Source organism: Phaseolus vulgaris, chromosome 3, assembly GCF_000499845.2.
Source record: "Phaseolus vulgaris cultivar G19833 chromosome 3, P. vulgaris v2.0, whole genome shotgun sequence".
NCBI classification, from domain to species: domain Eukaryota; kingdom Viridiplantae; phylum Streptophyta; class Magnoliopsida; order Fabales; family Fabaceae; genus Phaseolus; species Phaseolus vulgaris.
Genome location: NC_023757.2, coordinates 48,300,929 through 48,371,856, shown reverse-complemented (window position 1 = coordinate 48,371,856; position 70,928 = coordinate 48,300,929). Strand labels below are relative to the sequence as shown.

At 29.9% G+C, this 70,928-nt stretch overlaps 8 protein-coding genes and 1 long non-coding RNA gene across 13 annotated transcripts in view; 6 read left to right on the top strand and 3 right to left on the bottom strand.

The window, feature by feature from the left end:
- The window catches only part of LOC137808325 (transcription factor HHO5-like), a 2,775-nt gene extending 245 nt beyond the window's left edge, over window positions 1-2,530 (top strand). The window contains exons 1-5 of the mRNA XM_068609379.1: window positions 1-412; window positions 536-723; window positions 973-1,333; window positions 1,551-1,627; window positions 2,009-2,530. The exon at window positions 1-412 is cut by the window's left edge and continues 245 nt beyond it. Coding sequence (XP_068465480.1) covers window positions 211-412; window positions 536-723; window positions 973-1,333; window positions 1,551-1,627; window positions 2,009-2,266 — 1,086 coding nt within the window. The 5' untranslated portion in view covers window positions 1-210 and the 3' untranslated portion in view covers window positions 2,267-2,530. The remainder of the gene's footprint in view (window positions 413-535; window positions 724-972; window positions 1,334-1,550; window positions 1,628-2,008) is intronic.
- A 3,952-nt stretch (window positions 2,531-6,482) lies between these two features.
- LOC137808324 (uncharacterized) lies at window positions 6,483-7,551 on the bottom strand. The gene is made up of 2 exons (XR_011080694.1): window positions 7,502-7,551; window positions 6,483-7,180 (listed from the first exon to the last, which is right to left on the bottom strand). It is a non-coding gene; the product is annotated as an uncharacterized lncRNA (long non-coding RNA).
- A 7,349-nt stretch (window positions 7,552-14,900) lies between these two features.
- On the bottom strand, window positions 14,901-16,433 carry LOC137808323 (protein LATERAL ORGAN BOUNDARIES-like). Its single transcript, XM_068609378.1, has 2 exons — window positions 16,310-16,433; window positions 14,901-15,913 (listed from the first exon to the last, which is right to left on the bottom strand). The coding sequence occupies exon 2, from the start codon at window positions 15,875-15,877 to the stop codon at window positions 15,056-15,058; it is 822 nt and encodes a 273-aa protein (XP_068465479.1). The 5' UTR covers window positions 15,878-15,913; window positions 16,310-16,433; the 3' UTR covers window positions 14,901-15,055.
- Window positions 16,434-22,366: 5,933 nt separating this feature from the next.
- LOC137808322 (uncharacterized) lies at window positions 22,367-26,118 on the top strand. Its single transcript, XM_068609376.1, has 3 exons — window positions 22,367-22,828; window positions 22,910-23,039; window positions 25,710-26,118. The coding sequence occupies exons 1-3, from the start codon at window positions 22,448-22,450 to the stop codon at window positions 25,934-25,936; spliced, it is 738 nt and encodes a 245-aa protein (XP_068465477.1). The 5' UTR covers window positions 22,367-22,447; the 3' UTR covers window positions 25,937-26,118.
- Window positions 26,119-36,342: 10,224 nt separating this feature from the next.
- Window positions 36,343-41,893, top strand: LOC137808320 (mitogen-activated protein kinase kinase kinase 5-like). 4 transcript variants are annotated; one of them, XM_068609374.1, is made up of 11 exons: window positions 36,518-37,126; window positions 37,651-37,814; window positions 37,923-38,307; window positions 38,387-38,474; window positions 39,108-39,170; window positions 39,269-39,432; window positions 39,613-39,688; window positions 40,119-40,178; window positions 40,246-40,371; window positions 40,742-40,951; window positions 41,028-41,893. In XM_068609374.1, the coding sequence occupies exons 1-11, from the start codon at window positions 36,810-36,812 to the stop codon at window positions 41,175-41,177; spliced, it is 1,803 nt and encodes a 600-aa protein (XP_068465475.1). In that variant the 5' UTR covers window positions 36,518-36,809; the 3' UTR covers window positions 41,178-41,893. The 4 variants fall into 4 exon arrangements, with proteins under 4 accessions (XP_068465473.1, XP_068465472.1, XP_068465475.1 ...); XM_068609373.1 differs by having other exon boundaries at window positions 41,025-41,893; XM_068609372.1 differs by having other exon boundaries at window positions 36,343-37,126; window positions 37,651-38,307.
- Window positions 41,894-47,777: 5,884 nt separating this feature from the next.
- Window positions 47,778-51,396, top strand: LOC137808321 (peptidyl-prolyl cis-trans isomerase CYP40-like). Its single transcript, XM_068609375.1, has 8 exons — window positions 47,778-48,165; window positions 48,265-48,765; window positions 49,060-49,147; window positions 49,250-49,302; window positions 49,817-49,918; window positions 50,271-50,346; window positions 50,922-50,959; window positions 51,065-51,396. Exons 1-8 carry the CDS (start codon window positions 47,995-47,997, stop codon window positions 51,116-51,118), a joined length of 1,083 nt encoding a protein of 360 aa, XP_068465476.1. The 5' UTR covers window positions 47,778-47,994; the 3' UTR covers window positions 51,119-51,396.
- Window position 51,397: 1 nt separating this feature from the next.
- LOC137805686 (protein WEAK CHLOROPLAST MOVEMENT UNDER BLUE LIGHT 1-like) lies at window positions 51,398-52,632 on the bottom strand. Its single transcript, XM_068605624.1, has 2 exons — window positions 51,744-52,632; window positions 51,398-51,459 (listed from the first exon to the last, which is right to left on the bottom strand). Exons 1-2 carry the CDS (start codon window positions 52,630-52,632, stop codon window positions 51,398-51,400), a joined length of 951 nt encoding a protein of 316 aa, XP_068461725.1.
- Window positions 52,633-54,525: 1,893 nt separating this feature from the next.
- Window positions 54,526-57,702, top strand: LOC137808319 (phosphoglycerate mutase-like protein 4). Of its 2 annotated transcripts, none has more exons than XM_068609370.1 (7): window positions 54,526-54,684; window positions 54,860-54,938; window positions 55,313-55,363; window positions 55,459-55,569; window positions 56,905-57,033; window positions 57,192-57,267; window positions 57,377-57,702. In XM_068609370.1, the coding sequence occupies exons 1-7, from the start codon at window positions 54,650-54,652 to the stop codon at window positions 57,586-57,588; spliced, it is 693 nt and encodes a 230-aa protein (XP_068465471.1). In that variant the 5' UTR covers window positions 54,526-54,649; the 3' UTR covers window positions 57,589-57,702. The 2 variants fall into 2 exon arrangements, with proteins under 2 accessions (XP_068465471.1, XP_068465470.1); XM_068609369.1 differs by having other exon boundaries at window positions 54,531-54,684; window positions 54,848-54,938.
- Window positions 57,703-59,270: 1,568 nt separating this feature from the next.
- LOC137808318 (phosphoglycerate mutase-like protein 4) lies at window positions 59,271-64,044 on the top strand. Its single transcript, XM_068609368.1, has 7 exons — window positions 59,271-59,464; window positions 59,638-59,713; window positions 60,936-60,986; window positions 61,079-61,189; window positions 62,039-62,170; window positions 63,137-63,212; window positions 63,483-64,044. The coding sequence occupies exons 1-7, from the start codon at window positions 59,427-59,429 to the stop codon at window positions 63,701-63,703; spliced, it is 705 nt and encodes a 234-aa protein (XP_068465469.1). The 5' UTR covers window positions 59,271-59,426; the 3' UTR covers window positions 63,704-64,044.
- The last annotated feature ends 6,884 nt before the right edge of the window (window positions 64,045-70,928 follow it).

Here is a 70,928-nt window from a genome sequence, read left to right as displayed (position 1 = left end):
GACGACACGAATGCGAGGACTGAATCTTTCTGTCCCGAATCACAGTTTTCATGATATTAATAAATGAATATCTATCCCCTTCTCCCTCTCTCTTTGTAATGAAACAATAATAACAATGGTTTGGCACCTGAAAACACGACGCTGAAACTCTGAGATTGGTTAACCTTTTTTCTTTATTTTTGTTCCTACTTGTGAGTCTGTTACCCGAAGATGGAACTGAGCTTGGATTTGAGCTTGGCCTTTGTCCCCGGAAGAACCGTTTGTCAGATTCTTGGCGAGGTTGCTCAGAGCGAAGATGGGTCTCAGAGAACACCCACGCTTGAGGATTTTCTCCAAAAGTTAGAAGATGAGAAGAGGAAGATCGACTCCTTCAAACGTGAACTTCCTCTCTGCATGCTCCTTGTGAACGATGGTGGGTGAAGTACTTGTCCTTTTTTATAGAATTTTCAAAGTGAACATTTTTTATGTGATTACTCCGCATGTTTTGGTCTGTTGGTGATTAATATATTCCTTGGGGTCTGCAATCTGAATGAAGCTATTACTAAATTGAAAGAGGAGATAAATGGAGGAGTGAGAATGCACGAAGAACCCGTTGTTGAAGAATACATTCCACTTATGAAAACCAATTCTGAAGGAAGTGAGACTTTAAGCATGGATACAGAACGCAGTAACATGAAGAATTGGATCAACTCTGTTCGGCTATGGAACGTTGAATCCAAACCGGTAAATTTTTATTTCAGAAATGATTATATAGTTCACACATGTTCATGGTCACAATCAATTGTCACATGACTAGTTGAAGATTGATATAACTGTGTTAACCTATAATATGATGGCTTTTAGACCATACTTATCCTATACTATGAGGGATTTTAGACCATGTAATAACTTTCAGGGAAAAGGATTGTGTTTTGTAGCGGTTTCTGCAGAATTAAGAACAAAAGTTTAATTATTTTATCTGGTAACGTACAGAGGAATGAAGAGGACGGTCGATGTGTCCCCAACAATCCAAATCAAGCACAGAATGAGACCAACAAGAGTAGAGGAGCACCACTAGCATTAAATGGAAACAATCGTGTGTCAAAGACAGTGATGAGTGAAGACAAGGGGGTGTCACAGATTCCTAGCCTTGGTTTGATGAGACCAGTGTTTGAATTGAATAATAGAAAAACAGAAAGTGGTAATGAACATGGGTCGTCCTTGATTACAAGCTCATCAGAGATAAAGTGTGAAGCACCACCTCAGCAGAATCCGAGGAAACAAAGGCGATGCTGGTCACCAGAGCTTCATAGGCGATTTGTTGATGCCCTTCAACAATTAGGGGGACCACAAGGTAGATTAAAGTTAGCATTTAAACATAATTAAGAGGGAGAAGGTTTATAAGTGCGAATGATTACTTTTGCAAATTAGGGTGGGCTCACAAATTCTTCACCTTATCTGCATAATCAATGGTGGATGATTTTTTCTCTTTTATTTTTCTTTTGAATTCAGAATCTTCCATCTGGAATTGAAAAAGTTAGTCTTATCTCTAATTGGTTTGTTTACCGCAGTGGCCACTCCAAAGCAGATTAGAGAACTGATGCAGGTGGTAGGCCTGACAAATGATGAAGTGAAAAGCCATTTGCAGGTGAATGTTTGTTTAGATTATGTTTGGATAAACTTTAGTATAAACAAAGAAAATAAGTAAGTCAAATAAATTTAACTTTTTATAGTTTAAACTCAACTTCATGAATTTTATACAAATTCCTGAATCGAATTTCTGATAGAGTGTCTTAATCAGCAGCCTTTTTACTTTTAGAATTGTAGTATGGAGTGTGAGTTTCTGTTCATTCTGTTCATCAATCAGGCATTATTGTTGGTTATTACTTTTAGTATGGTTATGTGTAAAAGTTAACATATTTTGTGATTGGAAAACATAACAGAACTTGTTTTCTCAAATTTTGAACATTTTTTTGTTCATCCTAAATTAATTTTCTGAATGACTGATGCAAATTTGTGGTTGAATCAGAAGTACAGACTTCATTTTAGAAGACCTCAAGTTTCTTCATTTGGGCATGCTAATAGTGAATTATGCCTGATGGTACAAGATAAAGGTGGAGATAATAATAAATCAAGAGGGAACTTATCACAATCTGGCTCTCCACAAGGTCCTCTGTTCTTAGGAGGGTCTGGACGAAACAGCATGGACACAGAAGAAGATGAACACTCAGATTGCCACAATTGGAAAGGTGGCCTTCACCACCAACCAGAAGCTGAACTTCTATGAGCTTCTAAAATTTTCAGACACACAAGAGTAAAGCATATAGTTATAAATGAATAATCAAAATTTGACAGCATGAAAATAAAAGATCTAACACATACAAGGATCCAATCCAATCGATGTTAGAATTATGAGACTTGTAGAGTGAGAGGTTGAGATTTTAGACTGTTTCGGAGTTCTCTATCCTCTGCTTTATTAAGTTTTTGTTATGAGAAGTATAAATTGTTATTAGGAGTAATTTTATTGAATAAATTTCCTGAGCTTACTACCTCCATGGATTTATAATCGGATTTACATAATGTGGTGTGTTGTGAACCCATTGATGTATAACTAGTAGTTTCCTGAGCAACGTGAAAAATCATTAGGTATAAAATACAAAAACGCATACACACTACTAAGATTTATCTGTAATGGATTTGTTCTTTGTATTGAATCATGTGATATTTTACTTCATCCCGTGTGAGGAATTTTAATTATGAAAAGATGAATAAATAAAATTGATTCTAATACTCACCGTGTAAGAAAGGAATAACAACAAAACAAATAATAGATGGAATTCAAATTCTAATTTAAAAATAGTAATGAATAAAAGAATTTACCTGAATTTCAAGATATTTTATTACGATCATCAAACAAAGAATTCATTCCATTTCCATCAATATCATGCAATAACTACACAAATGTCCTAATCTGGCAGTTGGGTGGTTCAGACTTTTTTGTCTGTGCCTTCAGTCGTAGGGTTTTCATTATTGATTTTTACATAAATGTAATAAAATAATGTTATTTTTATTTTATATTTTCACTGTATTTTTTATTATAACATCTATTTCTCTTCTGATTATAACAAAAAAACTAAAAAAAGTGAAGTTACAAATATAATTGAATCCCATATGAAATATTCATTTTGATTATTATTATTATTTTCCATAGAGTCTCTATTCGTGATGGTATGATAATAAAAAAATCATTGTTTATCATAAACACGTGGTAAAAGATCTTAAAATAGAAAAATCTCACGAGAAAAAAAAGTTATATTAAAAGTATAAATAATTGAATATACAAAATTTTAAGAAATATATGTAATTCTTGTATGATATATAAGAAGCCATGACAAAAGTTTTTGTTCCGTTTAATTTGTTGATGACATTGGAGGACAAGATTTTGTGTGTTTGACTCATCATAAAGATTTCACAGTCTACTTCTGTCTGTCAAGAACGCGTCTCACACAAACCTCAAAATCATATGTAGACAATGGCTTAAACTGAATTCTCAATATTAATATATATATATTCTCGTATTATGTAGATTATTCACTCTTAAAAACTTTATATATTTTCAAAGTGTATAGTAAAAATAAGTAGGTCTTAGATACATAATAAGTTTTTTTAGACTACAAAATCATTTGTTATGTAAAGTATTAAATTTTTGTATACATGATCTTTTTCTTTTTTTCAAGATTTATTAAATTAACCAAATTTTTAAAATACATTCAATAATTCAATCACAAATAATTAATTTGGACAATGATAATTCAACGATTTCATATAAAAAAAAAAAATAATGCGACCGTTTGCAAATTAATGTCTTTTCGGTTATTTTTTCTTGGACTTTTTTTCTTAACGTATTATAATGGTTTGAATGTTTTCATTTTGTAACGTGTTTACAAAATGACTTTCATCATGGATAATGTATAATGTTTACTGCATTATTCAACATGTGTTGTACATATTTAAACTATGTATCTTAGCTTATTTGTTATTAAATAATTTAAAATGGTTAACTTGTGAGTGTTAAAATAACTATGGTGTATTATTATTTAATTTTATTTTAATTATTCCTTTTATTTTAATTTAATTTTTAATTATTTTAATTCTATAGTTTTATGTTACTTTATTTCATTTTCATATAAAATAATATATAAAAAAACTTTTTATAGTGTATAAAATTGTCATTTAATTTATGTAGATCAATATTTGACTTAAATTATCATATTTGAAATATTTTCTTACAAAAAATTTAATTCAATATAATGCGTAAATTTAATCTACATACATGATATTTTTATTAAAAATTAAAAAGTATTTGTTTTTTATAAAGTTATATAGGAAATAAAACATGTGGATATATATATATATATAAGAATTTCTATTTAATTCATATAATGAACAATTGATTTAAAGTCGATATCTATTTTTATTGTAGTATTTTAATTTCTATTAATTTTTTCAATGTTATTTTTAAAATGAATTAATAAACTTTATGAAATTAGATAGTGAAATTTAAAATAGTTTATCAAACAACATATATTACTTACAACACATAAATTTCAAAATTATTTTCATAAAATAAAATAAGAACATTTAAATTTACTTTACCATGAACATTTTACTGAATAATCTCTTTGTGAAAAAGTTAATATAATTTTTATGTGACTAGTATATTTTAATTAATTATAAAAATATTTAAATTAACTTTTAATTTTTTAAAATTAGTTTCTAAAAATAATTTCAGACAATTAATTATACATTTCTTATTTTTTGTTAAGAATTCTTCAAAATTTATTTTACAAAAATAAGTTTTGGACAACATCATATTTAATATATATATATATATATATACATATAATAAAATTATTTAATAAATATATTACAGTTTTCTGAAGAAATTAAGAAAATTTATATAATGAGTGAATATTTTACTTTTAATCACACCAATATTTTAATTTATATTTTTAAATAAAATAACAAAATGCTTACACTTATTAAAAAAAAACATTTTAACATACAAATTTATAAAAAATTCAGAAGAAATACACTGAATTTGTGGATGTACTTTTTTACTAAAAAACTGAGTTCAATATTTAGTAAATAAAAACTTTCATCCCATATTTTATAATTTTAATTGTAAATATTAACATTAATATCTCATGTATAATGTTTATTAATAACTTTTGAATATATGAAACAAATAATTATTTTCATATAAATTAAAATATATAAGTTTTTTTGCAAAAATAAAATATATATAATTTTTTACAAAACAAATTAAAATAAAACATATAATTTTTTATGTAGAAAATTTTCATTTACTATATGAATTGTTGGAATTTTATTTTTACCTATTTTAAATGCATTTTGTATTAATTAAACATCATCAAAGTACTCTATATATATAATTAAATTTTGTCTTTATATGCAAATATTATCTTTTAAAATAAATATAACTATTCTATTTATGTAAATTTGGTCATGAATAACATGATATAGAAATTTTTGGTATACATATTTTTATTTGGTATGATTTATTTTAAATAAATTTTATTCTAAAATTGTTATCTACATTATTAATAATATTAGTTCATTTATAACATTATTTATGTTCTAAATTTTATGTTAAGTATGGAGGATTTGCAGGTGAAAAAAACTGATATTAAAAATATTTATATTTTTTTTAGTTAAAAACTATAAGTTTATGAATATAATAGTTAACTTAAATTTTTATCATTAATAAGTAGTGACACTTATTTAAGTTTTGACCCCACCTATCCTATCTTGCCAATCAAATGAAGACTATAAAATCAAGGTGAATAGATGATACTGAGATTTTTGAATGACATTAAATAAGATTGAAAATGAGTGCACACATGTAATGTTTTCAAGAAAAAATATAAAATAGATTATCTTTATAATGGAACAAGGTTGCATGTGAATGATTTGAACAAAAGTATTATTTTTATTAGTATTATTGGTGATAATATATATATATATATATACATATATATATATATATATACATATATATATACATATATATATACATATATATATATATATATATTCTTTCAAATTTAAAAGAAAATATTAAATAACATATTTCATTAATTGTTAATTATCACATATACTTTGAAACAATTATATTATATAATGCATTTTATTCACACAAAAAAAGCTCAAATACATTTTCACAATAAAAGAATTATTATCCAATTTTACAGAATAAAATACTCATATTAAATTTTAATTATATTTTTATAAATATAAATTTACATAATAAATTCATTCTATTTTAAAAAGTCATGTGCATTGCATTGTCCGAGTAAAAATACTAATATATATATATATATATATATAATTGTATTTAGAATTATTTATAAAAAAATATTCAAATATAATAATTTAAACATCTTTCTAATAAAAAACAGATTTAATTCATTCCTCTAAAATTAAAGAAATTAAGAAAGTATAATTCATTAAGAATAAAAACCTAAAATCCAGCAGAAATGATGCAATAAATAGTTTGGGATCCTTTTGGTGGAGAAAAGCAACAAGAAGAAGAACATGAATTTGGTTCAAGAAGGAGGAGCAATAGTCTCACCCTTAGCGTCGCCACCTTGAGGTGGCTGCAGCCGCGAAAAAGCTGGTTCCCAAGCCGGAAAAGGATCCCATGAAGAAAGATCGGCATCATCAATCGTGATTGCGAGAGGAGCCTCAAGGTCCACCATATTCGCATGCGGATAGGAGGAACACTGCTCGATCATCTTTTGCATAACCTCTGGACCCACGTATTTGGCCACTTCCCTTTTTGCCTTCTCTAGCTTCTCTTTCAAGATTCGAAGACTCTCCTCCTGCTCGCATATCACCCCAACGCACCCGTGCACCGGGTCTCTCACACGCGCCTCCGCTTGGTACGTCAGCGCCCTCGCCGTCCACTTCCGCAACTCCGGCTTCGTTGACTTCAGAATGTTACTCACGTTGCCCCCGCCGAACACATGGTGAACGTACGCGAACCGCTGAATGCTCTCTGCCGGAAAATACGGCGCCATAAGGCAATCCGCCCCGCACCTCCGTCGTTGATACTTGCACGCGCCGCATGGGGTCATGCCTTGGGTTATTTGTGTATTTCTTCTGCAACAAAGATGTTCTAAGAACAAGTAAAACAAATCTCATAAAATTGTTAATTTATATTCATTTATTTATTTTAGAAAAAAATAAGTTATAAATTAATTTTTTTTTAAATTATATTATAACTTGGGAAGTTATTCTTCTTTTTAAAAAAACTGAAGGTAGCAAATCTCATAAAATAATTGATAACATCTAGAGAACGTATGCACCTTAACATCAATTTCTACATTTATTCGTAAATTGGATAAACAGCAAAGAGTTGAGAAAAAAAAAAGCAAAATGAAATAAATGATGCAAACAGAGGATAAAAATAAGTGACACTGATAGAGAGAGAGATTACTGTGGTATGAAATGGAGGAACAGCAGGAGGAACAGGAATCTCACAACTCTTCTTCACTGTGTTCTTATGTATTCTTTCATGTGTTGTATTTATACACTCTCACTCTTGTCAGTATAAGGATACACAAATATTTAATATTGATTACACACACATGAAATTAAATAAGCATTTATTACTCTAAAGTTATAAATAAATAATTATTTAATAAGTTTAAATATTGTAATTAATTTTTTGTTAAAAAATTTATGAATTGAATTGTTAAATTTTTTATATATTTTAATTAAATTTCCAAAATTTAATTTTTTTTTATGTAACTCTTGTATTATTAATTATTTTGTTTATTTATTTGTCTTTATGTATTCATACGAGGTTTTTGTTGGATTATATTTTTTATGTTATTATCCACAATAGTCACTGGAACATATTGTCTTATGGTCATGTGAGTAACTGTTAAGATACGTTTATCGTGTTTTTTTTTTATTCTGATTGATGTCTCGAACCTATTGTCTGTATAAGGTCTATTAAAGCTAATAAATGTTAGGGTATGAGTAGGTTATTAGTGTTAAGGCCGGTAGAACACAATCTATTTAGTGGTGGCGTTGTATGTTTGTCGTGCTATAATTTGTTGGGTAGATTGGAACTTACTGTTCTTGTGTTTTGTAAGGGTGATGTTGTTCTCTAGTCTTTTGTATAAGGGTTGAGGTATCCTTTAAATAATTCTATTAATTATTCTTTTCTTGTTGATAAAAAAAATCTACAATAATCACTGGAGAGTATCATCGTCACTTGTATCAAACCAGATCATCATATTTTTGGGTGACTTTCATATCATTATCTACACACAAAGAAAGTGTTATTGTCATCACCATTGATGTAGATGAAGATGATCGTGTCTTATCATTCAACATATTTTCAGTTAATAATATAAAAATTACTTATCATTTCATATTAGTTACATTAATCACAAAATCTCACTTTTATTAACATTCAAATTTAGTAAGCAAGATAAGAAGATAACAATTACGCTATCCATTTAACAAAAAACTCAATTGAAAAGTTTAAAATTTATTAATATCTAATAATAAAAATAAAATTTAATAGAGACTCAATTGAAAATATACAACTAAAAAACTCAAACTTAATTAAGCTAATAAATATTTATTAGATTCATTCAATGTTCATTCATTTTAATTTTAAGTGTTGAAATTTTGTAAACAGTAATTCATGTTAAATATACTAAAGATAATAATCTACAATTTTGCTTACATATTTAAATAAAATTCTATACAATATTTCTCGATATGGTTTATATCTAACTTTAATTTGAAACTTATTAATAGTAATTAATTTTAAAGACAAAAAAATAATTAGTTAATATATTGACTAAGTTAAATATTATTTTATAAATGAAAAAATTATGATATATAAGTAATTTTTATTATTAATAAAAAATTATCACTTCAAGAAAATCATTAAATTGAAACCAATTTTAGATACAAAAAATAATTAGTTGTTATATTGACTAAATTATATACTAAAAAAATTATTGGTATCTAAATTAGTTTTTGTTATTGATTTTAGCTAACAAAAATAATTTAGATACCAATAATCTTTTTAGTCTCTAAACCAATATCTGATTTAGTCAATATAACAACTAATTATTTTTTGTCTTTAAAATTGATTTCTATTTAATGATTTTCTAGTAGTGAAATCAACAACTTGAAACTATGAAGGGATATGATTCAGAAAAAGATGCTTTTGTTGGACATGATCACGCACAAAATGAAGATCAAATTCAAAGTGCTTGGATATAGAGTGCATACCTAGATTTGTCGTGAGAAGAACGACACCAACGTTGTCGTAGTATAGCTTTGGTGTAGAGGAAAACATATGAAGTTATGTAAACAAAGACATGATCCAAATAATCTCAGTGAGAACAACAACCACACTGTAGTATTTAACCTTCGTCTTGTTGCGAGGGACAACCTTTTGCCTTCGAGAGGATCAAGACACAAGGTTTCATCAAACATAGATGCAGTAACCTGTGGTGGATTTTTAACTGTCCAAGTCAGAACCCCAATCAGAGTCTTTGAAACCAATGACGAAAAAATCAGAGCAAGAACAGAGATGAAGACCATGTAAGTATCGAAGGATGCATTTCACCACTTTCCAGTGATGAAGTTGAAGATGATGCATTACTGACATGCTTTACTAACACTGAAAGAAAGTTTCGGTCAAGTAACAATAACGTATTGAAGAGCACCAATTATAGAATAATAGAGAGTAGGATATTAAACAACAACATATCCATCATGAGTTAAGCAAGAAAACAATATCATGGATGTGGGTTGAGGATTTGAATTGATCATGTTGTCACGTTACAGAAGATCCCTGATATATTGTGTTTAAGGCAGATGTCGTCATTGAGCCATGCAAATTTAATACCCAAAAAATACTGTAACAAACCCAAGTTTTTTAAGACGAACATGTCGCTCGGCTATTTGATAAAACTTTGAACAAGTGAAGAACTTCTAGTAATCAAATGTCATCAACATAAATAAGAATGAAAAAAAGTATCATTATTGCAAAATTAATTAAAAAGAGAAGAATCACTCTTAGACAGTTGAAAACCCATAACAATAATAGTGTGAATGAGCTTTAGAAACCATGAACCCAGGGCTTGCTTACCCATAGATAACTTTGTGGAGTTTGTAGACAAAAGTAGGGTTAGTATAAGTGATGACTTTTTACGACAAGTGCATTGCGTTGTCATAAGTAATAATGTGTCTCTAAGGACGAATATCGAACCTACAAGAAATAGTTGAATAATCAAGTAAAGTATTCACTAAATATAAAATAGAATAATAAAACTTTGTTGGAATTTTTTGTGATGACAATGATTAACAAGATAACAAGGCAAAGAGTTGTTGCTTCAATTGGAAAAATAGGGATTGAGTTTCATCTTTCTCACTCTTTTGTATTTTGATTAGCATGGTAACATTATGTCCTTTGATTTATATTGATACCCGTATAAAAATTATTTATATATTTATAAAAACAACTTAGTATTAAGATCAAACGTTGATAACAATTAACATTTCAAGTCTATTTCTAGCACTCAAATATGTTAAGTATTATTGCTTAGGTCAAAGCCATAAAAATACTTTCGAATCAGATTTAAGATTCTAGATCAGGAATTAGAAGAAAAATAATAATACCAATAACCAAACAAAAACATAATATTATATTCAAATATCACCTTAATACATAACAGATTGAACACATTACTCCCAGATCCACTGGATAGAATTAGCCACACATCTTTTAACACATTTTATTCTCCCAATTGGGTTGCAAGTCACTCAATGGTGTTTTCTTCTCAATTTTGCACCCTAAGGTTGTGCTTCAAGTCCCATATTTAACCTAATTTGTGTGGGCTTAAGTGGCTTCTTGTGTGGCACTGATGGGCGAGTAAAATGTAAAAAGGCCCAATGTCTCTGGCACTATCTCGCTTGAGCGAGCAAAGTGTCGATCTTGTCCAATGTTGCTGGAAAATTCTCGCTCAAGCGAGAATGGGCTCGCTTGAGTGAGATGCTCTGATGCTGATTTGGGCTTTTTATGCACTTGTGCATTCTGGGACCTTTCAACTTTCTCCTTTTAGCTTATATTATTCTTCTTTAGCCTAGTCATCTTCATCCTTTCCTAAAAACCTGAAATTAACACTAAATTTGAGAATAAAATGTTCTTATTCAAATAAAGATTATAAAATATGTAAAAAGGTATAAATTCATAAATTAGGGATTGTTTTATATTTATTTTAGCAACTAATACTCATAAGTACCTATATTTTAATATGAAATATTACTGAAATTTGACATTTATCAATAAGTAAACCCATGTGGTTGTTTCATATAGACGTTGTCTTCTGATGACTTTTTACTGCAAGTGCACTGCGTTTATCAGAAGTAATAATTGTCCCTAAGGACGAATATCAAGTACAATAATCAAGGAACAATGAATTATCAAGTACAATAATCACTAAATATAGAACAAAACAATTAAAAGTGTGTTGAAAGTGATTGTGTTGGCGATGATCAATAAGAAAACACACAAATAATTGGTTGTTTCAAGTTGGAAAAACCGGGATTAGGTTTCATCTTTCTCACTCTCATGTATTTTGATTAGCATGTCAATATTAAGTTCTTTGATTGAAATTGATGCCCGTATAAAAATCATTTATATCAATTCCTCGCATATAAAATCCTTAAGAATGTCCCCTAACTATCGATCTCTCGCATAATTATAAGAACAACTTAGAACGAAGCTCAAACGTTTAATAGCAATTAACATTTCAAGTTTATTCTTAGCACTCAAATATGTTAAGTATTGTTGCTTAGGTCCAAACCCTAAAAATACCTCCCAGTCAGATTTAGAATTCTCAATTTGTCACGTAAAGTTAAAAGTAAAACAACAATACAAATAATCAATCAAAAACTGAATATTAATATATAAGATATCACCTCAATACATAAGAGTGTGAGCAGATTACTCTCAATTCCAAATGGTATAATTAGCCACGCATATTTCTAGCACCTTCAATTCTCCCAATTGCGTTACAATTCACTCTATGGTGTTTTCTCTCAATCTGACACACTAGGGTTGAACCTCTAGCCCCCTATTTATCCTAATTTTCTAGGGTTGGGTGACTTTCTGTGTCGCGCTAATGGACTAAGTGATAAAACATAAAAAAAAGGCTTAATCTTTCTCTACATTTTTTTCCATTCTGGGACCTTCAAACTTTCTCTTTTTAGCTCAAATTATTCTCCTTTATTCCAAATCTTCAATTCTCCCTAAAAATCTGCAATTAACACCAAATTTGGAAATAAAATGCTCTTATTCAAATAAAGCTCATAAAAATGTAAAAAGGTATAAATTCATAAATTAAGGATTTTTTTATATGTAAATTAGCAATAAATCCTCATAAGTGTCTATATTTTAATATAAATACTGAAATTAGACACTTATCATCTTCCAAGTCACTGTGTAGAAAGAAGTTGTTTTTTTTTTAATGAGAGTAGAAAGAAGTTGTTAACGATAATCTAATGGATGAGCTAGTGTGAAGACAAACCTTTGTGAGAATTATATGTATGGTTGTAGGTTTGATCATGGGACTAAACGTATCGATGTAATCACAACCTTTGATTTGATAAAAATCCTTGACAATCAGTCGAGTTTTGTAACGTTGTAGACTCCCGTCTGCATTGAACTTGCTTTTAAAAACCATTTAACTAAATTTGCAATGGTAGTTAACAGAGTTAGAGTCCAAGTATTATTAGCAAGAAGAGTTGCATTTTCAGATCGGATAGTTTGAAGCCACTCAAGATGCGTCATATCTTGTTTAAATGTGGTAGGCTTAGAAATAAAAGTTGAGGAAGAAGTATGAAAACTTTAGGTTTGAAGATACCAAATTTGGCATGATTAAGCATAGGATGAATATTGTTATTGGTAGCGGTATCATAATTATTTGAAGTATCTGCAGGAAAAAGGTGAGATACTAGCAGAGGAATGATCATGCAATTTTGGTGCAAGGATTTGAGTAGTGAGGGCAAACTTGTTATGTAACTAAATGGCCACATAAACTTGTTTGAAAGAAAATATTATGGCAATCAAGAGTATACTGTGTGATAAGTGTATGAGTTTTATTGAAGATAGAAAAGGAGTGTATGTTGAGAGTCCAATGTATGGATTCCACAGAAGCAGACAAAAGCTGGCTAACCGATATTAGTTTTTGCATTTTACCCAGCTTTCGGTTGGCAAGCCATTTTCTCAGACTCTCTTTCATACAACTCAAAACATACACTAATTTTATTAGGTGAAGGAGGACTATCATATCACCATTGACACTCAAATATTCATAAAAACAAAAACTGAAATTTTAGTTTAAAGGAAAATTTTAACAACACTCTTGTCAGTAAGTGTTTTAAGAATTAATACCAGTTACAACTTAATAATAAATGAAAATTTTTCATTGAAATATTCACAGTGCTTGTTAACACATTTTCCAAAAGTTGTGTAGGATATGCTCTTGTTAACGTCTTATGTTTTTCTTTATCTGTCATAATTCTTTATAAAAAAATGTTTCTTTTTATTTATCACATTTTAAATTTAAGATCATACTCAATTTTAACTATTTAATTTAAAGTCTAAAAATTTGATCCTTTTGCCATTAATAAGTATTACTATAGAGGAAAAGTTAATGAATTAGCTATTAAGGCTAACCAATTAGTCATATTTGGACAGTGATATTACAGTATTAAATGAGGTCAAATTTTCTGATTAGCTAAATATGGAGCAGCAAACTACATCCCGCAATACACTTTTACAATTAATAAGTATGATTTAAATTATTAAAAGGATTAGTGGTATTTAAAGTAACTTATAGTATAATTAGATATAGAAACTAATTTATAAATTTTAATTAATAATAAAAATTATTTTATATATCAATAATTTTTTTAATCTTTGAAATAGTATCTAATTTAGTTCATATAATAATTAATTTTATTTTATTTTTTAAAATAATTTTTATTTAATGACTTTTTTTAATAATAATAGGAAAGTTATATTCCTTAATATTGTTGTAAATTATAATTGATCTAGCTTGTACTTCATTGATCTTTCAATGAACTTCTCCTTAAGTTCTTCTAAGGACGAAAAAATTAATTTAATTTCTTCACAAACTAAAACTAATTTATACTTAAATTAAAAATAAAAAATTAAATCAAATTACATGAAAAAAACTTATGAAAAAAGCTTCAATCTTTCCTTTTCTCAAAGAAGTTCTTGTAAGCATTTACCTATATCAAACTTCATTAAGTAGAAACATCTATCAAGATCATTAAAACTAAAATCCAGGGCAAATTAAATACACGAATATTGTTGGAAATAGTAAAAGATCTATCACTTAATTCGCCTCTCAAAGAACATGCAATACCAGTGTGTTCTAAATGTATTTTAACTTATTATTGCTTATGTTATGTTTTATAAGATCTTATTTCATATTCCACAATTTCTAATAACTTTTACTTATTAACAAACAATCTGTTTACCGATTAAAAAAAACAATATTAAAAACACTAGCTTTGGTAGCATTTTTCTTGGCGTGGAAGGAAAGGGAAGCCAAAGAAAACGTGAAAATATTAAAGAAAAAGATTAAAACTTGGAAAGAGACAAGAAGATTATAAAACGATGTGATTAACATGATTAATAATGTAATAATGTACTAAGATAGAAAGAGACAAATATTGAAAAGGGTTTAGATATGAGAGTTGCCATAGTACAAGAGAAATCTAAGGATTTTGATGAAGTTAATTATTTTACCAAACTTAAAAAAGAGAGATGGAGAGAAAGAAATTTGTTAAATGAAAACCCATACTAACACATTTAAATTTGTGTTCATTCTTACGTGGGAGATATAAACCCAAAATCTAAGGAGAAAACCAAGTACTTTGTTTGAACAACGATGAATTAAGAAGTGAGAAATGGAGAACATAGCTACTTGATTGAGAAATCAAGCACATTCCTTCCATCCTCACTTTCGCACTGTTGTTGCTGATGGGGCTGTCCCTGTTGTGGCGAGAGGAGCAACTGTGCCTCAATGGGATGTTGTTCTCCTTGCTGCTGCATTTGGTAAGCTCCAACATTACCAAAATTTCCATGAGCCAAAGAAGGAGACAACAATTCTGCTTGGTTCCCAAATCCACCATTTCCAGGTTCAAAACCACCATAAACTTGGTGCTCATAGTTTCTAAACATCTGTTGCTGCTCCCTAGTTGCAAGAATTATCTGCTGCGCTTCTTGAAAATCCTGCTGCTGAGGGTCGCGAACCACCGTCTGGCCACCGCCATGGCCAACCAAAATCTGCTGCGGCACCATGTTGTTGCCTCCATGATTGAACATAGGTTGATGCGGAGGAGGCCCGACAATCTCAGCAGGCGGCACCATCCCAGGATTGGCCAAGAGAATCTGCATGGTCTGAGGACTAACATAAGTGGAGAATTCCTTCTTCGCTATGTGAAGCTCCATTTGGATTTGACGGAGCCGTTGCTGTAGTAGCGAAATTAATCCCACGCAGCCATACACGGGGTCACGCAATCGCGCCTCCGCCTCATACGCCAGCGACTTAACGGCGTCGTCGCGCTGCGCCACGCTGAGCTCGTTCAGCAGTTTCGACACGTTGCTGGCGCCGAACACGCGGTGCACGCACTCGAACCGTTGCGGGTTGTCCGGCGGAAAGTACGGCGCGAACACGCACTCCTGCGTGCACTTCCGCCGCAGAAGCTTGCACGCAGCGCACGGCGAATTCATCGACGACATCTTCCCTAACCTCCCTTCCTCTCCCTTCACTGTCGCCTGAATAAACCAGGTCAATTCATGATCAACGATCATTCATTTGATAATGGTAATAACAACAATAATTGGTGTGATTGTTATTAATTATGCCTTAAAATAGAAATTATTAATGATCATTCGTTTCTTCACAATTGATTTCTCAAACGAATAGAAGCAAGGGTTATAGAAATAGTTACGTAGCCTGTAACAGGATTAGGTTATTACAGTAATAGCGTGCAGGCAATTAAATTGATGAAGAGCAGGATAAACGATGATGAAATTGACGATTGATTGGTATTTCATGTGGATGATTAAAATAATGAATGAGGTGATGAAAATAAAATAGGAAGAGATTTGGGATTTAAAAATGTTGATGATGAATGATAAAGAGGAAGGAGAAAGGAGAATAAAACTTACGGAGAAGAGAAATTTGACGCTGGTTGAGGATGAAAAGGAGGAATAATGTGAAGAAGATGAGAGACGAAGAGATGATTGTAGTTTCTTCAATTTTCAGCGCTACTGCCACAAGCAACCCTTCTTCCTCATTTCGTTCTTTATATATAATAATAATAATAATAATATATACTTTGGTAAGTTGTTATTTTCAGAACTCTCACTATTAATTATTAATTATTAATTAATTTTATGCAGATTAGAAAGGAAAGGATTTATTAAACCTACAACATTAATATTACGTGGAAAGAAATAAAGTAAAAGAAAATTAATAAACTAGTAAAAATTCAATCGCATTGTCAGTGAAACCGTTCAACTATATGCTATTTTAGGCATTGAAGTTGTCGTTTAATCGATTTAAACTTATGCTAATTCATTCAAAAAAAATTTCTTTTAATAATTCATCACTCTACAAACCTCTTAACCAATTTTTCAAATAATCTATTATTCATTTTTTCTTTTGGATCCTATGCATAACAATATTAGAGGGCAAAGGAGTAAAATTAAAAAGGATCCAAATTTGACATGTGAATTCGCTGTTTTACATTCATAATAAGTGGAACCCATATATAGATCGAAATTAAGTAATCTACATAATTTGTAAGCAAATATTTTATATGATTTTTCTATTTTTTTAATTTAATATGTGTATAAGTTAATTTTAATTTATAAAAAATGTCTATTTTTTCTCCTGAAAAAATTATAAAGAGATTAATCCAAATATAGCTTAAATATAATTAATTTTTTAATGATAATAAAGTTAACTAACTATTTCTCGCTCTTACCAATAAACAATTTCTTTATGAAAGAAAACATATACAAAACTATCAATAAATAATTTAGAATGCTTTCAGAATAGGTTTGAATTAAAAAATAATAATTCGAAAAATTGAAGATATTAATCCTTAATGGGGTGTGTGTTTATATATATTATTTTTTCTCTCCTAAAAATTATAAAGAAATTAATCCAAACATAAATTAAATATACTTAATTTTTTAATCATAATAAACTTAAATATACTTAATCTTTTAATGATAATAAAGAGTCTTTTTTACATTAGTTATTTGAGCGAAAAAATTATGTCATTTTGAAACCGATGTAAAGGAAATTCATCTTACTTCATGTGACGTAAAAAAATTATTTTACATCAATCTAAATCATCAATAAATATATAATTTTTTTTTACTTCCGTTGAAGTAGAAATCGATATAAAAAAGTCATTTTTTATGTCAATTAATTCTCTATCTAACATAATAAATGAAAAAATCAAATAGGTTAGACTTTTTAAGTCGTTTAAATCAATAATCGACATAAAAATATATATTTTATGTTGATTCTTAAATTAGCTGACCTAAAAGGCTCGCACTTTTAATAAATTATTCGTTTTGGTACTAATCCAAAACCTATAATACACAAAATAATTTATAGTCAACAAAACGTTTTTAATAACCAAGTGAGTAATCAATTAACAAAACAATAACAAACAATTTATGTTTTAATTTTTTAAATATCAATGTTAAAAAATGTTTGTTCATATTAATGTTATTAACCTATTTCATAGAAGAAATATAAGAGGTATGTGAGAAAATGTGAAAGATAGCTTAACATCGCACACAAAGAAGAAAAATAAGGAAAAAGTGTGTGAGCATTACATTAAAAGAATATTTTATGTAAATCATAGGAGAAACTCATATACATATATAAAGGTCTAGGTTTTTAAGGCGTGTATTGCTAACGAGAAAGACGGTATAATTATTTATTATTTATGAAGTATTATTAATATAGTAATAAATAATTGTAATTTATACAGGGTATAATTTGGACTTTTTTTTTCAATAAAGATGCATGAAGTATCTTATTGTGTAAAAAAATCGGCTTTTATGTTAAAATCTTATGTTTCTGTTTCCCTCAATTTTTTTAATATAAATTCATGTTAGGGTCAGCCAAAGAATTTGAATCCCTTTTTTTATAAGAGTTGTTTTCTTAATCATGAAAATTTTTGGCATATTATTTTTTATGACATGATTGGTGCATTTATTTAAAATTCTTAATAGGGTGTAGATGAAGTTCATAAATACGATTATTAAGTTTCTAGCCATGATTTTTGTATATAAATAAGTTTGTACAAACTTAAATTGAAATATTTTAATAATAATAAATTCTACAACAAACATACTCACCTAATACAATTTGTATATAAATAAGTTTATACTTTTTCAATATACAAAATAAAATTATGAATAATTCTTTTAGTCTTAGTAGCTTATATTGTTCTCTGGATACAATATAACAAAGACATTGTTTTCTTACCTGCACACACACGAAATAACAAAATACCAAATCATTGAATGATGTTCCAAGTGGGATAAGAAAATATAAATATTATTATTTTTTGCCTGATGTGGTGTTTCAATGGAGCGTACGTAGTCGCAATGAAGAAATGGGAGGTTCTGATGAATCCAAATGTGGTGCTTCAATGGAGCATTGCACCTAATCATAATGGAGAAATTGAGGTTTTGATGAACCCTAATTGCAAATGAAAAAAAAGACTATGACTCAAGCGTAAAAGAGAGAAAAATAGAGAAAAAAAAATACAAAAGAAACTCTTATTCACTTGTGTATTAAAGAGTAAAATACATTATGTATATATAAGAAAAAGACAAAAACCTAGTTGAAATAGAAAAAGAAAATTCGGCCAAAAAAACAAACAAAACTCTATAACTTAAAACAGAAAAACTAAATATGTTTATAATAAATGTTAGAAAATAAAAATAAAATGTTATGTGTGTTTCTAATCTGAAACAGGCATTTTGTGTTGAGCATATCAAATTATACCAACCACTACAAGAAAAATGGGTTTTAACGAAGGTTATTTAGTGAAGGTTAATATAATTCTAGGGAATTAATTTAATTAACGGAGGATTTTGTAACCTTCGTTAAGTTACAAAGGTTTATTCTAAAACCTCAAATGGAGATTTTTTAACCTTCGTTAAATTCCAAATGTTTATTGTAAACCTTATCTTAAATAATAATGTGGTAAAAAATACAAAAAGATAGTGCATAGGAAAATTTTTATCGTAATGATAACAGCACAAATTAAAGAATATGAGTGGTAATAAGCACAAAATGAACAATATTTCAGTGTTAAGAATAAATATATATGAGCAGTATTGAAGTTTGATATACTAACCACTATAAGTGTTGAGCACATATAAATATAAATATGTCACACATTAAGTTGTAGTCAGATAATGCAACATGTATCAAAATTCATAATAAGAAAAAAAACTAAAACAACTGTAAGATTAAAAAAACTTTCCATGCTTTTGGGTTTTCCTACAGAATAATTAATTTCACAAAAAAAAAACATTTGTTAGAAAACAAAAACATAATAGATATAAATATTAATCATGTTTGAGCAACTTACATGATTGCCCACATAAAGTCCAACTAAAATTAAAAAAAAAATGTCTTTTTTGACGAGGGTTCTAAAAACAGTCTTGACTCTCAAACATATTACAATAAACATTAAATCAAATCATTTTCATAATGATGACCCACGTGTGTGGCCATGGATGGTGATCATCGGCCTAAAAAATAAGTTGATCTTCATCCTCAAGTGAATGTTCCCTGCAGAATTTTTTTCATCCACTTCCCAATTTGACAGACATTTTAGGAACATTTCAGATAAGAACTTTGCATTTCACTTGTTCGTTTGAACCATGCAAGATTACATTTTTGAATCTACCTCTTCGCATATAAACTGCGAAAGGAATATGCAAATTCTACACAACAATAAAAAAGTTAAATATTTGCATTTGTGGCAAAAAAAATTACATTTTCATTAAATATAAGTAAAGTAAAAGTCTTTTATAAAAGAAATACCAGATGACTTGTTGTGCACGGGTAAGCAGACAATGTTATTGTAAAATGCACAAGAGGATGATACGTTAGTGGGTTTCGACCTTCAAGTTCCATAAAGAACTCTATGACAATATTTTCATAGAACCTATGCTTAAATATTGTTATATCAAAACAGTTCTCCCCTTCACGTAACGAAAGAGGATGTGATGATATCCTTCCAAGACGTATAATTTACACAGTTCATCACAACTGTTAATGATCAACGGAGAGTGCAGGTCCATATGGTAAACTACTTTGAATATATTTCCTCTTTGATAAGCAAAAGTCCATATAGGATCCAGTTCCGTATGAAATATTATTGCAAAACCTCGGTCCACAAAAAATTCATACTTATAGAGTGAAGGATTAAAAGATTAGCAATTAGTAAAATCTTAAATGTTATGCATAATATCATAATGCAGAGAAAGAACAGCTAAGCCTAAATGGAAAGAAACAAAAAAACATATGGAGAAGTCCTTCCGAAACCATTTGGTTGACAATAAATATGAGAACGACAGACAACCATAGAAAATAACATTGGGTATTACATTCGATTAATATATGACCCATATTAACCGGTGTAATATGGGTCATATATTACACCGGTTAGATGGCTTAACCGGTGTAATATGGGTCATATATTACACTAGTTAGATGGCTTAACCGGTGTAATATAGGTCATATATTACACCCACCCTACCAGAACTGGTTACCCAACCACATGTTCCTCCACATGTACTGGCACACGCAAAGCTGATTACCCGTATGTTTGTAAATGGTTACTTCTGTGACGTTTATGGTCACCCACTCTTCATGAAAAAAAATCATTTTTTTTAATATGGGCCATATATTACACCGGTTGGATGGTTTAACCGGTGTAATATGTGTCATATATTACACCCATGACAAAACTGGATACTCACCCTATCAGAACTGGTTACCCAGCCACAAGTTCCTCCACATGTACTGACACACGCAAAACTAGTTACTCGTGTGTCTATAAGTGGATACTTATGTGACGTTTATGGTCACCCACTCTTCATGAAAAAAAATCATTTTTTTTAATATGGGTCATATATTACACCAGTTGGATGATTTAACTGATGTAATATGGGTCATATATTACACCCATGGTAGAAATGGATACCCACCGTAGCAGAACTGGTTACCCAGCCACAAGTTTCTCCACATGTACCAGCACACGCAAAACTGGTTACTCGTGTGTCTGTAAGTAGTTGTTACTTATGTGACGTTTATGGCCACCCACTTTTCATGAAAAAAAAAATTCTAAAAGATAATGAATATGAGTCATATATTACACCGGTTAGATGGTTTAACAGATGTAATATGTTCTGAGTAAAAAAAATATAGGTTGTTACAAATAACCAGTGTAATATATTTTTTTACCCTAATTTAAAGCTCGCGCATCAGTGTTCATTCACGTTACTAATTTATTTTGAATTTGTTACGTTACCAAACACAATTTCACTTTGTCATATCTGCAACGTCAAATGTGTGTTACTATATGTCAGGTTTAAAATGGCTGAAAGTTTTCATGACGAATAATTTTTTAGTATTTTTTATTATACGTTTCACTTGGAGCTTCATCCAAAAGATTTTAAAGCATAAGTATGTTTCACTTTCATTTACTATATTAATGCACGCATTTTCACAATTAAGAAACCAAAATTAGTGTCAATCATAATTCTTTTACCCATATTGAAAAATAAATATGATAAATAATTGATTTAAAAAAAAATATTTAGATCAATAAAATATACCTCCCCATTTAGAATTTTATCTCTCAAAATATACAAATTTAAAAAATTATATAAATAAACTTATCACTACTTTAATTTTCAAACTATACCACTTATACAATGAGAATTCAGTTTAGAAGGAAGTAAAATTTTTATGGTATACAGTCCCACCAAAATTTCCTTCCCCCATTTTTTTTATTTAAAAAAATTGAAAAAAGAGAATGAGGTTGTTTCACACTAAGGATTCATCCCTATTAATTCTCAATATAAATAATAAATCCAAATTAAAGTGGTAATAAATTTATTTATATAATTTTTTTTAAAAAGGTTTACTTTAAAAAAATCCCCATTTATCGTAAAAAGGCCCAAATAAACCCAAAACCCTGTAAACTAAACCCCATTACGAGTCGCAGAGAGGGAGGGACACACAAATCAATCATGGCGCAATGGTGGCGCTCCGCCGCCGGCCACCTCCAAACGGTGGCTGCGAGCCGTTGTTCCTCGTCTGTTTTCCGGCGCAACCATTACCATACGATTCAAGCCATCCCAAGGGAGTGCACTGGCAGCAAAGTCTCAGCGAGAGACCGAATGCAAGGTCGAATACCCGCCGTCCTTTTCTTCCAGAGTCTTCTAGAGAAAAACCCAGACGGTCGATCGGAATCGAAGAAGCACTTGCTTACCGTCGAGAAGAAGCAGATTAAGGCCATTCTCGACTCCGTCGACGCTCCTTCCTTCTGCTCCACGCGCTTCCCGCTCCAGATCCGTGCCGGATCCGGGTCCTCTCATTTGGTCGAATCCGGAACCGTGTTGCCTATCAAGGTTTTCTTCTTTCTGATTTTCTCTTATAATATTTATATTTGGTTGGGTTTGAGTTTTGAGTTGCGGTTTTTGGTTATGTAGATTCATAGGGACAAAGAGAGTGGGCAGATTCTGAATTTGGTGTTTGTTTGGGCTGAGGACGGAATGAAGTTGAAGGTGGATGTGCCTGTTATTTTCAAAGGGGAAGATGTTTGTCCTGGTATTCAGAAAGGTAACACTTTTTTATTTTATTGCTCTAGAACTTGTACTTTAGGCATTCATTAGATGGCTTTTTGGTTCATGAGTGATGAAATATGCAATGCATAAAGAAATGGCCCTTATTTGGAGCTCTCTAAGGTGAAATAATCAGTACTCAATACTAATAATCCTTTTTTATGCCTTATTTGGAGATTTCTTTCCAGAAGACTGTGGTTTCACTGAACTGTTTATTTTTTAGTTTAATTTTCATCTCATTACAAAACTTTTTACAATATGAACTGATTAGAAGTTATTTTATGTGTGACTTTTAAAGTAGTTATTGCAAAAACCCCAATCTTAGTATTCGTGGTGACGGATGATTGGATGATAGCGTATCCTTTTCACTGTCTCTGTATTTAAATTAAACTATTTTGCCTTTCCTGAATAAAAAATAGAAATAAGGTAGAAAATATTGCCAAACATTAAACTGAGTGTGAATGTGAATGTGAATTGATATTGATACAACAACAAATTTATCACGATTAAAATCCAAACCTTCTGGAATATTATTTAGCTTAACCCTCCCTGGACATCTTTCTCCAATGTCTGTTTTGTCTCCCTCTCCTCCTTTTTATCTGCCTAAAATCGTTTAATCTACTACTCTAATGATTGTTGCCGCTTTTGGCCTTTTTTTGTAAATGTCCAAACCACTTTAACTGATTTTTTTGTCATAGTTTCCTCACTTCGTGCAACACCAACCTGTTTTTGTATAAATCATATTGTATTCTGGTCACAGATCCATCTTAATATTCTCACTTTTGTTACTCTCACCTTGCTCTCACATCGTCCTTTAAAACCTATCAATTGCTACAATGTGGCACACTTGAATGGTTAGTTATATGATAAGACGTACTGTTGAGTTTGTTAAGTACTTTATGATTACAAATAACCCTTGATGTCTTCATTTTAGTCATTCCACCTGTTTCCTGTGTGTATCGTTCTCAATTTTTTCATAATTTTTTCACATGTTTAGTCATATTCCTCATCCCTTACTAGAAATTGCAAATTATATACTTTGTTTAATTCTTACTTAATTGAAAACCTTGTATTTCAAAGTTTGTCTCCAAAATTCAAGCTTAATAATGTTAATTGATTCCTAGATGATTATATCATCTGGACAAAACGCAGGGATAATCTTTTGTATGTCCATGATAAACACACTTAAGACTAGATTAAACAATTAAGAACTTAGGCTAAACCTTGATGTAACCCTATCTCAATTGGAAAGTTTTAGGCGCATCCTAAAGTTTGTACACTAACAGTTATGCAACACTTCTCTTGGTACTTAATAATAAGCATTTTCGAAATTAGTAAAAATCTCAAGTTTCTTTCTTTTCTTTATCTATATACTAACCTCTATAAAAGATAAACGACTTCTGTTATAGGCATTCCTGACTTAATATTAAATTGTCTCTTCTCTTCACAATCCTTGTTTCTTCTCTTACCATATGCATATTCACCTTTCCCATAAACCAAATTTATACTGATGTTTACTATTCAATTTTTTTTAGAACTATAGAAGTTTGGTGCTTATGAAATTCTCAAATAATTTGCTAATTCGAAAGTTATTTTGCAATAAGCTAAATGATAGATTTTTCTATAGCTTCAAAAGTATGTACCCTCTTTTTTTTTTTTAACTTTGCCTTAAAAGCAAATAGAAAACCAGGAATCCTTTTGGATCCAGTCCCTGTCAAGAAATTCCAAATGCTTGTCTCTAGGAATTAACCTCCCAAGTCAAGCATTTCAAAGGACTTTGTGTTTGCTTGCTTCCAAGTAAAAACAGGGGCAACATGGACATAACTGGTTTGACATTGCTTAATAATTCTAACATCTATAACCATTGTTGGGGATGGTTTGTTATAATTTTTTATATTGTATGAAATGTTTGTCTAGGACTATCCTGTTGCTAGACTCAGTGCGTGTAGTCTCTGGCAGCTGCAGGGAATATATATATTATTTCTTATTGTTTTTGTTGTTTGTGGGCATTTCTTTCTTCAAGAAAATTGTAGTTGAAGATCATTCATAATTCCCTACATTTGTGATTAAAATACAGTAATCAGCCGTCCTAAGAAGTGTGTGTATGTTTTAGTATTTTTTTCTTTTATTCTCATCCTCTTCTGTTTTGCCTGTGGTGGACTGAGAAAAGTAAAAGCCCAGAGGCTGTGTGTCTGCTATTACACTGTTTCACCTGCATTTACTGTTTATTCTTTGAATGGTCAATATTTCAAGAAAAAATATTTCAATTTAGAAAACAAGGGAAAAACTGGAGGAAGAATAGGTGACTATACTAACTTGTTATTGATTAGATTACATCTTTTTGTGAAGTATTATTTTTTACAGTATATATTGAAGATCAGTGTTCAGCCTTTCCAGCTTTCAATAGTCGATGACTTTTGCTCGTTATGCCCTGGGAAGACTGCTGTTATATTTGGTCAATTGACTTACATTCCATGTTTTGTTAAAATATGCCGCTGTCTTACTTGTGCCATCAACATTCATAATTCATGCCAAGTGCTCTGTATGTCATTATTTTTGGATGGTGGCAAGGGGCAGTTGCCAATTTTGTCCAATTTAATATCAGTACGAATTTTTGTGGTTCTATTGTCATAATGCTAACATGGTTGACACTTTCATGCTATTACAGGAGGAATTTTGAACAAGATCAGACCTAGTCTAAAATATCTTGGCCCATCTGAGCACATTCCTTCAAACGTTGTTGTGGATGTGAGCAATCTAGACATTGAAGATAGAATATTCATGCGTGACATTGAGGTTCATCCATCCTTGAAGCTTATCAGTAAGAATGAAAACATGCCCATATGTAAAGTAGTTCCAACATGTTTGGGAAACAGAGAACCAATTGTGGAGTGATGACTCAAGATGAGTACAAACACATAGGGAAAAATGGGGAAGACATGCAATTTCCAAATAAGCAGAGAGTAACACCTTAATTTGGTGATGTTTTTAGCATTAACGAGTACAATCACCTAAGATTAGAACTTTTGTGTGTTGAACGTAATTGACGTTTCAATATAGTGACTGTTTATTTCTAATGGATTGTTGGTTTCCTGCTCGTAAGAGTTAGATATTCAAGTTCTTGAACATGACCAGGGATATAGTAATTTAAACACGCATCGATAAGCACCGTTTGCAAGTGGCATGTCTCTGGATAAATATTTTGGAAGCACAACCATAGATTCACCGAATTTCCTCTTGTTAGTATTTATGTGCTAAATAATCTCAGAAGTTGTAATATTCGGTCTGCATGAGAATTGGTCTCGTTAGATTCTGACATGTCTCTTGGCTTTCTGTTGTTTGAGAGTTCTTCTCTGTTTTTCAAGACTTACTATAACCTTTGTTTAGTCTTTCCTTTTCACTTGTAGTCTGCAGTTGAAATTCTTCCGGTCAGCTGCATAACCATCGATTTCTTGAGTCCTTGAAACAATTGGCTGATGTCAAACTAGTCTTAGATAAGAATCAACTAAATAAATTTGACAATTGACAAAGTCTTTTAAGATAGGTTTAGTTTGGGAAAGAAAGAGAAGAAGAAAATATATTTTTTACTATTTTAAGTGTTTTTTGTATTTTATTTTTTCAGATGAAAATTATCATCTACGATAACTAATTATTACAATTATTCTCCTACTTTCTTTTTTATTTTTATCTTCTAACTATTATATTTAGAGAATATGATTCTTAACGGTACAAAGTCATGACAAAAAAAACTGTTTATTGAAATAATATTTTTTAAGAAAAATTAAAGAAAGCTAATATTGTTGTGTAAAAAAATATAAAATGTCATAAATCAAAGAAATGAGAGTGAAATAAATAAAAATATTACTTTTCTTGTATTAAAAAATTGGTTAATAATTACATTTTTTTTATTCACAACAAAAAATAAAGTTAATAAAAATATTTAAAGGATATATAATCCTTATACAAAAAATACTTAAAATAAGATTAATAGTAACATATAATCACTTTGAAAAGTTTTCTTGCAGTGCAGTTGTTCAAAACAAAGAAAAATGTATTATGCATGTGTTATTTCTAGCATTAATTACGTTATATATTTACATTTCATTGAACTCAACTATTGCAAATACTTAGGATTTAAGTTTTTATGTTTATTTATTTATACTATTGATTTATTATTTTGTATATGTAATAATATACGAGTTATAGAATGATATTGTTAATGTAAAGGTTAAATAGTTAGAATACCATTTTAGTAAGTATGAATTGGTTTGAGTTTGGGTTGGTTAAGACATTATTGAAATTAGAATGTGATTATTCAAAATGAGTTGTCATTCAAAATCTAAAGATTAAAAAAAATCTTTTTATTTGTCCTTTCAAAATTTTATAAAGGTAATTTTTCATCTTTAAAAACATAACCTAGTTAAGAAATCAAAGTGAAGTAACAAGCTTTTATATAAAAAAAAACCAAGTGAAGTAAGGTAAGTTGTCTTCTAAATTTCTCTTTAAATCATCATCTTGCTAATTAAAGAGAAAAACATGCAAGGGTTTGAGAAACATAAAGTGAATGAAATTTTTTTCTTGTTTAAAACTAAATAACTACGTTTTCTTATATTGATTTTAATTATCACTTCTAAGAAAATTATAGGTAAGGAGATGGAAAAAAAAAAATTATTCTTTTGTGTTGTGTGTATATTTACATTATGCATATCGCATATAATAATTACGTATAATTTGATAATTATTTCCTTAATACTTTTCTCAAATTTTAACTCGAAAATTCAAGTTTAATAATGTTAATTGATTTCTATATGACTAAGAATTCTTAAATAATTAATTTCTGTAATAAAATTTATTATAAAAATTGAAATAACTATTCTTTGCCCAAACTACACCCTCTAATCTCGTCCAAGTTTTGCTGATCCCCAAAATCATCATTTATTAAAGAAATAAAAAAAGTTGGGAACTTCTTTACATCAAAATGAAAACCAAAATCATAATTTATTAAAGAAAAAAAAATTGGAAACTTCTTTACATCAAAATGAAAAGTAGAAAAAAAATCATTTTTTATTAAAGAACGAAAAAAAAAACTCCAAAATACTTTTGCAGGTAAAGAAAAGGAGTAATTATTAAAAAAAAAAGTTAGATAAGTTAAGTTAAGTTTTTTATTCTTTCTTCAACAACTATATATACCATAGTTGCATTGTTTTGTTGAATGCAGTTAAGCTCTGGCACGTTGGTGACGACAAAGGTAGTAGCCGAACGGATGAACTGAAGGTATGATATTTGACACTCAATGTTCGTGTGAATGAATCCATTTAGAAGGAGAAAAAAAAGTAAGGGTTCAATTTTTTAAGACAAATTATATAGAGCGAGATAAAAAATTAAAAAAAACAGCTATTAGTTATATTCCTTAATAACAAAACTAACAATATATATTTTAGCACATTTTAATTTATTTTTTTGCATTTATTAATAAGTAACTAATTGTTCAATAGTATAGTTTTGTTTGTTTACTGGAAAGAAAAGATGTCTTAGGTACAATTGTTAGAAATAAAAGGTTAGAGAGAGTGTTTAGTAAAGAAAGAAAGATGGGAGAAAAGAATAGTAAAAATATTAGTTACTTCTTTATTTTAACCTTTTCCATTAGTTATTATATTTTTCTTAAATCACACATCTTTATTTATAGTAGCAGAAACACAGTCACTTGCATCCGCATTTTTTTTTACTATTATTATATTATATATTATTACGTGTATTCATATCTTTTAAATATCAAATATCACTAAGTAAAAATAAGATAGAAACATTTTCTCTCATTATTTATTAGTTTTTTTTTTTTAAATAAAAACTTTCATGTTAGGTATCACTATGCTACCTAAGATCTCAGCTAGGCTGACACCTCAAGTAACAACAATCATTTACCATCACATGAAAAAAAATATTATTAAACAAAAGAAAAAAGAAAAAAAATACAAAAATACGGGGGACTAGACCAAAACCCATATGTTAACAAAAACGATACATAGTTAGACTATACCTATTCATAAAGAATTCTAAGAACAGACAAGGTAGAAGCCTATTATACCAAAGAAAAGGTTCTCTATGAAAAAATCCTAAATTAGCCAACTTATCAGCACACGCATTTCCTTTACGAAAAATATGAGTAACTGTAAACCTAATTTTCCCACAGTAATTAAGACAAGCATTCCATCGATTACGAAGCATCCAAGGAACATTTGTCCTAGCAGTAAACGCAGCACAAACCAAAGCAGAATCACATTCCAGCCAGACATTAGTAAGCCCCATCTTTTGAGCTTCCTCCATAGCATGTATAACTCCATAAAACTCAGCAACCAGAGCAGTCTGAACTTCAAGAAACGCAGAAAAAGCTCCAATAAATTCCCCCATACTCCCACGAAAAATACCTCCGCAAGTAGCAAGATCAGGATATCCCCTAACAGCCCCATCAGTGTTAATTTTAATAATTAAGTTGAAGTAAAAAAATATATTAAACAAATTTAAATTTATAACACAATAAACATAACCAATTTTGATTTGTTGTTACTAGCATAAAACTAAAGAAGAGAAATATAATAATGAAAAGAAAAAAAAAATAAGATGAGAAACTCCTTAACAAACTTTAAGAAAATATTTATTTTCTAATTCATTTCCTCCTTCCCGCAAAAATGTTGTATTCAAACGCATTCATCTGTCGTTGACAACAATAATGTCAAAATAACTATGTACTTTAAAGTAATTAAGTCACATTCTGGTGAATCACTAATTTTGATTTCTTGTTACTAACATAAAACTAAAAAAGAAAAATATAATAATGAAAAGAAAAAAAAAAGAATAATAAGATAAGAAACTCGGTTACAAATCTTAAAAAAATATTTATTTTTCAATTCCTTTTATCTTCTCCACAAGAATGTGCATTCATCCTCCCATGCCCACATCAACAAAGATGTCAAGTTAACTTCGTACCTTAAAGAAATTACGTCATCAAGAGAAATATAATAATGAAAAAAAAAACAAGAAAAATAAGATGAGAAACTCCATAACAAAATTTGAGAAAATATTTATTTTTTAACTCCTTTCATCTCTCCGCAAGAATGTTATATTCAGAACACATTCATCCTCCCCTCGATGTCCACATCAACAGTGGTGTCAAGATAACTCTGTACGAAAATGAAAACCAGTGTAAAAAAAATAAAAATGAGAGACATTAACAATTAAACAACTAAGAAAAAAAACTCACTCACATAAACTAACATGGGATGCATGCTCTTCTTCTTTCTCTTATCTTGAAGAATGAATCTTTTTTATGGAGATTATATGAACAGAAGAGATCAAGTGAGTAAGAGGGAAGAGAGAAAGAAGATAATAAAAATTCCAAATATAAATTCAAATTGAAAAGAAACTGGAGAAATAAATAAATATTTTAAAAAACTAAATTCAAAACTATTTTACGTTCAAAAACTCTGATAACAGTTATGCAACACTTAGTACTTGATAATAAGCATTTTCGAAATTAGTAAAAATCTCAAGTTTCTTTCTTTTCATTACCTATATACTAACCTCTATAAAAGATAAACGACTTCTGTTATAGGCATTCCTGACTTAATATTAAATTGTCTCTTCTCTTCACAATATCGTACAATATTACATACAATAATTACGTATAATTTGATAATTATTATTTCTTTAATACACTCAATCAAGGTAAGGTTTATATTACCTTTCTCTTCACATCTTCATCTTGTTTGTAAATAAAAAACATGCAAGAGTGTGAAAACATCACATGCGTCTTTTAAAAAAAAAAAATTAAATTCTAAAGTTGGCTTTTCTGGAATCTATTTTAATTTTTAGTTCTTAATATCCTAAATCACAATGGAAGCTAGACTATTTCTTGAAATTCTTAAGTGGATTCACTTTTAGTTGCTTAAAATATAAATACGGAGGTTGCACATAAAAATATGTTAAATTGATTGAAGTTAGTCCAAGATAAAGTTTGAGTTTATATTAGATGTATTTTGATGTTTAAAAATTTGTTAAAACATGTGGAAGTTGATCGATAAGATTGATAAGATTTTAGTTGAATTATGTTAAATATTGTCTGAATTCTTGTGTAATATGGTAATTATTAATTAATTGTTGAATTTAAGTGTCAATTTGAAATTATATTATTTTTTTTCTAGAATATAAAGAGTTGATATATCATATTTTGATTGGACGATCAAAATATCATTTCGATGGTGTTTGTAGAAATTTAGTTATATTATATGTCATTGATAGTCAAAGTTAGCTTATTTATGAAAAAATGTATGGAAAAATGTTGAGATTCTATTTTCTTCATCATTTTTCATTTAAGTATAAATTTTGTTAAAACAGTTTTTTTAGTTGATTATTTACTCAAGTGAAAGATTGTCGTTCAAATGAAAAATGTAACTTTTTTTTTAACTTATTTTTAACTTTGAATTTTTTAGATTAAGTGGTGTATCTCCTTAAACTTATGAATTATGTGTAAATTTTTGTAATCATATTCTTTATGTCTATGTTTATAAACCTTGCTCATATTCAAACCTTAATTCTCTTTTGTTGAGTTTAAAAGTACTTTTTCATTACCAAATTTTTTTCCTACTGAGAAGTATAATATAGAGATCAACGCTATTCAGAAAATGAAATATTTAAACTTCATTGGTTTCTTAATCATGATATATTATAGGTAAGTACTAGATAAAGGTTATTGCATTGTAATTATAAGAAGTTATTTAGACAACTTGTTATAGTGGATACGTTTTGATTATAAAGTAAGTGTTAGTATTTAGTGAACATATTCAATATTTGTCTTTTAAAGTTGTCTAGTTAAGAATTAAGATTTCCACTAATTAAAATTTGTCATGTTAGTGTTTGATTATATGAGAGATAGTGGGAATATATGATAATTGTTTTATAATCGTTGTTGTGTGGGAATTAAGAGAGGAATATAAAGAAAATGAATTAGAAAGGTAAAAGTAGGAGATAAGTAAAGAAAAAATTGTGCGGATGAAAAGAAATTGAAAAAGTTATCCCACTTGGATTAGTAAAAATAAATAAAAAATGTATAAATTTTGTTTCCTAGAAAAACTAAAAGAAACTACCTTTTTCTTTCTATTTAATTTAAGTCTAATTTAGAGAATAATGATATGTTTGGATCAAGGAGAAGAAATGTAAGAATTTTAGGGAGTAAATTTAGATTGATTTGAAAAGAAAGTGTGAAGAAAGTTAAGTTATTTAGATTAAGGTACGAAGAGTGAATTTATAGAGAAAATTTATTAAAGTTTATAAATGATATGATATGAGATAATTTTTAATTTTTTAAAATATTACAATGTAAATTTATCCTAATATTTAAAAGGAAAATAATTTTATAAATTTTAGTAATTAAAATTTTTTATACTTATTTTTATATATTATAAATAATTTTTTATTAATTATTAGTATTATTTTTATTAATAATATTATTAAATATTTTTATTGCTTAAATTTATTTAATATTTAATATTTTTATTTTTATTACAGATACATATGAAAAATATTTTTATAAAATAAAAAATAAAAAATTATTGTTAATATTATTATTAGAAAAATTATTTAAATTATTATTAGATTTTTAACTTATATTTATTTTATTATTATTATTATTATTTTAAGTGTTTGTTAATGGATCTATTACGAAGTGGATTTTAAGCCTAACTCAACCCCATAAAACCGGCTCTTAAGGTTGAGGTTTGCACCCACTTATATACAATGAAAGGCTCTAATCTCTAGTCGATGTGGGATCTCCAACACACCCCTCACACCGAGAGTGATAGATAGAAGCTCGTGCGTGGGACTATATATTTTGGGTGGTCCGATAGCGGGTGGCACGATAGGCCCAACACAAACACTCGCTAGGATAGGCTCGAAATGGTTCTGATACCATATTACAGTAAATGAAGATGAATATTCCTTATCTGATGTGATGCTTTAATGTAGCGTACGTAATCGCACGTAATCGTAATGAAGAAAGAGAGGTTTTGATGAACCCTAATTAGAGAAAAATAAATATATAAAAAAACTTTTATTCACTTAGTTTTCTTCCTGTCAAATTCTATTTTCTCAATCCATTGGTGAAAATATTATATTTCTATCTTATATTCCTCTTGTATAATTCATCTAGTACATTTCTAACCAAGTTAAAATTACGAAAATCAAATAATCATCTTGCGATTAATGATTAGATAATAACATTAAAAATATACTTTTTACATCACATAAATGTTTACCATGTTCTATTTGATTCAAAATAATTGAATAGTAACATTTGAATTTGAACAAAAATATTTTAAGGAACTGATAGATTGCAATTTTATGGACTCGGTTATGTTTGCCCTTTTCAATTCATACCAAAAGAGAGAGGGAACATAGAAAATGCTGTTTTTCCTCTTTCATCTGTCTGACTGACCCTGTTCCTTTTTCAATATTGTTTATAAAATATATTTTTTTCTAACTTTATTCTATTTTTTAAATATATCTTCGTTGATTTAAGATAAAGATGTAATTTGACATCGATTAAAATAAAAATATTATATAATATATAAGTTAATGAAAATTTATTTTATAAGTTATTTTTGTAAAATAGAATGAATTGAAAGAGGCAAAAGCATGAAAAAGGTAGAGATAAGGTTCGTGAAATTGAGGATAGAAGAAGGGTATTGGTCAAGTTAGGTGACCTTTGACCAAGTCCAGTTTGGTAATTCTGATTAATTCTCTCTTTTATTTTCCACTACTTCAATTCAACCAAACCAATTATGAAAATGTGTGTGTACCTTTATGGAATGTTGTTCTAGCAATCATGTTTTCTTCACCATTTGCTACCCTACTAATACTCTAAACCAATGCATTATAACTTTTAATCAATAAATAAACAATAAAAACACACACTTAATTTCTCTTCTTATATATTCCCTGTATCTGGCTTCAATTTGATGTCAATTTAATGGAAGTACAATTCTTTAAAATAAATGATTACAAAATTTGTTTCAAAAGTCATCTATTATTTTGTTTCAATTTTGTAGAGACGAAGAATAGATTGTCGAGAAGCAATAAAAGATTATTCCACGCTATAGATGATTTTACTCATAAATAATTGTTTTTTTTCTTTCTATTCTAATAGATTATTTCTCACAACTTAGAATATGTTGGAATAAACATATTTGTAAAAAAGTTTTATACAAAAGAATAAGTAAATTCTTCAATAAAAAATAATTTTATATTTAAACTCATTTACATAAATTTCTTCATATTGGGTTTACAAAATTATTTTAATTATATAACTTCATTTTAACTTGTGAAAATGTGTATATATATTTTTATTCTTTTAGTACTATATGTTTTCGAACTAGGTTGGGGACTGGGAGAACTATTGTCTTCGGATGTCACTCGGTCGGTCGTGCTTCACTTCCTCCTTCGGTTCTTCTCGTAGGATGACTCCTCAGGCGAGTGGGGTACCTGCAGATGGCACTCCAACGCTCAAGTCAGTGGGGTATCGTATTCGGCTGGCTGGAATACTGTAGATAATGACGTACCTTCTTCCTTGGAATGCGTGATATTTATATTACCTTGATGGGCCCTCGCTGTTGGGCCGGATTAAGGGTTGTTTAGCGATTAGGGTTGGATTAGGCCGTTCCTTAACCGTGGGTTAGCCTTTGCTAATTGGGTCAACGGTTTGACTTGAGCACCTTATATCGGTCGACCACATATGACACGTGGTCGATCTCATACCTTAAAGTATGGTCTTGACGCACGGGTTGACCGGGTCAATGGTACACTATAAATATTTACTACAAGAAAATCATTAAATAGAAACTAATTTTAAAAATCAAAATACTCAATTAAATTAGATATCATTTTATATATTCAAAAAATTATTGATATCTAAAATACCTTCTATTATTAATAAAAAATTATAAAATATTTTATAAATTAATATCTAATCCTTAATTACCAAAGTTTTATTAATAATATAAATCAGTTTAGATATAAATAATTTTATAGTATCTAATTTAGTAGATAAATTTATTTTAAAATTCTTTAATAAACTTAGGAATAAAATGATAAAGTATTCAAAGGAGACAATATTATTTAAAACCAAACACTTTAACTTATAATCAAATAATCACTTAAAATTAACTCCAATACTTAATAAACAACATATAAACTCTTTTTAATGATGAAGTTAATCTTCAAAAGGTTCTAATACTTTTCATTTTCAAATCTTATATCTAGTTTGATGTATTAAATAAAACCATTTTTTTAATACGTTTTTATGTATGCAGTAATTTATTTTGCTACCAATTATTTAACACCTACTTTTTCTAAACTAAACATAAACTCAATAAAAACGTGTCTATTCAATTTTAACTTAATGAAAGAATTTTCTCAAGTTAAAAAAATAAAAAATTTGTTATATATAACAATTATAATAATCTACCATTGATGCCATATTCAAAATCTCAATCCTTATCACTATATTATTATTATTATTATTATCATTTCCAACCTTTATTTTAATAATAACTATTATTTCTTTTGTCACATTTATTATCACATTCTAACCATAAAATAAGTTTTGAAAGTATTTGAAGAATAAGAGAGTAATGTTTCGTTTAATTTAATGTTATGAAAGGTGTATTAATATTGCGTAACACCGGAAAATGTAGATTATACCCACCTACCATCTTAATTATGGTCATGGAGTTGTGTGTAGAAGGCAAATGAAAAGAGAAAACTGAATAAATTTTTTAAAAAATACAAAATCTGAATATAACTAAAAGTAATAGTAAAAGATAAAATAAAATAATAATTTTCTTAAAAATGGATGTGAAAAAATCTAACGTAGAGCAGTAGAAGCAGTTGGATAATAGATGGAATTAATGTAATTTGAATAAATTATTGAATAAACTTTATATTAATGTGAATCTATCTATAAGGGAATTAGTAGCGAATCGAGAAACGCGCAAATCATCGATCAAATAAACTCTTGAAATCAACGTCGCTTCTTCACTTCTATTCCGATCCAACAATAATGGAATCAAAATATGGTTTACTTTTTCTTTTTATAAACAAAATATCGTTTACTTCCTAACACTCTTCTCACTTCTCACCAACGTCAAACTCCATTCATTCACGTAATATCTTCAAGTCAATACACAACCACAAACAACAACAACAGCAATAATAATAATAATAATAATAATATTTACATTAAGTTTTGTAACAGTTAATAAGGTATAATAATTATGAGAAAATGAATAATTAAGGGTGGCGTTGGGTTGTTACCTGGCGCGAGAGCATAAGCACATAACTACCGTATCTAAAATAGCACAGTCTTTCTGTTGGTGAAAAAAAATAGTTTGAAGTTTATTTATATTGTTTCGTCTTCTCTGTTGTGTTGTCGCAACGGAGGGAGAGAGAGAGCTTGACTTAGTTAGAGGGAAGGAAAAAGGAAAAAGGAAAAAGGAAAAAGGAAAAAGGAAAAAGAAAAGGTGCAGCATATTGACTCTGTGTGGAAGGCCCTAAGGTTCTCGTTTCTTTCCGGAACGGCCAAGAAGGTGCCAACGCCAACGCCAACGATGTCTGTGGTTAAAGCTTTGCATTGCGCTTCCAATACCACCTCGTCCTCGTCGTCTTCGCGATCCGCATTGTGATTCTAAAGCTTTCTTTTATTCTGTGGATTCACCCAGCCATGCGGTGGTTACCCACGCTTTCCTTCGCGCCTTCCAGTTCCTCCTCGTCTTCCTCCGCAACTGCCACCGACCACCGCCGGAAGGCCAAGCTATTCGGTAATTCGGGCAAGAAGCGCGCCTGCCACGTCGTCGAGAACGATGTCAGGTCGCTTGACGAAGATTCTCCCTTCCCTTCCCCCGGCACGCCTCAGCCCTTACCCCTGCCGGAGCTCGCCGCCTCCCCGGCCCTAGTCCGTAACAAAGACGGCGAGCGCCGTCTTCCTTCGCCCAAGGATGCTGCTACAGCCACCGCCACCACCGGCTTTCAGATGCGGAGGTCATTTTTCAATTTTTCCTTTCTTTCCTTCAACTAGTTTTCTTTGTGGCTTTTCAATTTTGTTAGGTAATTTCCTTAATGAATTCAATTATCACTACTTGACATCATTCCTTGATTTTCATTTTGCACGTTTGTTGTTGTTTCAGACTGAATCATGAGATGCATATATTCGGACTTGTGAAATGAAACTTTATGACATGCCTGTATAGACTTTTCCTTAAACACTTACAAGGAAAAAAAAATATCAAATGAATCTGAGTTTATTTGACAAGTTAAAATATATTTATGCACCTCAATTTTAAAGAAGTTAGATCAGGTAGCTTCTATAAAAGTTACGTGCATAACTTGATTTTAATTATTTAAAAGCTCAATTCATTTTACATTTCTTATTTTGTTTGTGGAGGAATTATTCAAGCTGAATTGATTATGCATTTGCAGTTTTGTACTTACTTGCCATGTGTTTGATGAAGAGATCTCAATGGCGAGTTTGCTGACCTATTTGGCCGAATCTTGTATTGTAACAGTGTTTTTGCTAGCCAAGACACGAGAAGGAACATGGAACAGGCTGAAACTAGGTCATCGAGAATGGTGCATCAAGATGCGAGTGGTTGTTGTGAGAGTGCTCGAGATAACAGTAATACTAATAATAGTAACTTGGTGAGCGTCCCTCATAGGAGCACTATTTCAGGTAGTCCCTTTGCAAGTCCTTTAATGAGTCCACAGAATACAAAAAATGGTGAATTTGTGCCATATTATTATGCGAGTCCCAAAGGAAATCAGTTCTGGTCTGCACCAGAAATGTCTATCTGTGAAACAGGGTTGCTACCTCCTGCCTTCTTTGATCTATCCGTGTCGGGCACAGAAACTTCTCCCTCTCCCACCTCCCATCAAAGTCCACAGAGGAAAAGTCCCCAGCAACACGGCAGAACAATGAGTGGACCTCCATCCCCTATACATTCCAAGTTATCACTTGAACTCTCAATGGTGCGCCGTGAAAGTTGTGCTCCTCCTGTCAGTGTTCACCCCTTGCCCCTGCCTCCCGGGGCTGCCCTGCCCTCTCCACCAGCGGTTGGTACATTTTCCCATGTTAGGTCAGAATCATTGCCAATGAAAAACCAATGGAAGAAAGGGAAACTTATTGGGCGTGGGACATTTGGAAGTGTTTATGTTGCAACCAATAGGTATGTAAATGCTTCATATGTATTTTAAGATCTTTTGCCTATTTTCTTAGTCTCTGAAACAGATGTTGTTTCTTGACAGGGAAACCGGGGCATTATGTGCGATGAAGGAAGTAGAAATATTTCCTGATGATCCAAAATCTGCCGAGTGTATAAAACAGTTAGAGCAGGTTGGTTGCCATTACTTGTTTGTTACCACTGCCTATTTGTTAACTGTGTAAAATGTACCAACAGCACAGAGTGATGTATCTCTTTTGAGTGTGTGTTATGGCTCATATCTCTTATTAAAACTTTGGAATTTTACTAAAGAAGTCAGTGTGGTAATGTCAGTCAATTTCTTGGGAATAGTAATTTTCTTTCCAATCCTCAATGAGAACACATTTTTAGTCGCCTTGTATTCTCTTATTACACATTAACACTGGGAACGATGGCTGCATGATTAATGACATCTTGTAATTCTGCTTAGCAAATTTACTTCTGAAATGTATTATCTTGAAACTTTTAATAACTGATGCAACTACATCGTAATTGAAATTAATTTTTTCTCATTGAACAGTAAAGATGCAGCTCAGAGTAACTAGTCTATTATTTTACCTTTCTGCTTTGTTCTAGCCTTGGCCAATATACATTTTGCTGTGACGACTCCTAATTTCGTTAGTGTCCATTATGCTTAAATACTTTGTGAGGTTGCTTTGCTGTTTTTATGTTTGGCTATATATTTTACCCTCACCTGATTAATTATGGAGATATTTTACTCTCTATATCCTCTTTATCCTTCTTACTGGTTTATTCTCTTTCTCCAGGAAATTAAAGTTCTTAGCCAGCTGCAGCATTCAAACATCGTGCAGTATTATGGCAGTGAAATAGTAAACAAACTCCTACTGCATAATTAGCCGCTCAAGATTATTCATTATTCTGTTACACCCTTAAGACCTTGTAACATCTTTGGATTATGCGTTTGCAGGTTAATGACCGATTTTATATTTATCTGGAATATGTTCATCCTGGTTCAATTAATAAATACGTCCGTGAGCATTGTGGTGCCATAACAGAATCTGTCATTCGAAATTTCACTCGACATATTCTATCAGGGTTGGCTTATTTACATAACAAAAAAACAATTCATAGGTACATTCACAACTTTCAAGTGCTTCATACTAACTTGAATTCAAAACCTTTATATTGATACATATGCAACTACTTTGCTTTTGTTGGAAAATTACTGTTTTCTAGAATTTTTAATTTATTTTATATTGGGACCTTTTGGTCACATCTTTATTTGTTTATATTTTTCTTGTATGCATATAGGGACATCAAAGGGGCTAACTTGCTTGTTGACTCTGCTGGAGTTGTTAAGCTTGCTGATTTTGGGATGGCTAAGCATGTGAGTTCCAAGCCTTCCCCTTTCTTTAATTTACATTTTCTAGTTTCAGTTCTTTTTTTTCATGCTGAGAATGGTTCTGCAATTCTGTAGATTCTTTGTATTTCTTCTTGTTAATAAGATTATCTATTTATCGTTGGAAAATTCCCAAGAAGAAATTGGCATCAGAAACACAGGCCTTAAGTTAAAAAGCTCAAAGTTATTGCTTTTAAAATTCCTTTCTCTCAATTGAGATCAGCAATTTTATGATAAACACAGGCAGATTCAGTTGTTTCTGATAAACTTCTTGCATAATAATCCGGTGCTTGCATTATTTTTCAATTTCATTGCTTGAAGATGTATCCTCATGCTCTGGTGCTTATTTTGTGCTGTTGAATTTGTTCATGGGGTGTTTCATTAAGTTCATAACTCGGGATCCCTTTATGTTACGCAGCTAACGGGGTTCGAAGGTAATCTTTCTTTGAGGGGAAGCCCGTATTGGATGGCTCCAGAGGTATATTATTACACTACACTATCCTGTAATGGCTCGTGCACTCCTTGTTAACACTTTTCTCAAACAGCTTTTGCAGGCTGTGATGCAAAAGGATAACAGTCCTGATCTTGCTTTTGCTAGTGATATTTGGAGTCTGGGTTGTACCATCATTGAAATGTTCACAGGGAAGCCTCCTTGGAGTGAATATGAAGGAGTAAGCACCTGAAGAAAATTTTAGTTTGCCTCTTTTCAACTTTGTTGTTCTCAGGCTACTTCAATACTGTATTGATATAGTATTAGTATAAGATTTCTCATTAATAACAGAATCCCAATAGTTTCCAAAACTACTTATTCAAAAATGGTTTTATATCGCGGTTTATATGAGAATATGGGATTCTGAAATTTGGTAATGGAGGATAATGCACCAATTTTTACTTATTTTGGCAAACCTCAATATGAGCGAGCTAAGGCATCTTTGAGCCAACTTTTTCTGTTTTCAGCTTGTGGATTTGGCAGAGATGCTGTATGTATACGGGTAATTTATCTTGTCGCTTGTTAAATAAATTTATTTTCTAATTATGCAGGCCGCAGCTCTGTTTAAGGTTATGAAGGAAACCCCTCCTATTCCTGAAACATTGTCACCGGAAGGTAAAGATTTCTTGAGGTGCTGCTTTAAAAGAAATCCAGCAGAACGGCCAGCAGCTGCAGTTTTACTAGAACATCGATTTTTGAAAAACTCTCAACAGCCTGATGTTTTATCTCCCACTCAGCTCTATAATGGAACAGGCCTCATGGTGAATACAGTTGTGCCATTTTCTATTTGCCATACCATTCTATTTGTTTGTTATTAAAATATTCTTTTGTTAGCAGGACAAACCACTCAGTCCCATTCAAAAATCTGAATATAAACTTGATCGGTCGTCAATTTCCTGTGCAAACATTGCCAAGGGTAAAGCAGCTGACAGGCGTGGATTTCCCATTCCTTCCTTGGATATTCTTCCTGCATTCTTGGACCAATAACGTTATCCTGTTTTTAACCTCCCATGATCATTGCCCAATTTCTCTGCGCCATGGTTTTTCTCTGCTGAAGTGGGAATCGTCTCACAATAACCACGTAACAGTGGTGTCACGGAACTTTTTTTCTTCCCTTCACAGCACACCTGGTCCAGTACTTGATTGTCTGTGACTGTCAAAAGAAAAAAAATGATATTTTCAATTAACTGAGCTGGGGGAAGCTTTATTTATGCCAATGGCAGGACCACATTGTAGTACTATAGTTTAAGAGACGCTCATGCAGTGACTTGCAGCTGTTGCCGTCATAGGTTCTCTCTTTTGCTTAGTTTATCAATGTTAGAAGTCAAGAGCTTCTTCAGTCTGGAAGTTATGCTGCGCCAGAATATAGTAGCAGTTTTAGAATAATAATGATATTATTATACTAACTTAGAGCGACGAAGCAATGAACCTTCTTAGGTGCATATTTCTTCCTCTATCTATATTAGGATGAAGTCAATTTTATGTAGACATAGTGTTCATCCCTCTCTGTTTGATGAGGATTCTAATTTGGTTGCTTATATTAGATATCTCAATCCTCTCCTCTCCAGACGTGTTGTAACTTGTAATTGTAATAAAGACTCTGAATCTTCAGTTTTGTATTATAAAAACTTGTACTTTCACAGCAACTGCTACATGTAATGTCCATTGGATGGAAGAATAAAGATTGTTGATACCTTCCACAACTCTATCTTATGCCCTCCTCTTTCCCCCTACCTCTGGTCAAGAAAGTTATAGATAATAGAGGTTAAATCCATATTTAAAATAAAAAACTAATTTGGATTTTTATAAATCCAAATCTAAATACTCGGATTGAATTTTAACAATTATTATATTTTAGTGAAAAGTATAAATAAATATAACAATAAAATGTATGTTTCTTCAGCACAGTGTATTTTTACTTAAATTGACTAGCAACTCTTGTTAGGTTTTTATCACAAAAAAATGTTATACTTATTATTAGTTAGAAAAAGAACATAAAGAAGTATTAAATACTTTTATTTTCTTATTCTTGTATTAAATCAAACAAATACAACGCATGTCATTTGTAAAAAAAAAAACAGTACAATACTTGAATAATATGTGTATATACATAGTTATTTTTATTGAAATCTATTATTTTATCTTCCAATGGCTAATAATTATAAAATCGAATTAGATGAAATACATTTCAAATCATATTTAATATTTTTTTTTTATATTAAATACGCTTAATGAATACGTGTTGAACACGATTATCTTTATAAGAATTTGTGTTTAAGTTGAAACTGAAGTGACTTTTTTTTTATATAAAGTCATGACTTTAATAACGTTACTTATTCTCGTAATTTTGTAATTTCTTTCAAATGTAACGATGGTAATTTCCGCAAAATTGCAGTAGAATGTTAATAAACCCCCATTTAGTATGTTAAAATCAAAGTAATACTGTTAACTGCCGTTGGATTCATTCTGTGGTAAAAAATACTATATACGTGCTGTCACAAATGATGATCAAACACGTTTTAGCATCAGAAATTAATGATGTAATTTTCCACTTAAGATGTCTCAATTCGGTGTCACATTGTTCCAGAGAAAGGAAAAGACTGAATGAATGAACCAACGATGTAAAGTTCCATCAGGAGCTATCAATCTAGGGATGATGAACATGTGAGTGAGGATAATGAATAAGTGGTAATTTGGTACTTTATCTCACATGTTCACTGTTAATCTATTATATGAATGTGCAATGTCCTTGGCAAAGTACTTAATTGTCTATGCAGAATAATACTCAGATATGAAAGAAGTTATTAGAAAATAAAAAACAAATTTGTATACTACTAATTCCACCTCTTCATTCCTTAGATTTTGTCTTTCCCTCAAAATGTGATGCTTATAAATTATCTCTTTCTTTATTTGCTCTTACATGAAAGTAACAGATACTCAATCATACCATAGATCCACAATGGCCCCTCACTTGTAAATGATTGTTACTTGTTAGCTTCAAATTTGTTTCAACTTATGGAGTGCACTTCCAATAAGTTTCTAATCAATTTCAACCAATCAAACTGAGTACTTCCAAACGAGTACGTTATAATGAAGGTAAAAGAAGATAAATTCATGTAAAGGTTATATTCTGTGAATGCTATTGTGGACTATGTTGTGAAGTGGTCAAATATATATCCCATGATTTTTAGCTTTTAAATTAACTTAAGGTGCTCATTTTATTATGCATCACATTATTTTCATTTTATTTCAAAAAATACAATAAATGATTTTTTTATTATGTCACTAACAATTAAGTATTAACTATTAAACTGAAATATCTTTTTGCAATAAATAACCAAATATACTTAATTTATTAAGTCTCTCTCTTTTGTATTATGAAAAATAACTGTATTTTACAATTTTTTAAAATTATTATTTTAGACTTAATTTTAAAATATCATTTTTGAAAAATCTTAATTTGATAAATTCAGTTCTTTTAACGTAGATTAGTTTAGGGAAAATTGCACTTATGTTTTATGTTATGCTAAATGACACTTCGCATTTTTTTTTAATTTTAAAATAGATACCTCTCTCTCTTTTTTTCTCAAAACAAAATGACATTCATTTTTTTTAGTTTTTAAAAAGATATTTACTCCTTATGATTTTTTTATGATGATATTAAACTTATTTATATTCTTTATTAAAGTGAAGTACATTTTCTTTATTTTATTTTCAAATATCATATTCAGCTAGAACATAAATATATATTTTTTTTAAAATTTTAAAATAAATTTGAAAATTTGAAAATTAAAAAGTTTTATAAAAAATAAAATAAAGAGGTGAGTTTTATTTTATTACAAATATAAAAGAGATAGACTACAAGAAAATCATTAAATAGAAACTAATTTTAGAAAAAAAAATAATTAGTTATTATATTAATTGAGTTAGATACTATTTTATAAACTAAAAAATTATTGGTATCTAAAGTAGTTTCTATTATCAATAAAAATTTATAAACTAGTTTTTAAAATTGGTATCTAACATTAACTACCAAGATTTTAGTTACTAACTATTAATATGATATTAGTTCTTGTTAAGTATATAAAATCAAATGCAAATAATATAATTCTCTTGAATGGTAAGGCGCGCTAGTTGCTAAGATGTTAAAGTTCTTCATGTTGTTGGTTGTATTTGATTAATCCACTTCTAAAGACAAAAGTAACTTTAAGGGTGTGTTTGGATTAGGGAGGGGATTTGAGGGAGAGGATTTAGAATGATTTGAGAGAAAAGTGGTGTTCTTTGGATTGGAGTATATTAGAGTAGATTTGTGAAGAAAGTTTATTGAAGTTTGTAATTGATGTGATATTTGAAAATATTTTTTTAATTTTTTAAAATGTATAAAATGTAAGTTTACAAATTTGATAAATAATAAATTTTTAAAAAAATTATTAAAGAATTTATTATAAAAAAAATTAAAATATATATTAAAATTAAAATAATTTAAAATAAAATATTAATATTAAATTAAATAAAAATATGTATTATTAATTAAAATTAATATTTTATTTATTATTTATTTTATTATAATATAAAAATTAATATTAATAATTAATAAAAAAATTATAAGTGTTATATATATATTAGAATATAGTTTACATATATAATTTATTAATTTAAAAAAAAAAATTAGTGCCACATCATCTTTCTCCACAAATCTTCTCAAAAGAAAGAGAAAATTTTAAGGCATAAAAGTTGCCTCATTTTTCGGGATTTTACTCTTTTTCTTTTTCGTTTTTCCAACTTTCTGCGCCCTCCTCCTTTCTTTGCTTTTCCGCGCCCGGATACAAACAGGCCCTTAAGTGTTGAAGACTTAGTTTTGTATAATGTGTGAGAGTGTTGTGTTCTTTTATGATTATGTCTTTCCCCTTGGTGATTAAGTTGATCTTCTTAAATACTTAATAAAGTTGTCTTATTTTCTATTGTTAAAACTTTTTGTGGTTGAAGAATAATTTTAATTGCTTAAAAGATAATTTAAAAATTCATTAAAGTGTTCTTATTTGAAGTTTTAAAAGACGATAGTAGATATTTTAATTGATTACATTATCAATTTAATCAATTGATATTACTTAAAACCATAAGTAGTTTTAGAGGATATTTTAATTTGTTAAAATGAGTTTTTAATATATTAGAATTCAACTCTTTTTAGAAGGGTAATTATCAATCTATTTTTTGAAATTGAAATAGTGATTTAATCCATTATTTTCACTGGTAAGTAAAATCAACATATTAAAACACATTTTCAATCCATTAAAACTAACTAGATAAATTCTACATAACTATCTTTTATAGATTTATTAAAACACATTTTCAATCCATTAAAACTAACTAGATAAATTCTACATAACTATCTTTTATAGATTTTTGTGAGTACGTTTTTGAAGTATGAGTTTTTGAAAGCATATTACATTTTGAAAGAGTTGTTCTTTTGAATAAAAAATGTTTTATTGGAGCTTTTTTTTTGTGTTCTTAAGATCAATCTCTTCGGTTAAGAGGTTCTTCACTTAAGTTTGATCTTGTTGTAATTAGGTGATGCTATTTCTTTGTTTAGTTTTGCTTTGCGGTGTTTGATTTTGACTACATATGGTTTTTTATTATGTTTTTGTAATAAGTTGTTACGGTGGTTAAAGAACACTCTTGTAAGGTTAAAGAAATATGTTATTGATATATCTTGTTCTTGTAAACATTTGTTATAGTGTTTAGCTTGACTCATTTAGTTGAGTAATATAGTTTTTGTGTTAGGATTGAATATAAAAATTATTATGCAATCTTCTTTTCCTTTCTCTTTTTATTTATAAGTTTGAATGATTGTTCTTGCTGGAACTGAGTTTTTAATATGTTAATTTCCATATCATAGTCACTTTAATCAAATAATTCAGTAAGTGATTAATTCTAATTTTTTCACCTACTACTAAAATGGTTGCAATATGCTACTGATTAGTTTTGGCAACTGCTTGGTCTTTTCATCAACTTGATGTACATAATGTTTTTCTTCATGTGATATTTCAAAAGAAATATATATTTCTTTTGCTCCTAATTTTAAAAACAAACAAAGAATCTTGTGTGTCCCTCAACAAGTTCTTATGCATGTTAAAACAAGTCTCTTGTAAATGGTTTGTCAAATCCTCTTCAATTATTCAAGTTGTTGGATTTATTCAATCATAAGCGTGTTACTCATTGTTTACATGTACAAAAGTGAAGTCAATATCTAGTCTTAAATAATTTATACTCTATCATTTTTGGATAAAATATTTAGGTGATTAAAAGTTTTTGTGGGGTATTGAGACATCTCATTTTAGGAAACGAACTTTTATATCACAAAAGAAGTGCACTTTGAACATTGTTATAATGTGTGTGCTAAGAGAAGGCATAAAAGGGATTTATGAATATTTCATCGAAATTTTACATAGTTGAGTTTTTTGATGGTGTTAACTGGAATATTTGATACTATGAGCCATGACCAACCCTTACAAGAGATCATAACACCATTTCCAATCCAAAGCCTTAAGATAAAGAATTTGTGGGATTATTCATTATATATATGTTTTTTAACTTTATCATTCATACTCAATGTAAGACTCAAATTCACTTCAAATTCTAACATTATCCCCTTCAAATGCGAGTTCCCTCCACATTAATACATTTTCCCTCAAGCAACAATGGTAACCTAGTTATACCACTATCTACCACAATGAAACACACTTACTTGAAACCCTTATAAAAAAAAATTTAATACAAGAAATCCAAAATCCTAAATTTTTTTACTCACTCTTTAGCCCATTACCAAAATGAACAAACATAACAAGCAGAAACAATAACAAAACCTAAATCAATTATTCCTTGTATAAATATTATCATGCTAGAGAAAAATATCAAACAATAAATAATAATAATAATAAGCAAACAATGGGATACACCAAACAAAAAAGAGAAATCAACAAACAGGCCAAAGACTTTTAATATGGGAAAACCTATAAAGAAAGAATCCAAGAGACCTAGTTCACTAAAAAAACTTCCATTAATAATAATTAATAGGTACACCTTCTAATTAGATGATTGTTGTAAATAGTTACTAATATTTAAAAGAATCTTAACTAAGTTTATAAAATACTAAAATTCTCCAAAAGAATAATACATTATTATGTCATTTTATTTTTAAAATATTTTATATGAAATTATTATTTATTTTCATTATTATAATATAAGTAAATATTATTTTTTCTTATTAATAGACTTTAAGAATAGGAATTTGAAAATAATAAATTAGGATATCACATAACTACTTACTAGAAGAGAAGAGTATTATGAAGTATGCTTTAACTCACTATATTAGGTATTCATAACTTATGATAACACATAGATAACTTACTACCATAACAACTTAGTACCTCCACTTTTACTCAGTAACTAGTGTTTTCCAAAATTCGGTCAACAACATCTTCTTTCAACGAAAACCAGTGTACATCTACGTGCATTTCTATAGTTATTTATTATTATTATTATCTTTTAAACTACTATTATTAATTAATTAAACTATACACTGAAGATAGATTTGTTACTGTTTTTCCTTATTGTGGCGCAGACAAAGGAAAGAAGAAAAGGCGCGATCAGTGACACGTGGAATGGTTAACCGTATAAGTTTTGTCGCTCCTGGGCACGAAAACAAAGGAGTTTGAAATTAAAAAGCGGGATTAGGGTTTTGTACTCAACTTACCTACCTACTGCTTCATCTTCCTCTTTCCATTCTTTCCTCAACCTTCCCAAAATGGTAAACCCTAAATGTTTTTTGGACATTAGCATCGCCGGCGAGTTAGAGGGCAGAGTCGTCATCGAACTCTTCCACGACTTGGTTCCCAAAACTGCAGAGAATTTCAGGGCCCTTTGCACTGGGGAAAAGGGCATAGCACCCAACACCAATGTCCCCCTCCACTATAAGGTCCTTTATTTTCTTCTTCTTAGTCTTATTTCCTAGTTTATCTTTCCAATTCTGAAAAGGGTTTTTTTTTTTTTTTTTTTTCTGCTGCTGTTAATGCAGGGCGTATGTTTCCACCGTGTGATCAAAGGGTTCATGATCCAAGGTGGCGACATCTCTGCTGGCGACGGCACAGGAGGGGAATCCATATACGGCCTGAAGTTTGAGGACGAGAACTTGGACCTGAAGCACGAGAGGAAGGGGATGCTTTCCATGGCCAATGCAGGACCCAATACCAACGGTTCTCAGTTTTTCATCACCACCACACGCACCCCTCACTTGGACGGTAAACACGTGGTGTTCGGAAGAGTTGTTAAAGGAATGGGTGTTGTTCGCTCCGCCGAACACGTTGTTACTGGTGAGAACGACCGTCCAACTCAGACTGTTGTAATAGAGGATTGTGGGGAAATTCCCGAAGGGCAAGATGATGGAGTTGTTAACTTCTTTAATGATGGTGACACTTATCCTGATTGGCCTGCTGATCTTGATGTCAAACCTGATGAACTTTCTTGGTGGACGAGTGCTGTGGACTCTATCAAGGCTCTGGGGAATGAGCAGTACAAGGTTAAAGTTTTTGTTTGTGTCTATAATTGTTGTGATATATGGTAGTAATGTTTTGAGTAAAAAGTCTATGCACTTGTATTGTAGCATCTGATGAGATACTCCTGAACAAACTAAATTGTTGTCATCTTTTTCACAAATTGATAGTGTATGCTATATTTGTAGACATTTACTATAATTATCTTGAAAATCACAAGTATTTTATGATTTATAATTGGATGACAGTAATTATTTTTTACACTAATGATGTTTATAAAGCTAATGTTTAACTTGGACTTGACTGTTTCTCACAAACAGAAGCAAGATTATAAGATGGCATTGAGAAAGTATCGCAAAGCGTTGCGCTATTTGGATGTGTGTTGGGAGAAGGACGACATTGACCAAGGTCTGTCTCTTTACATTTTGGCTCTTGCTATTGAACTATCTTGATACTTCTCTGCTTCATCTTTACTATCTTATGTATTTGCTTTTTCTTTTTACTTTGCAGAGAACAGTGCTTCATTAAGGAAGACAAAATCTCAAATATTTACCAATAGTTCTGTAAGTAACCACTACTGCCATCAGTTACTATGACTAAAAAATATTGTTTACTGTCAAGGACCAGCTTATTAATAAGCTTAAGATATTTGGCTAAAGGCCGAGTAATGATTTTATCTCTCTAGCTTTTGCTTATTATAGTTTTGGGGAGTCATTAATGATGTATATTCTCTTAGAACAAGCTGAGTGACGATTAATTTTTAACATAAGGATCAGGCTACTGCCTTGTGAATGCATGTTTTTATTAGTGTGTGCACGTTACTTAAAACTTACTCTCAGACTTTCAGGGTGGGTGATTTGAGAATGGAAGTAATACGTATAACCATGAAAATGTATTTTAATTGTTACCTTCCTGTGTCTGGGTCTGCTAGAGTTAACCGGAAGCCTTTCAGCTCTCTTGATTTATTTTTTCCAATGTATGGCCTTCATAAAATATGTTATGTACTCTGCAGACATTTTGTTTTCTTCGATCTGGTACCTTAACTAATGACTTGAGTCCTGTTGTTTTATTTCTTAGGCTTGTAAATTGAAAATAGGAGATCTACAAGGAGCGCTACTGGATTCAGACTTTGCAATGCACGATGGAGATAATGCAAAAGCTCTGTTTCGAAAAGGCCAGGTTAGTTGACATCTTCCAATGAAGAGAATAGGCTGATGATGGAAGTGCTTGATACTGGCTAGTGAATTGCGTGCTCTGTAGACTGTTTTAATTTTCATTGTGGTTTTAAGTTTGAGATAATCCTTCCCAATTATTGTAATTCTATTTTGATTTATGCTAATTTGGATTAGATTCTTGCCATTAGGTGTCTGGACTGTGTTCACATTCTTATTATGTCTGCTTATGTTAATTGTTATACCTTTCACCACCTTCTACATAGGGGATAAATAATTCATGTATTCTGCAAGCTGACCATTGTGTCATGTTTTGTATCTTGTAATTTGTTGTTCATGTTTTGTTTGCTTAATCTCAGGCATATATGTTACTCAATGACCTGGATTCAGCTCTTGAAAGCTTCAAGAAAGCATTAGAGTTGGAGCCTAATGATGGTAGTTGTCTATTTAAATTCGATGTGTTTTTATTTCATTCCTGCTTCAGCTCATGTCATGCAAGCTTTGTACAAATTGGTTATCTTAAATCAATGGATTTGTTGTTGAGGAATGAACATCCTGGGTTCATGATGAACTTGTTTGGACTGAAGATTTTTCTCATTTAGGACCTTATTTTATTCATAACACAGTTGAAGTACGTCAGGATGAGATACAGTGCTAAAATGAGATCATGGTGTAGTTGGCTAGTAACTACTATTTCCATTTCATTATGTTCGTCTTTAAAAGTCATCCTGTTTAGGCAAATAAATCCTCTAAATCACATGTTTTCTGCAATCACTGAGTCTGAATTCTGAAATCTCTTGAAAGGAAAGTAACAATAATGGTGAGAATGAAATTAATGTTTGCTTTTAAAAAATTGTAATTTTCGATGTTGTTATAGGAAACAAAAGTAAATGTAGAGAGATCCTATCAATCATTAGATCATGACTCTTTGTTTTCAAAGTTTACTGATGTTGTGAAGTTAGGCTATGGTATTTTTAATAAAGCTTAATCCACTTGCTACTCTTTTTCAGGAGGGATTAAAAAGGAGTATGCCACTGCCAGGAAGAAGGCCAGTCATTTCACTTTTTTATTTCTTCTATCATCGTACATGCCATTTTTTTTCATTTCATTGAGACAAATGAAAAAATTTTCTGACTACAATTTTTGGATACAGGTTGCTGATAGACGCGATAGAGAGAAACAGGCTTATTCTAAAATGTTCAAGTAGAGTTCTTGAAGTAATGGTGCATGCGGCTGAAAAATCAGATGCCTGTGAGGGGAATGCCAATTACACTGCCAACAATTTCTGTTTTTTCTTGTCAGTAATCTATGAAAACATTAGATATAGTGTATGTTTTCGAATTTATGCTTTGTAGATTGTTAAGTTGTGACAGAGCTATCCATATCTTACTTTTTGTTCTGTCAAACTCTTTGATCATCAACCGGTGATTTTTTTGTAAAAGAGATAGGCAGATTGAGACAGCTCATAACGAGACTTCCCAACAACTCACTTGCCCTGTTTTTCTTTGCTTTTATCCTCCAATGGTATATGGTCAACCAGCAACATTTCTGGCAGCGTGTTAATATCAAGATAGCAAATCAGTAAAACTTCCCTATGCTGATTTGAATGATATCAATTTTATAAAAAATTAAACTTTTCATCGTTCTATGAAAAATTATTGTTGTTGCTTTATTGATTCATTTAAGAAAATATGGAATCATCCACCTGATTTCTTAACTTCCATAGAGACATTTTCTTAACATATACAAAATGGATGATTTTTTCCTTATTATTTTGACATGATTACTTACTGATTTTCTGGACTTTTGTAGTTTCCCCCCTTTGAACTTACGTAGTGATTCCTGAGCAGAGGATTTAAGTAAAGCATTTGTTGTCACTTCCTCTTCAATAATCGTGTCTTGGCCTTTTGTATTCCTTTTTGTGTACCGTTGCCTCATTATTTTTCTTTTGTTCATAGTCCATGATCTACTGGAATAAATTTTGTTCAATCTTGATAACACGAAATCGTGGGTAGCCTCAGCTGCATGTTTCTGCTCCATGTAAACAGAAACACGTGAATTTGTGTGTGAAATCTTTTCTTTGGCTCTTCGTTTTAGGGCATAGTAGTTTTCCTTTGTAAGCTGGACAACGTCTCTGTGATTTTCTGAAAGCTTTATCTGTTGAAGAACTTTGGCAGAAGATTCTTCCACAGCATCTGACTCCAGCAGTACAGCTCGAAGAGTGAGCTGCAAAGTTTGAACTGATTGCTTCCTTAGATGCAGGGTTTGCCTCAGTTTTGCTAGTGTTTGCTTTTCTTTGTTTCTCTCAAGTTTGAGCCTTTCCATGTCGTTACGCATGTGATCCAAAGTTTGATTGGTTTCTTGGATCATCAATTCTGTCTTGAGTTGATCCTCTCTTTTGGATTTGATGCTCTTGTGGATGGTCTCAAGCTGCGATTCCGGCCTCTCATTGACAGTTTTTGATGCATTTTCACGTAGTTGAGCATCCGCAAGATTGGCTTTCTGCTTTTCAAGTTCATCTATGAGAGGCTCCGAGTCAAGCCAGGATTGCATGGAACTCTCCTTAGCTCTATTGAGCTCTTCCTTTGCCTTGGCTAGTTCTGCTTTTGCATTCTCCAGAATAATTCCGTTGTTCCCTTCCCTTTCTGGTTCTTTATACATGACTCTGATGTTCCCTCGTTTGACTTGATGAAGCCTTGGATAGGCATTATGTTCAATCATTTTTGGTTTGGAATGCCTTTTTTATGGGTTGTGTGGAGTGGCTAAAAGTAATTGCGGCGACAATTATATGTTGGAACCGAACTGTCATTTGAGATTTCCTAAGACCATTGTCGGTAAGTAAGTTGCATGTTCATGAGATACCTATGAAACATATTGTTTCTAACGGTTCATTTGTCCTGTATGTCTGTATTTGCTGGATTTCATATTATGCTGCGAGAATGAGGCCAGCATGCCAGCGTCGTCTTAGCCCAGAGCAATTTTCCCAGGACGGTTGTATCAGTTATGCTGCGTAATAGAACTTTTATATATTTAATGTTTTATTTTTTTATAAAATGGAAAAATTATATATTTTTTCTTCTAAATCTTAAATATATCTTAACTTTTTCGTTAAAGTGGAAATAATTCGAACACTTCAGTCGTTTGGTGGATGGTAGATGCGCATCTAAATCACAAGAGAAAGAAGTAATTTACCATGTCTAACTATTTTTGGAACAGGTGAAGCTTTGAGATAACTATTTTTGTGACGGTTGCCAAAAACTAGTTTTGGATATGATAAAGTACTACAACATTCGATGTTCTAGTTTTCGGGTGAAATGATAGGGAAGATTTTGGCTCTCATTTTTAGAAACTAGGTAATCAATTTTCCTACACTGATAAGGATCAAGAAGAATTTGTTGAAGAAAGAAAAGAGAAACTAAAAAGAATAAATACAATAAACATGACAAAAAGAAATAAAGAAAAAAATTACATGAAATAGTCAACATAAATATTTCAAGTTTTGGAAGATGAAATTAGAGAATATATATACATATATACAAAACTCATGTTTCCAACTTGAAAGAAGTGAAATTCATTTATTAAAATGTTATGTGATAGTTTGACTCTTCCACTTGACTATTCAAACTTTTAAGAATCTTCCAGTGTCAATTGAATAGTAGATATGTGTCTCACAAGTGATTTCTCCAAGAGTCATAATTCATTCATACAGGTAATCATTATATTTTCCTATATTTAAGAAAATACCTATATGCACTCCATAATTTCAAATAATAAACATGTGCTAATTATTGTTTAGTGAAGTTAACTATTGATTAACAAAATTAACTCACTTTTATTGTCTTTTCCCACTATTTGGATGTGCTCATTTCCTATATAAATGAGTTTCCTTCATTTGTAAACAAAACATTGAAAATTGAATGAAATTTTCTTTATGAGTTTTTCATCATTCTCTACTTTTGTTTTGGTTCTTATCTTATAAGCTTTTTAATTAGTGAATATCTTTGCACTTATCCTTTAAATCTTGAATTAAAGGTGATGTGTTTTTTCTAATCTCTTTATCTTAATCCATTTTTGCTTGTTCATACTTGTTCTTGTTTTTATTTTAAAACTAATACAACACAATTGTTCTTGTTTTTATTTTAAAACTAATACAACACAATTGAGTTTTTAAATTTTTTTTGTATAAATAGTAGTTGCTTTGCATCATTTGCAATTTTAAGATGTTTGTGTTTGGAATGTGGTGTATTTTCACTGGTAAATTCTTTGTTGTTTAAGTCAATGAGAGGTGAGGGAGATAGATATATAAAAGTATATGGATGAGAGGTTAGGTGAATCTACCTACACGCATCACTCTTGAATGATTGTGGCTTTTTTAGTGAACCATAAGAAATAATGGATTTTTCTCTGTGATTAGTTCCAACTAAACAATTAACCCCACAATAATAATAGTGGTTACATTTTGTGACTTTTGAGACGTCAACCCAAAATGTATAGTATATTATAGAGCAAGAACAGAAAAGAAGCAACTAGGAACTAAAAAAATGAAAATATATCGAATATAACCAAACACTGTTAGCTACGACAAAAGCGAACCCACGAGGAACTTAAAAATGAAAATATTAAAACATAAGCGAAGTAACGAGGAAAGGCAAGTATAAACAGAAGAGCCACATTAAAGTATACCTCGTTCTTTTTCTTCTTTCTTCATCTTAATTTGTGGTTTCTTTCTTCACTCAGAATGGCCGTGTCTTCCACCTCCGTTTCCCTTCCCAGGTAGGTTCCTATCCTCAATTTTGTTCGTATATCACTGCATATCCTGCGTATTATGCATGTGAAGTGAGGTTGTTAGTTATGTCTACATTTTGTACAATTGAATGAACTTCTTTTGAAGATAATTGGAGGGTGTTTTGAATTCGATATACACTTACTTTATTAGTTGTGGTGGTAGCTATCCAGATTCAGATTACGCTGAGATTTTTGTGGTGCGTCACGGTAAAACAGTATGGAATTCTGAGGGAAGAGTTCAGGTACTTCATATGAACTTGTTTTGATTGAATCATTTAATACAGTCAGAAATGTGAGGGTTGACCATTTATTATCTCCAATCTTTTTTTATCAGTATATCTGATGCACTTATGTGTAATGTTGGTGCTTGCATTTAACATTAGAAAAAACTGTTGGTGATCTAAGCTATTACAGTGTTATCTAAGCTTAGATGTTTTATACTTTTCACTCAATTTTAAATTAATGAGTGGTAAATTAACTTTTATAATAACTGCTATTTTAAGAATTGTAATTATCATTAATCTTTCTATGCTAATTCTTTCTTCTTATGTAGGGATTTTCTTGCCTTGACCACGTTCAATTTTCACACTAATAGTCATATGTATGTACTATACAGGGACAGGTGGATATTGAATTGAATGAAACTGGTAGAAAACAAGCAGTTGCTGTAAGTTGTGCTTATTGGATTCTTTAATTTCTTTTTGCTAAACCAAAACTTGATCATTAACCAATTTCTTTGTTTCTGTATATTTTATGATGAAGGTGGCTAATAGACTATCCAGCGAACCAAACATCTCTGCTATATATTCTTCTGACCAGCAACGGGCTTTTGAAACAGCACAGAAAATTGCAGTCAAATGTGGAGGACTAAAGGTTTGAACACACATCTTCTTCAAATGATGCATTTCATTCATTCGGTTGGCATTGGTAATAAACTAATCATTCATGATATTTTCACACCATCAACGTTTATTAAAAAATATTTATAGAAATTGAATTAATAATCTCTAAATTTTAATAATCACTAAAATCATTAGAGACTAATTAGAATTTAAATTCAAAATAGTTAAAACCTTGATCAATAAATTTGGAAAATAGTTTAATGAGTAGTTCAAAATAACCTGTTCAATTATTGGATATCTCCTTATGTGTAATGTTGTTGATGTTGAATTTGCAGTTTTTGGATCTTCTTGTCTTTGATATTCCGGTTAGGATAGGCTCGAAATGACTCTGATACCATAATACAAAATGGACTTTAAGTCTAACTCAACCCTATAAAACCGGCTCATAGGGTTGAGGTTTGCACCCACTTATATACAATGAAAGGCTCTTATCTCTAGTCGAGGTGGGATTTCCAACATTAAGTTAAGTTGAAATATGAAGGATTGAATTAGGTTCAAATATGAATGATTAGGTTTGGTTCAAATATTTCTAATCATGGCTTGTGTCAAATCCTTTATCATATTTAATTCCAGGAGTAATGTGTGCACGTGCCTAACTCATACAAAACAAGTTGCTTTCGTTTATTGTACAATGAGAATAAAATGTAGAGAAATGTTACTTTTGACCAACATGAGAGTTGTATATAATTTTTTTATGTAATTGATTTAGATATAAATATATAATAAGGGGTAAATTTGTAATTAAATGATATAGAAAAATATTAAAATAATAGTATTAAGGATTGAAAGGTGATTGTATTAAAAAGTAAAGTTATAAATGTATCATTATTCATATAAATGATACTTTGAAAACCATGAGAGTTATGCCATTCTTAACCTATGACCTTATTCATTACTACCCAAACACCAAACAGGGTTTTTTTTTACCATAATTGGTTGCTCTGAGAAACTACATAATACCTGTAACCAATAAAAACTAAATTCAAATAGGGCAGCCATCAACAAAATCTCTCATTATAATTTTGTTATGCTTATAAGAAGAAATACAGACTAAGTAGTCTAAATAGAATAGCTTAATACAAAATTTTACCGTGGTGGCTAATCTTTTGGCTTCACTAACACGTTCTTCCAAAAGGAGACCTTCCTTTTCAGGGATACTCTGGTAGCTTTTTGCGTGAAGTATACATGTATTTCTCAATCAGTGAGAAACTTTTGTTCCTTAAAATGTTAAAGCAAAGACATTTTAGTAACAAATTTGCCTGATGCATCTATGTTCTGACATGATTTAACATTGTTGAAAGTATAGGTTGTGAAGGACTTGGACCTACGGGAAAGACACATGGGGGATCTTCAAGGCCTTATTTATCGTGACTTATCAAAGACAAATCCCATAGCTTATGAGGCTTTGATGTCAAAGGATGATCGAGAACTCCCGGTAAGTACAGCAGAAATCTATTTGTTAGAATAAAATCCTTTGACAGAAATATGAATGGTTTAATTATGCAGAAAAATGGTGAAATTCACATTTGCATGCTTTATGAGAATATAATTAGAATGCTGAACGCCTTAAATTTTGCATATGCAAACGTGCAGGGTGGTGGAGAAAGTTTTACTCAAGTGTTTGAACGCTGCAAGTCTGCATTGCTCAGAATTGGAAGAAAACATAAAGGTTTTGCTACCATACGAAATTGTTTAGAAACAAGTTTGTTTATGTATTTCTTTCCCAGAAACAAAGAAGGTGCCTCCACATTATGTTGATTATCTGTATTAAATTGCAGGGGAAAGAGTTGTGGTTGTGACTCATGGTGCATGCATCGAAACACTGTACAAGTGGGCCAATGCAAAGGGAAGCTATGCAGGGAAAATAGAGAATGCATCAGTGGCTGTTTTTCACTTGTACGGTGAGGATAATTGGACTTTAAAAATGTGGGGTGATGTTAGCCATCTCAACCAAAACTCTGCTTCTGAGGGTCACACAACTTCTGCTTAGGTTACCACCTTGTCTCTCATCCGAGGTTAATAAAGCATCAGAGGAACTCATGCAGTGTTACTACATGCTGTTCAATGCTGTTAAAACGTTTCATAAATATGAATATTTCTATCACTACTTTGTTCACGTTAATGATTACCTAAGCTTCCGTAACTTTTCAATTCAAATACTTCAAATTTAATAATTATATATACGTTAACTTATTTGAGATAATAAATATTTAAAATATGAAATTGGTATCACATTATTGGAGTTAAAATTAATAATAATTTATAAATATTGTATTTCTTATTTTACATTAATTTAATTACACTAATTCAAATATAATTGATGTGTAAGCACAATACAATGCTATTTTTACGATTTGAAACTCACTATATTAAACTAATTTAAATTATCTAAAATAACTATGTTAGAGTTATTTGTGTTTGAATAATTTTAAAACGAATCATTTTTTATTGTTTCATATAGGAAGAAATGTAAAATAGGTTTTAGACGTTGCCTTTCACTTTCATTTTTATTTCGTAAATTTCTATTGCTGCATATTTTTCCTTTCACATCTTTTAAACACCAAGTGAAATCTTTGTTGTTGCCAATTAACTTCTCACTTAAATGGTAAATGAATAGAATATATAAATTGAATTAAATTATTATAAAATTAAATGAAACTTTTAAAATATTTTAAAAATTAAATTAAATTATATAATGATTTAAATTAGTCAAACTGAATTAAAATTAAAATATACTACTTTAATTTACATTTAAATTATTTAAACTATATAATGTTTTTTAGTTATTATCAATACCATTTTATTTTCAAATATATTTTTCAATTTTGTCACATTTAAGAATTAATGAACTTTTAAAAAAACAAATTAATATACTAATTTAGCGAATATTTTTAAAATAATTAAATATTTTGTTATAATTTAGTTTAATTAAATATAAGTTTAGCTCAAATTTAAATGTTTTTTAAGCAGTTTATTCACTCTTCTTAACAATGCACCCCTGTAAAAGTGAAAGTAGATATAAAAGATGGAGAGAAATTCACGTACATGTTACAAAATCTTGTCATATCAAGACAACAATTTAATCTAAAATCCTTATAAGTTTGTGGGTCATTTTCTTAATATATTACTCAATTTTTTTTTTAATTTAACTCATGTTAAAATTTTAACATAATACTTTGAAAATTAAAATAATTATTTATATGTTAAAATTTAAAATAATTATATATTATTACACGTATTTTATTTTAACTTTTATATATATTCTAAAATGTTAAAAACCTATAAATTTATGTTTTATTTCAATTTTTATCATTAGAAAATTATGATATTACTATTTTTAAAATTATATTATGTATTTTTAATGATTAAATAATTTATTAATACGGATTTAATCTGAATTCAATTTCCATTAAATTCTGAACTACTGTATGTATTCACCTATTGAATGAATTTTTTTAAAAACATGTAGCAATTAATTGTTTTGATCTAAGTTAGGCAAATAGGTAGAGTGTTTCATTAAAAATGTAATTTATGGTATGTGAGACATAATTACTAAACAATTTACAATCATAATTTATTTCAATACTTTCTTTAAAATATTTACACTTTTATTGTATTTTTAAATTTAAATATAATTATAATATATAATAGAATTTGTTGCTGGAATCATTAAAATAATATTCTTTTATTCTTGGTAGGATTCGTTTCTATAAACAAATTTGGAGTAGAAGAGTGTTCCGATGCTCTTGTCATTCTGAGAATTTGGGGAAACGACACAGCTTCAGTGGTTCACTCTGACTCAGTCGCTCGCTCACAAACTCAGTTACCATGGCCGAGTTTTCCATCAATAACGATTCACATTCCAGGTTCCCCCTTTTCTTCTCTCGCTTCTTTGTCTTGCATATCATGCCTATGCTTATGATTCTGAGAACACAAAATCACTTTTTTAAATCAGCATTTCCCAATTTAGAGGAATTTCCCAATTCTCTTATTCAGTTTCACATAACCCTTCATTTTCAAACCAATTGGTAACAAACAGCCCCCATCCTGATTATGCGGAAATTGTTGTGGTGCGTCATGGCGAAACAGCTTGGAATGCTACCGCAAAAATCCAGGTGTTTTCTCTCTCTTACCTAAAGGGTTTCATGATTTCATTCAATATTGCATTTTTTACTTGCAACAGAAATACAAAAGATGTAGGTTTTCCAAATAAATGCTTTACAGAGGAAAGTAGCATTTCCGTGTGAAAACTCAATTCTCCACTTCTACTTTTGGTAGGATAGAATCAATAATAACGTTTGTAATTCATGTTTTTTATGTGAAATAAAATTGGCATAAAGTCTAATTACGTTTTTCTATTGAAAAATATAAAATACGGAGTGTTCTTCCTTTATGAACTGCTGTATGTGTTTCTCACTTCAATACGAGTTTTGGCGATGTAAGTGCCTAATTTGAGTACCTTTTTCTCTAAAGAATTAATATAGTTTGTAAAATATTTATTAAACTCATTGGTATATTCATTAGATACCATCTGTGGAACTATTTTCTGATGACTATTTGGGTTGGGGTGGACTTCAATATAACCTGGATGATAAAAAGACGATGTACCATCTCTAAAAACACCGGTGAAATTGAAATGGGGTGTATCTGGCTGCACATTAACACACGTCATCCACTACATGGACAAAATACTTAAATTGAAAGCATACAAAATATATCTTTGGTTGTGATGTAATTTGTCATATTTTCTTCCCTCTAATTTCCATTACTTTGCTTTAAGGCTCCTTGTAAGCTTAGTTTGCATGATTAAGATTTTCAAATAAGAACTTACTGCGGTAGATAATTGAAAAGGTGGTTTATCGGTGGCTTATTTAAAACATTATCTAAATAAATTACAAACTTCTGGTGTTTCACAAAAAGTTCTTGTATCTTTTTTTATTTTTCTGAAAATATGTGCTTTGTCTCCTTCATATAAGAACAAAGATACAGTGTTAATTTCCAAAAGTTACTAATTTCTGCTTTTGCAGGGAACGATCAATGTTACATACCTGTTAATAAATTGAAAGATAAAGTTATAACTTTTAGAACGAATATTGTGGGTGACTGGTGGGTGTGGTGTGTCAGTTATCCAATAATCATGAACCTTAGAAAGGGCAATTAGTATTGCTTATAACTTTGTAAGGCCTAGTCTTTCTACAGTTATATAAATATCTACCATCTATGTGTTTATATTTCATAATAATTTTTTTCTTTTGCATTATTTCTTATATATGTGGTTCCTTTTGGAGTTTTCTGGCCTTGGTATGGTATATTTAAATTTCAGTCATGTGTAAACAGGGACACCTGGATGTTGAATTAAATGAAAATGGAAGAGAGCAAGCAGCTGTGGTAAGTTCCGTTTTTTGCATTTTTATTTGCAGGGAACATTTTTTTTTATTTATGCTTTTGTGACCCTAATTCCTGTAAATTTTAAAATTGAGGTGGGTGATAGACTATCCAGGGAATCTAAGACCTCTGTCATATATTCCTCTGACTTGCAACGAGCTTTTGAAACAGCACAGATAATTGCATCCAAGTGTGGAGGACTAGAGGTTTGAGCTTAAAGGCTTCTTCATGTTTCATATTATTTTATAAGCATAATAATTATTTCCATTTTATCATGTTTTATGCTTGAAGTCATTGGCTTTTTTAGTTTATAGTTTCAAACAAATTTTGCCTTTTATTAGTATCTGGACCAGAGATTGACTATTGTTGGAAAACTGCCTTAGTTGTCTTCACCCCTGGGTTGTAGTGTCTCAGAAAGGACTACTTACAAAAGGGACTAACTAGAGGGAGATTGAGTGAAACATCACAAAGTGGAACCAGTTAGATGTCAACTCTTAGCGGGTTGGGATCCCAAATGAGTAGAGAGATATGGCCTAAGTAGTGTTTATAAGGTTTTAACAGTTCTCGTCTTATAAACTGATTTTGTGGGATTATGTAAAGCTCTAACCCAAATTCTAAGAACTATGCTTGAAGTGATCTTGGTGTTTCTTAGTAACTATGAAGTGCACAGAGATGAGTTATTCTTTTTCCTTATATAGAGTTGACGTTATTTGGTTAAGATAAAGAGATTTGACTTCTCTAAAATGAGAAAGGGCATGTTCACTCTTGATTTGAACTGGATTAAATTTATGTTGTACTTTAGTTCAAATCAAACCCTTAATTTTTCCCTTTACACAATTTCTAACATAGTTAACTCCTAGATAGGAAACAGGAGGAAAAGAGAAGGACATGTCTGAATAATTAGATTCTTGACTAAAATCCGTTTTTTTTTTTTTCCTTCTATTTACTGGTTCCATTGTTAATCAGTTTTTTTAATTCTACTCATATTTCTTACTTTTGATCACCTATTATTTTGCCTAAATCCTAATAATATTTTCCTTTGGTTGCAATTTTAGGTTGTCAAGGATTCTGACCTACGGGAAAGACACCTAGGGGATCTTCAAGGCCATGTTTTTCAGGAAATAGAAAAAACTAATCCCATAGCTTACAATGCTTTTATTTCTAAGAACGAAGATCAAGAAATACCAGTAAGTTTCATAGAAACAATCTTGTATGCATGGAATTCCTAATAATACAGCATACGTAAGAGTACATTTGCAGAAGGCTAGCTTGTAAATTCCTTAAAGTTCTGTTGGGCATGTCCTTAGAATTTTGGAAGATGAGCATAACTGATGGTTCTTTGAAATTGCATACATTTGGCTGTATATGGAACTTCAACCTGCAGCTGAAAGATGCCATGACATATGGCAAAAAGTAATAGGAACGAGAGATGTTTGGTTAGAGAACACAAACTATGGGTGCTTAAAGAAGGGTTAGATCATCATCCATTTTTAAAGCTCTAGATATGCAAGGAGCAAACTGATAGACTATGCTTGCAAATGTTGGAAAGTCTGCATTATATTTAGATGTATGGCTTGCTTGTTTATCCGTGTTCTACTTTGTCTTGTATCATTACTAAATATTTGCAAATGTCTTGCTTGTTTGTATCTTGGTATTGCCTTTCATCACAAAAGGGCTTCTGATTGTGTCATGACCTTAGTTATGACTAAAGAGAGAATTGAAATTACATAAGGTTATGTGTGTGTTTCTGGTTCAGTTTTATTTTAAAGAAATAATCACTTATTTTAATAAACTCTCCGAGAGAGCTTTTGAAAAATAAGTGATTATTTATTTTCTATAATAATCAGTTATTGAGCATGGGCTAATACCTGCTGCTCAATTCAGAAATGTGGGTACAAACATCCATTTAGATAACAGCTTCTTATGACTTGATGTTTTTCATTCAGATTATAATTTTGGCTCTATTTTGTTTTCTTTGCTAAACGAAGTTTTCACACTTCCTAAGGTAGAATCACAGTTTCCTGGTTAAACTTTCCTAAAGCAAAAAATTTCTGCTGTAGGCAAACTCTGTTTGACTCCTGATGCAAATAGACACTTGTGAATATAGTTAAATTTTTCATATACATAATATTGATCCATATACAATTGTGCAGGGTGGTGGAGAAAGTCTTGTTCAACTTTTTGATCGCAGCACATCTGCATTGCTTAAAATTGGCTTGAAGCATAAAGGTAGGACACTGGCACACGATGACATAGCATGGAAATTATCTTTTTCGTAATTAATAATAATTGGTTTGATATGAAATCATTTTAGTTCCTGCAATAATCTCAATATATTACACCCTGTTTTCTACTTGCCACCCAACCTAGCCAGATTGATTTGAGATGCAATAATCTCATTTAGATGCATCTGCATAACATGTTTTTTGTAGGTATTGTATCCCTTTTAAAACTCCACTCACTGCTACATTAGGCTGATGTTAGACTTCTTAATTGCAGGGGAGCGAGTAATCGTTGTCACTCATGGAGGATTCATCAGAGCTCTTTACAGGTGGGCACGTCCAAATGGAAGGCCTGGGAAGGTACTCAATACAAGTGTTAGTGTTTTTCACCTGTATGGTGAGGACAAATGGACCTTAAAAGTGTGGAGCGATGTCAGTCATCTGAGCAAAACTGGATTTCTAGAGTCTGGTTTTGGAGGTGATAGAAATTCTGGTTAGGCCATTGTTTCCCATTAAAGGCCATGATTGTTTCCCATCTGAAGTTAATAAAAGATTAGAGTAGGAGCGGAAATGGTTATAATATTAAACAGTGGTGCTAAATATGATTTTGTCCCCTATTTATTTTTGTATCTTAGCTTGCAAATGTTTGGTCACCATGAACATGCCTAAAATAATTAATTTATGGTGGTGGTGCATCAATCTCCATTGCAGAAGGTTCAGTTGAAATCTATTGAACACTTAGCTCGTTAGTATTTTTATGTACCGGTAAGCCTTTTGAACATCTATAGCTTGACTATGGTAAACGATGGAAATCTAAGGTTTTATAATTTTGTTGTTGAGTTCTTGAATTCTTTGCATTTGAAATATTATCTGTTTTTTACTTTCATGAGTTTCCGTGATTATATTCTTTAAAGGGTCTAGATGGTTTAAGAGAAAGAGGATTGATAAATTATCGTAAGTTTTTATTTGTATTCAATGAGTTTTTTTGTGGGGATGGAACATTACTATCCAGTTAAAGACTAAAGACTTAAAGAGAGTCTCGTGACTCGAGGTGTGGCCTAGGTTTTTCGTTTAGCACAAATGTTTTGCTGCATTATTAATCTCACGGCCATTTAATGTAAAACTTTTGGTGGTATGAAATACTTTTAAAATTTAATTGTAAGTTATTACTCTTGTAGTGATTCATATAACGAGTTAATAATCCCTGTTTATAAATTTTGATAGAGCTCAATCAATTTGATGCACAAATAGAGAATTTGTAAGTATTTTCATTCTACAAGCCTTTAAAAACCTAATTAAAATATTTGAAGCAAAGATTTGAGATGGTTTTTCAAGAGCATAATAAATTAGTATAATATACTTTATTGGTTTTGATTACGTTGCGGACAAAAAAATATTAGTTGGTGTAAAAATTTCAAACTAGTAATTATCGTTCTCAACAAAGCATTTTTTAGTATACATGCACAAGAGTCGACGTCGAAAAACAGTAAAAATTCAATAATCGTGGTGGAGAGAAATGTCATTTAACCTAACTATTTTTTTTATCATAAGATTCTCCTTATCCGACTGTGGTAAGCACTGGCAGTTCTTGATATTCACACAGTATTGAAATATTTTTTCATCCATTTAAAATTTCACATGGAAACAGAATTGTTTTTATGCAATTACCTGGGTGCACAATTCATAAACTACAAGAACGAAATAACCTAGCAAAAGCTTGATAAATTCCCAGATTCATGTCCACTTTCTTCAATGAAAATATTTATTATTGTTATTTTTAGCAAGATTTTTTCCTCGGCTTTAATAAGGAGAATAGTGTTGAGGTAGGAGAAACAAAAGTACAAGAATCACCATAATGGTGCTACTCAGAATGGGAAGTGGTTAATGGTTATTAGAGAAGGAAACATGTTGAACACAGATACGAATAGTAACTAGTTGTTATTTGCTCTATCTAAAAAAGTTTGTGGCATTCATATCCGTTTGAAAATATTTGTGGGTATTTGTTGATATTTATGGATAATTTTTATTTTATTTTTTGTAAAACAATATTTAAAAAAAATAACTATTTGAAATATGAACTTAAATAAAAATTTAATTTTAAAGTGTAATCTAAATAAAATTGTGTAATAAAAATTTAATACAAATAAAATCCTTTTAAAAAACATTCAAATACATGACATCAATACATATAAATTTAAATAGAATTAATTCTTTTAAGAATAAATTTAATTTCGTAAATCTAAATTAAAAACATGAATGTAAAATATTAGATTTTAAATAATTATTATTGTTTTCTTATTAATATTTTAATTTAATCATTTAAATCTTGAAACAATATTCAAATACAAATTATTAATAATAAATAACAGGTTGAGTATCATGGTAATTATACTCGTCCTGTTACCAAGTATGTAATCAAAGCATTTTCTATTATCTATAAATATTTATAAAAGAGTTGTTTAGTGTTAATGACAAATTTTAATGGCAAATATATGCTAGAATAAATCCTGTTTCGTATGCCAATACAGTCCCATATTGCTTAAAAATCGAGGTTAAGGATAGTTTAAATACATCTTTCTCCCTTCACCCTTTGAGGTGCTTTTTAAGGACAAAACTGTGATGGAGCACCAACCTCCAAAGCGACCAATATAGTCTCACATCCCTAAGGAGTCAAGGTCAATGACAGTTTATTAATGCATTTTAAGAACAAAACCGTGACAGAACACCAACTTTCAAGGCGGACAATATTTTAGGGTAGGGTATACAAATAATATGATCATAATAAAAGATAACAAAAAATAAATAAAATTTGAGAACTAAATTAAAGTTATTTTTTTCTGAATATTGAACAAACATACTTTAAAAATGATTTAATTTCATTTTGGCTACAAATATTTAAAAGCTTGAAACTATATATCATTTTTAACTCAATTTAAAGAAAGTCATATGTCAATTTATTCTCTTTAAATATTATTGTTTCATGTACTTTAAATTAAATATAAAAGTTTCATTTGAGAGAATTGTTGAGTATCTTAGAAAAATATATTAAAAAATCGACATTAATAAACTATGAATAAATTTATTATTACATCAACTTCAAACTCAAAAACTTTAATTAAGTTTGTAAATTTTTTTATATCATAATTTTTTTTTTTATTTAATGTGAAAGTCAAAAATCACATTTAGATTCCTAGAACAAATTTATACATATTCTAAACCTGATCACCTGACAAAAATGAAACTATTAATTTCTAAATAAGATAAAGAAAACAAAATCTAACCACCTCCTACCTAAATTATTTAAATTCCTTATTAAATCGAACCCTACCAAACTAAATTTAAAAAAGTAAAAAGGATGTTTGAAGTCAATTATCTTCGTCTAATATTAATAGTTTATTAATTTTTTGTAGTCAATATAATTTTATTAAATTTAGAATATTTGAATTGACTTCATAACCATAAGGATATTACGTATACAGAAATGGTGGAAAAGTGAGAATATCTGAGTGATGGGTCCAAATAGTATAGGAAGAGCTCTTTGAGGAAGTCATTTTCAGCATCATCAATCATCATTATAATACATAAGTCAAAACCAGAAATCAAGTGCAGCAAATAACATAATCATATTGTGCCGGGACTTTAGCCATTAAGTATAATAATAATAATAATAATCAGTGCTATAGCAGTGGATAAAACCTTTTTGGGGTTCTCATATCAATGCCAATTATCTTTCTAAATCAACGCAACAACTCACAACATCAACATCCAAGCAAATCAACAGTGGATGAATGAGAGAAATTAATGGGAGACAGTTGAAGTAGAGCTTTTGTTTTAATGGAGTGGTATCATTTCATATTCAACCAACCATATGAGAAATCTGTTTCAAAAAATAAAAACAAATTGTGTAATTAATCCGAGTGAGCCCAGAAATAGAAATGATAAAGTTCTGACTAAGTTAGTCATGATACCCTTTGAAAAATCAATATTGAAAGTGCAAAGTAAAAATGAAATTGCAGAGGAACGTTTACGTGGGGAGCTCAATTATGGTGATGCCATAGTTGGTGGCACAATCAACTTCAATTCACTCTCCAATGTTGGAGATTCTATATAACATCAAATTACAATATATAACTGTGCTTTTAGGATAATACTACAAACAAACTAGTTTTAATATTATAGATGAAGAATATAGATAGATAGAGAGAAAGAGAGAAAGAGAGAGAGTGGGGTGGGGGCTTACAGTTGGAAGACAAAGAGAGATGAGAAGGGTATGTCCTTAATATCCCATTTCACGTGGCTTACTCACAATTGGATAAACTCACATTAATTTCTCATGCATTATTGAAATACTAATATAATAATGAAAACAATTCTTTGTATATTTATGAATTGTATTATGTCATTGAAGGTTTAATTTATTATTTTTTTATTAGCATCAACGTTGGTGTACTCTCTATTCTATTAATGTGATTGAATGTTTAAAACTTATTGTTGTTTTAATGACATGTATTTGTTGATGAAGTGGAATTTATCGTGAAATCTCGTATTAAATCAATTTTACTTATATAAAAAGATATTTTAATTTTTATATTATAAATATTTAAATGATGTTTTCTTTATAAGGGTTGGGGTTAGAGAACTATTGAAAGGATTCACCTTATTTCTGTTGGTTGTACTGTTCTTCAACCTCTTTTTTTCGTTCCTTTACCTTCTTTTGTTGTTTCAGTCCTTGGTCTTCTCATAAGTACCGAATGAGATACCTGCAGAAGACACTCCGACACTCAAGTTAGTAAAAGAGTTCGACACTCGACTATCAGAGTACTGTAGATAATTCTGTTCCTTAAAATGTGCACTATTTGTATTATCTGTGGTGGACTTTTCTTATTGGGTCAGGTTGAGGGGTTGAATCGTGTTTATGGTTGAATTACCTAGTTTTTAATCACGGATTAACTTTGCTGATCTTAATTGAGCATAATTGGACTTGAGTTATCGGTCGACTCGACGTTATAGCGATCGTGCGACCCTCACCAGTACGGATAAAATTGGCCCTCATCGATACAAATGTAAAATTGAAATAAAAACAAAAATTAATTTCATATTATAATATATAAGAAAATTTTATTTAACTTTTAAAATTAACATTTACATCGATATAATAGACTAAAAATAATTTTGGTTGAAAAGAGAAAAACTATTGAGTTGATTTCGTTAGACCAGATGAAAGAAAGATGCAGCTTTTTGAAAAGCAAAAATCTCTGTTTTTTAATTAGATTTTCGTTACTTGTGGACAAAGCATATAGCTAGGTGGCTATATCATTTAATTACTTTGCATTTCCCTTCATTTTCAACAAACATTGCCACTATATATAGATTTTATTTTGTTTTAATTAACTTTTAATATGGATTCGCATACTCCACTCACTTTCAGTTTGATAAAATAAATAATTAAAATTTACATAAAGACAAAAAAATATTCAAATGATTAACCGATAATAATGACATAAGACGACAAATGAGTTTTCTTTGTCTCCTGTACACCATAACATCTAAAAAAAATGGGACTACTTTGTCTTCTTCTTCTATCAATAGGGGTTATTTTTCCAGTCATAAAAATATTTTTTTCAATATAACTAATTTTAGTTTTTGTAAAAGGCAACATTATATCCGAATTATGGGTGGTTATTAGTCTATTATTATCATAAGTATTATTGTATATAATCATGATAAATGTGATTAGTCAACTTACAAAAGTAGTATATATATATTGTACACTAACAAAGTTCAATTTCATTAGATACATTTTGTTTATAGTATTATTTTAATATAACAGTAATAATTTTTTTATTAATTTCTGATCCATATAAACCTTTTTTTATAAAGCTTCCCCGTATTTTAAAATTCTACAAAAACATAAGGTGGTTTAAAAACTTCAACTGTTTTTGTTTTTCACTACCGTTCAATGAATTAATTTAAAAACAAACAACGAAAATACGTTTTAGATAATAAAATATAAAAAAAAGGAAGGAAGAACTATTAAGACGTCAATGAATTCCTTCATTTATTTTTAAGCGTCTTGACATTTTCAGAATTCAAAATAACATTAATAATTTTATTTATATATTTATTCTTAGTTTTTATATAAGTTAAAAATATTGTATTTTTCAATTTGTTCAATGACAAATTAGTGAGAAGTTAACAAAAATTGAGTAATAATAAAGAAAAAGAAACGTATTTTGACTTTGGGCAGATTCTGCCGGCCTTAGTTGCATATTCCTTTTGGTACACGCCACTCCTTACCCAATAAGGCCATTTAGACTCTTAAAAGAAGGAGTTAGGTCAAATATAAATAAATAAATAATTTAAAAGATGAAAGATTCTTATGATTTAGTGGGAAGAATTTATTATTTTCTGTTTCTGAAAAGTCACGTCTATTTACGTAGCACTACATAAGTATTAATTATCATTGATTGAAGTTTAATTCACCAATACTTTTTGATCAATCAATAGTTGTTGACAATGGCAAAGGTTAAACCATCAACATTATGCATGTTTGAATGGTTTTAAGATAGCACGGCTCTATTTTTTACACTACAAAACATTGAATATATTATTAACATGTTCGTTTTGTTAGAAATCCCATATTATTAGTGATTAGAGTTTTTCACAGTTTATAAGTTGGTTTAAATTCCACTTTATAAATTGATTTTATGAAGTTAAGTTAGGCTTAAAGTTCACTTCTAAATATGGTATCAGAGCCATTTAGAGTTTATACTAACAATTGTTTGGTGAACTTATTAGATCATATGATATCGTGTCATAATCAGATCACCCATAATTAAGCAATGATGCAATACTTTAACAAGAGAGTTAATGTTTATTCTCTCTTATTTGGAGTTAAGGCACTTAAACGTCAATTTGACGCTTAATAAGAACAAAAAATTAAATAAATCAACCATCTCTCTTTCAAAATTGTTATCACTTATGAAGTGATGTTCAAGTAGACAAGAGGTGTTTTCCTGTTTAGTGAAAACAAATCACTTAAATAAGGTTGTTCACTTAACTAATATATCTATATTGCAATTACATGTTTTGATTTGTAATAAGTGTTTTATAAAGTTGAATATGTATATGTGAATTAGTTTAGCTAATGTATAAAAAAAATTATATATATATATATATATATTAAAATATATGATGAAAAGATATAAATAACGTTGTAGATGGTGTGAATACCATGATATTTATGTGGCAAATTATTGTCTATGATATGAAATATAAATTAAGATATTGTGTGATAAGAAATTTAAAAAGATTTTTACATCATATACTTTGTGTAAAGAATTACTATGGTATAGAAGTTGAAGCTTATTGTATTATTATATAGTAAAACATACACATTTAATGTGTGACAAATTACATAAGGGTATCCAATTTAATAGTTTTATAATATTAGATTTTAATCATGTATAAATTTTATCGTTATAATTATTTAGATTGAGAATTTAACATTTTTTAATATTAGATTTCAATCATGAATAATTTTTTTGTATTTTTTTAATGTATGAATGATATATAAGTAGTTTTTTTCTTCTTCAAATTATAGGATTTAAAAGATCAATTTTAAAATTAAAAGAGAAGATAAAAACTATTATAATTTTGAGAGGGTAATAATATATTTTATTTCTTTTAGTAAAACTGCAAGAAAACACAGATAAAATAAAAA

Bases quoted from the DNA above. Each gene is read 5' to 3' on its own strand.
- LOC137808323 (XM_068609378.1), bottom strand. From the start codon at position 15,877: ATGTCGTCGATGAATTCGCCGTGCGCTGCGTGCAAGCTTCTGCGGCGG.
- LOC137808322 (XM_068609376.1), top strand. From the start codon at position 22,448: ATGGCGCAATGGTGGCGCTCCGCCGCCGGCCACCTCCAAACGGTGGCT. The intron at 22,829-22,909 runs GTTTTCTTCTTT...TTGGTTATGTAG, and splicing joins GAACCGTGTTGCCTATCAAG to ATTCATAGGGACAAAGAGAG. The intron at 23,040-25,709 runs GTAACACTTTTT...ATGCTATTACAG, and splicing joins TTGTCCTGGTATTCAGAAAG to GAGGAATTTTGAACAAGATC.
- LOC137808320 (XM_068609371.1), top strand. From the start codon at position 36,810: ATGCGGTGGTTACCCACGCTTTCCTTCGCGCCTTCCAGTTCCTCCTCG. The intron at 38,308-38,386 runs GTATGTAAATGC...GTTTCTTGACAG, and splicing joins GTTTATGTTGCAACCAATAG to GGAAACCGGGGCATTATGTG. The intron at 40,952-41,024 runs GTGAATACAGTT...TTCTTTTGTTAG, and splicing joins ATAATGGAACAGGCCTCATG to CAGGACAAACCACTCAGTCC.
- LOC137808321 (XM_068609375.1), top strand. From the start codon at position 47,995: ATGGTAAACCCTAAATGTTTTTTGGACATTAGCATCGCCGGCGAGTTA. The intron at 49,148-49,249 runs GTCTGTCTCTTT...TTTACTTTGCAG, and splicing joins GAAGGACGACATTGACCAAG to AGAACAGTGCTTCATTAAGG. The intron at 50,347-50,921 runs GTAGTTGTCTAT...ACTCTTTTTCAG, and splicing joins AGAGTTGGAGCCTAATGATG to GAGGGATTAAAAAGGAGTAT.
- LOC137805686 (XM_068605624.1), bottom strand. From the start codon at position 52,632: ATGATTGAACATAATGCCTATCCAAGGCTTCATCAAGTCAAACGAGGG. The intron at 51,460-51,743 runs GTAAGTTCAAAG...ACACGCTGCCAG, and splicing joins CTCTGCTCAGGAATCACTAC to AAATGTTGCTGGTTGACCAT.
- LOC137808319 (XM_068609369.1), top strand. From the start codon at position 54,650: ATGGCCGTGTCTTCCACCTCCGTTTCCCTTCCCAG. The intron at 54,685-54,847 runs GTAGGTTCCTAT...TTACTTTATTAG, and splicing joins ACCTCCGTTTCCCTTCCCAG to TTGTGGTGGTAGCTATCCAG. The intron at 57,034-57,191 runs GTAAGTACAGCA...GCAAACGTGCAG, and splicing joins AGGATGATCGAGAACTCCCG to GGTGGTGGAGAAAGTTTTAC.
- LOC137808318 (XM_068609368.1), top strand. From the start codon at position 59,427: ATGGCCGAGTTTTCCATCAATAACGATTCACATTCCAG. The intron at 59,465-59,637 runs GTTCCCCCTTTT...GGTAACAAACAG, and splicing joins AATAACGATTCACATTCCAG to CCCCCATCCTGATTATGCGG. The intron at 62,171-63,136 runs GTAAGTTTCATA...ACAATTGTGCAG, and splicing joins ACGAAGATCAAGAAATACCA to GGTGGTGGAGAAAGTCTTGT.